The sequence below is a fragment of the Bos mutus genome, chromosome 29 (genome assembly GCF_027580195.1).
Source record: "Bos mutus isolate GX-2022 chromosome 29, NWIPB_WYAK_1.1, whole genome shotgun sequence".
Classification (NCBI taxonomy): Eukaryota; Metazoa; Chordata; class Mammalia; order Artiodactyla; family Bovidae; genus Bos; species Bos mutus.
In genome coordinates, this window is record NC_091645.1 from 25717650 (window position 1) to 25787896 (window position 70247).

Genomic DNA, 70247 nt, shown 5'->3' on the forward strand with positions numbered 1-70247 from the left:
TGACTCGAAGACTCCAGCTTCCATCAACATGTTCAGTTCCACAAACATTTATTGGGCACCTCTGGGTACCTGTCTCAGTTCCTGGGGAGACAGAGTTCTGTCTCACTCTTTCCCTGTTTGGAGGGAAGTGATGTGTGACTCATAGCTTAGTCCCAAGAGAATTCTACAGTCCCACCTTCTAGGACAGTGTCCCTTGACCCCACACAGAGAGCTCTGATGACAAACTTAGGGGACTAGACTTGGGGACAGAGAAGGGGACAGGACACAACTGCAGGGAGTGAGAAGGACTGACTGAGAAGGGCCTGGAAATGGCCCCCGTGTAACCAGAGGGGCCTGGGGAGGGAGTGGGTCTGATTAGGGAAGGCTGGAGAGGGCGTCTGTCCTGAATGATGCTGAGATTCTATCCCAGAACCAAACACACAAGCACAGGCTCAGCCTTCACGTTGGTGTCCGGCCATCAGTCCTGGAACTAACAGGCTGTCCTTATACCAAAGAATGACACACAGTCTCAGTATTCCATCTCTTGAGCATTTATTAGATCTGCTGCCTTCTGAGGACAGAGAACTCTCTAGGTCAGCATCCCTGCCCTTGGGGACTCACTTCGCCATCCCCTGAGCAGAGAGAGAGGCAGCTCAGTACTTGTCAGGCAGGCCAGCAGGTCTGAAGTGGTTGGGGTCTTTGCCGCTCCGGCCCCATTCGTTGGCAGCCTGGTCGGCCCTCGAGTCCTCCTGACCCTGGCCACTGGTCGTACCCTTAAACAGAGGGTCTGTGAATCTCTGAATATTTTCTCTGGCATCACTGGAAAGGAGGAGGGCAGGGAGGGGATTAATCCAGGACTATGAGCCACAGCCTCACCCCTCCCATCTCTCCTCTTTCCAAGGGATCAATGACTCTGAGAGGAGCCAAGGAAAGAGGGGCTACAACCCTGAGGCTCCCTGGGCTCAGCCCACCTCAGCCCTGTGCTGAGTGAACAGCACCCATAGAGGGAGGGTAGTCACCTGTCTCACCAAGTTGCTCTGCTCTTCAGCCCCTCAGACCTCACACTGGACACAGAGCAGGAGGGTGGGTAAGAGAAGGAGGGCCCACAGACTACAGGAAAGTTCTCCAGGGCTTGGCCCCTCCAGGTTGTCCTAGGCAGCCAAGCTCTGCTCACCCATCCCTGCATCCCCAGGGACCCTGGTACCTGATCACTTTAGCAGCCCAGGCACCCCCAGGTCCCCTTCGGGCAGCGTCATAGTTTCCGCGGGCGTGGAAGTATTTGTCTGCACCCTTGTAGTTGGCTTCTCTCATGTCAGAGTAGGCTCGCCACATGTCTTTAGCCCCTGGAAAGCAAAGCATATGGAGTAAGGATTATCAGGGGAGAGAAAACGGTGACACTGCTTACAGAAGAATCAAGGAATGAAACATCTTCCACTGACTCGGTTTCAGCCTGTGGTCATAGCACCACGGATGCCGTATGAGAAGAGCATTCCTTATGCCCAGTTGCCTGCTCCTGGTACTGGAATGAGAGTCATTGGGGTGGGGTAGGGGAGGGGCTACAGTTGTGGGACCTGTTTGTCTGACCCCTGTGATGCTGTCTCTGCTGCATGTCAATGAGGGCTCTACCTGATATGTTTAAGGACAGAGAGAGTTATTACAGGACAGGATTCCTCAACAGCATTCTATTGAAATTTGAGACCAGGTACATTGTTGCTGTTCAGGGCTGTCCTGGATATTATAACATGTCTAACAGCATCCTTGACCTCTCAAACTATTCCCCAGTGTGACAACCGAAAATGCACCCAAACATCACCAAACGTCCCCAGGACACAAAGTTGCCCTGGGTCCAGAACCACTGTTGTAGACAAAGCTGCATAGGATAAGCTCCAGGGCACGTGGGTGAGTGAGGAGGTGACATGCGAGACAGATTCTGAGAAAGGGGCAGACATACAGCTCCTCTGCTCTGACACCTAAGAAATGTGTTTCTGCCTCATGAAAGGATCAACTGTGACTTGATTCCCCTGCCTGTTAGGTGAGTGAACGGAATCCTGAGAACTCTCCAGTGGACGGTACTGATGATGTGGGCTGCTTGAGGCAGTGGGTCTTTTCCTCAGCCTGGCTGCACTTTCCAATCATCTGGGGAGACATTGAAAGTCCCCTGAGCCCTCACAGCCCAAGCCAATCACCTCCCCATCTCTGGGCTGGTCTCAGGCAGCAATAGTTTTCATGGCCCCCCAGGTGACTCCAAACTGCAGCCAAGATTGCTCAGCCCTCGGCTTGAGGAAGTGGTGCTGGGAGAAGTCTACTCGGTGAGAGCCTTGGCCTCAAACACAGCTGGGTTCCCACCTCTGTCCTGCCACCTGCTGACGGGCACTCAGTCCCTGGGCGATGGACTCGGATGCTCTAAGCCTCGGTTTTCTCCCCTTTCGGTGGAGGAAGATGCCCCCTCAAGGAGGTTTTCTGCAGGTAAGTAGGTGACCAACTGTCCCAGCTTGACCAGAACTGCCCCTGTCTTCGTGGAACTGGCCCAGTTAGTGCTGCTAGTGTCCTGGAAAACTCCCCAGCCCTGGGCAGAGCAAGAGAGTTGGTCACTTGATTTGTGTGAAAGGGCTGAGTTCCTGGTGGAGGCTTTCATATGATATTAGGTGCCCCCCCCACCCCACACATACACACACCTTTATTTTTTGTAAGTTTAACAGCTCGGAAAGGGTAGGAAATAGACTAAAGCAGGGACGGTGTCACTGAGTATAGGAAGGACCGACAAGGTGTTCTGAAGGTCTCTGAATTGTCCAACTAGGAAATGGAAGGAAGGAAGAGAGGAAGGGAGGGAGGGAGGAGCAGGGATGGAAACAGGAGAGGAGAACAGATGGACCGCTTTCACCCTACTTCGTGCAATTGGTCTGAGGGAAAGTTCATTCCGTTTCAGACTTGTTTTGTGTCTTCCACTCAAACTGCTATTTCAGCTGGAAATGATGCGCGTTCTTTCTCTAGTACCTGATGGACATAAATCCTGTGCTTTTCAAACTCTCTGAAAAAAACTCCCCCAAAACCTGGCACATTCTACCACATATGGGAACACCTCCTAGGACCGCAGCTCCAACCCTCAGGGGTGTTTAGGGTGAAGCCTAGAGGCCCAAGAATGCCATTGCCCCTCCATTGGCCTTACCTTCATAAGCCTCACCAAGGAAGGACATCCACTGGCTGTGGACTCCCAGCACCAAGGAGCAGAGAATGAGGCCTGTGAAGAGCTTCATTGTGCTGAAAGGAAAGGAGAGGGTCAGGGAGACACGGACAAGCCTCGCACCCCCTCTGCCTGGGGTTTGTATGTCGAGGAGAGCCTGGCTGTTCGTCTCTACTAGACTCTCAGTGGTCCTACTAGGACACACTGCAATAGGACCTTACTCGCAGCCTCAGGCCCTCAATTCTGAACCCATCAGCCCTGAACCCAAGACTGTCTAAGAGGTCACCCAGATGGCTTTGATGGAAGAAGAGGACCGTTGGGTCCAAGCTGTGTCTTACTAAAGCAGCCTGTCGTAATCAAAAAGCATTTCCCTTGCGCCACTCTGCCAGCACTGACCGTGTATTGGAGAAATAGAAATCAGAAGAGTTATGTTTTAAAGCAAATGTTTTCAAAGAAATGGCTCCTTGAAGTGGTTTCTTACCTGATCCCCAGTGGATCAGAGCGGCTGGTCCCTGCCTGCTGTGGAGTGGTGGCTATATTTATACTGAGCCATCCCTGGGAGGTCGGGCATGAGGAGAACAGCTGGACTGGTGCCTGGGGAAAGTCCCTGCAGGTCATTTCTCTTACATATCTGCAAAGGGTGACTTACTGGACACCGATGGTTGTCCTCATCCACAGGTCATTTCCCTGGTTGTGCAAGCCTGAGGAAATGAGGGAGGCCTGATCTGCCTGGTATCTGCTGTCAGGGGTAGAAGCGCTGAGGCAGGGTCATCTGGACATGAAGGGCGTGGAGCTCCAGGATGGAGGCCCCCTGGCGGTTGGAAGGTATGTGATTAGAGGATGCTCTTCCAGCCTAGACCTTGTTATTTTCCTGGTCATTCCCTCAGCACGGTCCCTGATGAGCCAGACAGAAGGTGTGTCAGAAATTAAACCCTTTGAGCTCATGTCCAAAGCCCTTGAGCCTCAAAACGGACAGATCAGCCCCACCAAATCGCATGGGTGGTCTGGGCTCCTTCCACCACCCTGAGTGCCTGTGCTGAGCTCTTGGCTCCAAGGCGATTGAAATCACTCTCAGCCTCGAAGACAAGAGGTATATTATCTAAGCTGGATCCGAGATAGGGGCAATCCTGGTAGAGAGGAGTTTGTGCTTCCCCAAGCCAATCCTGGAGATGCCTCGGAGTGGGAGTGAGAGTGTTTGGTGCAAGGGGCTAGTATGTAATCTCTAAGAAGCCCATAACAGGACACAGAGGGAGGTAGCAGCGGTTACGGAACGTGGCAGCCCAACTGGGGAAGGGCCAGGCTCCCTGTCTGGGGTTGGTGGAGGACAGCTCTTTGCTGCATTTTCCTGGCTGGGGCTTGGGGTGTCACCGTCTGCCCTCTTGTCACTGTGAGTCAAAAATATCAGCAGTGTCATCCTGGCCGATGAGGCCTGTACGTGTATGAACAGAGCCTTCAGCTCTCAAAAGAAAATGTTGCTTGTGCTTCATCCTTACCAGAAACATTCTCTAAAGAGAATTCTGGAGACTGTAGCTCAGTCAAGTTGACATTGTTCTATGTTGTCTAAAGACAGAGCAAACAAACAAAACCTGAAACCAAAGGAAGTTGACTCTTTTTTTCTTTGCTGGATTGTTTTGAAAGAAAGTGAAAGTGAAGTCGCTCAGTCGTGTCTGATGCTTTGCGACCCCATGGACTGTAGCCTTCCAGGCTCCTCTGTCCATGGATTCTCCAGACAAGAGTTCTGGAGCGGGTTGCCATTTCCTTCTCCAGGGGATCTTCCCAACCCAGGGATCGAGCCTGGGTCGCCCGCATTGCAGGCAGCTGCTTTACCATCTTAGCCACGAGGGGTTTTTTTGAACTGGCCAGCAAATACTACTTTTTTTGACTTTCAACTCTCTGCCTGTTTAGTTAAATGTTATCTTGTAATTGTTTGCTAATATAAGTGAAAGACAGAGTCTTAAACTTGGTTTGAATTAAAAAATCTAGCATCTGGGAGAAGAGAGACATGCCAAGATTTTCTTTTGACTTCACAAAGATTTCTTATATGTATTTATACCACTTAGGACCAAAGATTGTCAATGACATCCATAATAATGTTATCAGGGCAACAAATCATCAGTTAAGACAACACAGCTGACTTCTTTTTTGGAGATTAAAAAGTACAGGAAACGCAAACAATTTAAAAGTCCAGTTGCCTTATGTGACTATTTTTAAAAACCTCTTCCAAGGACCAATTTAAACTTAAATTAACAGAAACCATGTCTGTCTCATCATGTTTATACCTATAGTGCTTATCACGCTCTTTGGTGAATAACAGGTACTCTTTCATGACTTTATTCATTTTACAGGTACTTTCTGAGTTGTTCCTATATGTGCTGGATGTCCCTAGCCCCATAATGTTTATACTGTAGTAATCAGTAAATCGGAGAAGGCAATGGCACCCCACTCCAGTACTCTTACCTGGAAAATCCCATGGACGGAGGAGACTGGTAGGCTGCCATCTATGGGATCGCACAGAGTCGCACACGACTGAGCGACTTCACTTTCACTTTTCACTTTCATGCATTGGAGAAGGAAATGGCAACCCACTCCAGTGTTCTTGCCTGGAGAATCCCAGGGACGGGGGAGCCTGGTGGGCTGCCGTCCATGGGGTCGCACAGAGTCGGACATGACTAAAGCGACTTAGCAGCAGCAGCAATCAGTAAATATGTATATAATACAAATAGTGACATCTCTCATTATTTAAATCTAATCCATCCCTGACAGTGTGTTGGTTGGAAAGCAGTAGTTTTTTGGAGGGTCAGGGGTAGTAAAATTTTGAATATCAAGTATCTTAATTATTTTACAAGAGAAAACATATTAATCTTTTAAATAAATAAAAATTAACTAAAAATAGCTAATTTTTTACAGATAATATCAGAAATATTTGAAAATCTGTTTAACAATCTATCAAGGATACCTATACAATAGAAGGCAAAACAGCAATTGCCTAATTATTTAAAAATTAAAGAGCCCATTAGTGGGTGTCTTGTGCGAAATCTACACTAATACTTTAGAAACTTGGACATGAATCCTGTTTTCTTTGTGTATTGTGACAAATATGCCTATAAATTGTAAAAATTAAAAGATTTGTTAAAGATTATATAAATAATTTTGCATAATAAAGTATACAGGAATGTTGGTGACAGAATAAGTGGAAAAAAAATACACATCTAAGATTCATTTCTTTCCAAATCCAAGGAGCTGGGTGACAGTCTTTTCTACCTGCACTGGAAATTCTGTATATAGACGGTTGTAAACAATGGTCTGAAGTTATAGACGATGCAATTATTGAAACACACACAGGCATGTCAAATGGATGTTTGTTTATATTGCCTTCACTTTCTATCACCCTCATAATACGAAACTATGCTAGCAGTAAAATTTTTGAATGGATATTAATGTTTAATGTGACTTGATCACTCACTGGAAATGGGTGTCACTGTTTTCTTCAGGATCCAAGTTTGGCCTTAGATAGTGATATGAACACACACCACACACATTATATGCCGGAGAGACAGCCAAGTATCTGGGAATAAATGCAGGTAGATCAGTGTGTTCAGTGGTGGAAGCTTGTGGAAGTTTATTTCCAAACACTTCCATTTTTCAGTGAAATAGGGAGCAAAGTCATCAACTAAGAGGAGAATGGAGGACGAGGTATTGAAAGTTCAGGATAGAGGTCTAGGAGATGTCTAGGAGACTGCACAGGGAACGAGCTAGGAAGTGTAGTGGATTGCAAGGCAGCTCGAGGTTAATGACCATGAATTGAAAGTGAGACTTGTCACCGTGGTTGTGTGTTTTTCTCTGAGCACATTCAGTTGCCAAAGTACAGACCTGAAGTAAGTGGGGAGTGGGATATCACCACTCATTAAATACTTGCTGAGTTACTGAATGAATTAATGCATGCAAATGTCAAAGGAGGAATCACTTGAAGATGAGGGAGTGGGCCTTACTGGTGGTCCAGGGGTTAAGACTCCGTGTTTCCACTTCAGGGGAGCATGGGATCAATCTCTGGTTGGGGAACTAAGGTCCCGCTGCTGCTAAGTCACTTCAGCTGTGTCCGACTCTGTGTGACCCCATAGATGGCTCTGCCCATGCATGATCAAAGAATAAAATAAAGATTAGGGAGGGTTAAAGGATAGAGGGAGAGCATTAAAAAGGGAGGGTGACTGAAAGTGAAAGATGGGCATAACATATACGCCAAGATCCAAGACTCCGTTAGGACCACTAAGGATGTGGTTGCCCTGGTGTAGTAGAAGCAGATCTTTCTCTGATAATGAAAGGAAAGGAGAGAGGATGAGGAAGATGTATTTTGAGATGGAGGACAGAGAACTGAGGAAAACCAGGAACACCTTTCCTTTACCCATCGCTCATCACTCTCTGCCTATTTGCATTTCTGAGTTTGGCAGCAGAGCACAAAACCTAGGGGTAGGGACCTAGGTCTGCCTTCCTGGCCATCTGCTGTATCTCTAACACTTAGTGCAGCACCACCCCCATAACAAGTTTGTTTTTATTGACTAAATCAATGAGTTTATGAAAGAGGAGACTGGTAGAGGTCATGTGAAGGTGGAGTTTGGAAATTAGGAAGAATGGAAAAGCTTTGAAACAATGATATACATGGTATAGGATCAGTCATTTAGAGATGAATATGGACATTGTGTATATGTAGTGAAATCCCAGCCTACTTGAATGGCTGAACTTACTGTCAAAATATATATCCAGAAAGCAAACACTCTCCAGCTTCATCCTATTATTCTGCACCATCAACTGGATTATTGTGATGAAACCCTAACTGGCTTCCATATTTCCACCCTTGTTCTTCAATATAGCAACCAGACTTAAAAAACAAGACCAATCATGTCTCTCTCTGCTCAAGAGGATCTTGGTTTCACCCACAGCTGAAGCCAAAGCCCTGCAATGGCTTTCTGCTCTGTCTCACTCACACCTCATGACTTAGGTCTCTCCTCTCACTTGCTTCCCTCTGTCCACCACACTGGTCTTTTAATCTTTAAGCCCTCCAGGCACATTTCACCCTAAGGGCTTGGTTCTTTTCATCTGAACATTCTTTCTCCCGGATATTTGCATATTGGGATTTTGGCAAGAGCAAGATCTTAGATTTCAGGATGTGGGAAGGTTCAGTACAATCAATGTCATTAAGAGTGTTGGCAGCAATAAAAAGGAATGCATTTGAGTCAGTTCTAATGAGGTGAATGAACCTAGAGCCTATTATACAGAGTGAAGTAAGTCAGAAAGAAAAAAACAAATATCATATATTGACACATATATATGGAATCTAGAAGGATGGTACTGATGAATCTGTTCACAGAGCAGCAATGGAGACTCAGACACGGAGAACAGACTTATGGACAAGGGTGGGGAAGAAGAGGGAGAGGGCGAGATAAATGGAGAGAGTAGCATAGAAGTAAATACATCAACATATGTAAATAGATAGCCAATGGGAATTTGCTGTGTGACTCAGGGAACTCAAACTGGGGCTCTGTAATAACCTAGGGGGTGGGGATGGGCAGGAGGTGGGAGGGAGACTCAAGAGGGGGGGACATAGGTACACCTATGGTTAATTCATGTCGATGAATGACAGAAATCAAAGCAATATTGCAAACCAATCATCAATCAATTAAAAATAAATAAAAAAAATTTTTAAAGAGTATTGGCAGCAAATATGTAGAAATGGGCATTGTGAGTGACATGAGATCTATCAGCAAATATGATGGAGCCATACTTTGTCCCCAAACATTGCTAATCAGATTGTCTATTTCAGAAGCATCCTGTGAGCATTTTAAGTATGCAGATTCCTGGGCCAGAATCTTGAAGGTTCTGATTCAGCAAGTTTGGGGTAGACTTTAGGAATGCCTATGTCAAATCTCCCTGTTTTGGAAATCACTTATGTAGATAACATTGGTAAAGCTGGAGAGAGAGTAGGAAAGACTAGGACTTAGGAGAAAACACTCCAAAGTACATGGGGCGTAAAATCTGTGGAAATGACAGTGAAGGAGAAAAAAGGATGGAGCCCCTTCTTTCCAATTCTATTGTTCAGGATTGCAGGAGGTGTGCCCCATGGAAGATGGTGACAATAAAGCAGAATCGACATGGGGAAGGCAAGTTTCAGGATTTTGTAATGGGGAAAGGAAACAGGCAAAAATAAAGGGGAGTACTCTCCACAGAGCCTTCTTGCCCAGGGCTCAGAGGAAGGGTAGGAAGAGTGTAAAGAGGTCTGAGGCTCTTTGCTCAAGGAGCGCATAGTTTTTGTGATGTGAAAACAGGGATGGGAGAACAGGGGTAAAGGAAATAGCAGTTTAGACAACTGTTTAGTGACAGCAGGCCAGGATCATTTACTGCTTTGGGCTGATGGAGGTGCCGTGCCATGGAAGGCAGATACTTATGAGCTCATAGGAAACCACCTCCCATCGCCCCCCAAAGTGCAAAAGGACTGTAAAATGAAACAATGGGGATGCCTTTCTGATCTCCCCCTCCTCCTATTAACAGAAGTTCTAGAGCAGGGTTTCCCCATCCTCTGGGATCTAATGCCTCATCATCTGAGGTGGAGCTGATGTAACAAAAATAGAAATAAAGTGCATGATAAATGTAATACGCTTGAATTATCCTGAAACCACCACCACCCTGCCCTGGTCCACGGAAAAATTGTCTTTCATGAAACTGGTCCCTGGTGCCAAAAAGATGGGGGACCATTGTTCTAGAGAGAATGGAGCAACAGAGGAGGAAGATAGAAAAGAGAGATCAGTGAGGGTAGGTAAGGTATACTCCCAACACATGAAACACTTATAAGTAAGAAGCTGGTCTTTCAAACTGACACACAGTATTCAAGCTTGGTGTCCATAGGTCTGATCGGCCAGGTGTTTCTACCTTTTGAGATCTCTGATTACTGGGAAGGGGATCCCAATTTTCTCCTTAGGACAAGGGTGCTTTGTTTATCTATGAATTCATCTTTTTTAGAGTCACAGTCAATTCATTCTTTCTCACATGTATACCAGATCTCCTGGGAATGTCTCTCCTTTACTCATTAAGAAAAAATCCACTTCCATAGAAATAAACTTATCTACAAAACAGAAATAGAGTTACAGATGTAGAAAACAAACTTATGGTTACCACGGGGTAGAGGTGCATGCGTGCTTAGTCGCTCAGTCGTGTCCGACTCTGTGACCCTGCAGACTGTAGCCCACCAGGTTCCTCCGTCCATGGGATTCTCCAGACAAGAATACTGGAGTGGGTTGCCATTTGCTACCCCAGGGGATCTTTCCAACCCAGGGATCGAACCCAGGTCTGCCACGTTGCAGGTGGGTTCTTTACTGTCTAAGCCACCAGGGAAGCCCAAGAATACTGGAGTGGATAGTCTGTCCCTTCTCCAGGGGGTCTTCCTGACCTCGGAATCAAAATAGGGTCTCCTGTCCTGCAGGCAGATTCTTTACCAGCTGAGCTACTAGGGAAGCCCAGGGATAGAGGTGGGGAGGGATAAATTGGGAGACTGGGACTGACATATAAACACTACTGTATATGAAATGGATAACTAATAAGGACTTATTAATAGCACGGGCTTGCCAGGTGGCGCTCGTGGTAAAGAACCCTCCCGCCAATGCAGGAGACATAAGAGATGTGGTTAGATCCTTGGGTCAGTAAGATCCCCTGGAGGAGAGCAGAGCAACCCACTCTAGTATTCTTGTCTGGAGAATCCCATGGACAGAGGAGCATAGTGGGCTACAGTCCATGGGGTCATAAAGCATCAGACATGATTCAAGGTACTTCGCACACACACACACACACACGTAACACAGGGAACTCACCTCAGTACTCTGTAATGACCTATATGGGGAAAGAATCTTTTAAAGAGTGGATGTATGTGTGACTGATTCACTTTACTGTACACCTGAAACTAACACAACATTGTAAATCACCTATCCTCCAATAAATTATTTAAAAATGAAACAGTCCACTTCCAAACTTCTTTCTATGGAGAAGCTTTGTGTATGTGTGTGTGTGTGTGTGTGTGTGAAGTCGCTCAGTCGTGTCCAACTCTTTGCGACCCCGTGGACTGTAGCCCGCCAGGATCCTCTGTCCATGGGATTCTCCAGGCAAGAATACTGGAGTGGGTTGCCATTTCCTTCTCCATGGGATCTTCCCAACCCAGGGATCGAACCTGGGTCTCTCTCCTGCATTGCAGGCAGACGCTTTATCCTCTGAGCCACCAGGGAAGCCATAGAGAAGCTTTAGAGACTATAAATGGCTCACTCAAGTACCAAAACCAAGTATACACACAATGCCTTGGTCAATGCTCTTTCTACTCCAGCCCCTTGCCCCCATACCTGAGCAGTGCTCTCTTCTGAGGAGTGGTGTACCTCTTAAAAATATGAAAGATAAGTTACAGTAATTCCAGGCTGGATGATTTGGTTTGGGAGAACACCACTGGACACAGCGACCTCAGCTTCAGACAGCAGAAACCAGAACTTTGCCCTTTCTATTTCCCATGCTTATCTCTGATAGAAAGTCTCATTACAAAACACCAGTATACCTTCCCAGTACAGATTGTGACACAGAGTTCCCATCACAGACCCTAAAACCCAGCCACCTGGGCTTGGAAGCAGCATTAAGAGCCAAGCCGTGGATTTGGGCACACCTAGAATGACTTCTACTCTGTCAGATACTCATACTGTGGAAGAGTGTTTACTGACCTGGAGAAGCATAATTAACATCTAAGGGGAAAAAAGTGAAATAGAATATGATCCCATGTTTGTTAAAAGACATTCTCTCAGTGTGAAACAGAACCTAGGAATTTGCACATCAAACAATATCTGTGCTTCTAGGTAGTGGTAAATGTTCATCTTATTCTGGGTTTTTAGAATTTCTACAATGGCATGTTCATTCTTTTATTCATTCATCCAACCTTCAATGCAACAGCCACTACGCTAGATGTTGGGCACATGTTGCAGGGAGAGGGGACAAGAAATAACCAGATCCAGGCTATGCCTTCATGAAAATGAGACTTGTAATTGGGGGAAATGATTATACATGCATAGAGAGAAAGCTCTTATTTATTTGATTATAAAATCAGTTAGATTCCAATTAATAAAAGGGAAAGATTATGTACAAAAAGTATAGTGAAAGAAAAGGGAAGGCAAGGTGTCACTAATCACCATAAAATTATCTCCTCCCAAGGAACAACAGTCCTCAGATGCTAACTTCATTACTCATTCCCATCCTGTCTGCCTTAAAATTCATAAAATGAAGAATAGTTCAGCTGCTAGAGGAAACTGCCCCTTTATTTCCTCCAGCCAGCGGGCTCTCCATTACTGCAGTAGGGAAGATGGGGGAAATTATTTTCTTCCTGTTTCTTCTACTTAGCAAGCTCACCATTACACATGTAAAAAGACCACCGATTTAATTAAGGATATGGACTCCTAATTCTGTTTGGTGTGCGTCCCTTCTTGCCAAGCCCACAAACTCTCATGAAGAGAGAACACGTTCCTACTAGCATAGAATCTGCTTTTTCCAGGCACCAGGAACTTCCCATTCGAACCTGTCTGTACTTAATTCTGAGTCTCTTCCCCCAAAGGCTGCTGCTGGCTGAGGCTATTGCTCTTCTGAAGCCTCCTGGTCTCTAACTGATGGAATGGGTCAAGATAAAGGATAGGTATTGAGGAACATGCTGGGATTATGTCACCAGCCCACCATCAGCAACAGGCCACGCTGAGAGTCAGCAACTGATGCTGTCTCTTCATACAACGTACAAAAAAGGCTCTGATTGTGTTTTAAGATACTTTATTTTCTTTCTTTTTAAACACTTGCAAAAGGGAGTACTGAGTTACCGACAATTCAAAACCCCAAATCTCTTATGGAATTGTGCAGTACTGGTGAAATCAAGAACTCATTTGGGGAGGGGAAATTTTGATGTTGTTGTTTTTATTGAAGTAGAGTTGATTTACAATATTGCACTAATTTCTGGTATATAGCAACATGATTCTGTTATATACCAACATGATTCTGTTATATACATATATATATATATTTTATGCATATATATACAATCTTTTTTGTATTCTTTTCCATTATGGTTTATTATGGGATATTGAATATGGTTCCCTGTGCTATACAGTAGGACCTTGTTGTTTATTTTATATATAGTAGTTGTTGTTGTTTATTCACCAAGTTATGTCCAACTCTGCTACCTCGTGGACTATACACTGCCAGGCTCCTCCGTCCATGGGACTCCCCAAGCAATTATTCTGGAGTGGGTTGCCATTTCCTTCTCCAGGGGATCTTCCTTACCACTGAGCCAACAGGGAAACCCCAAATATAGCAGTGTGTATCTGCTAATCCCAAACTCCTAATTTATCCCTTCCCCCCACCCCTCTTTCTCCTTTGGTAACTAGGTTTCTTTTCTATATCTGTGAGTCCATTTATATTTTGTAAATAAATTCATTTGTGTCATAGTTTAGATTTCACACATAAGTGATGAGAGGGGAAATTTTTTAAGTCCCAATAATTCATCTTATTTTTAGTTTAAGTTTCAAGTGTTTAACACTAAGTACATCTTATGAATCATATTAAACCTTCTGTACTTGCTAGTCTCTTCAAATATCTAGGTTATTAAACATGTTTTTCAATTTTATAAAATAGAAAAATTTTAATTCTAGATGAACAATAAAAATGTTATTTCAAAAAGAGACTCCTTTCTCTTCTATATTCATTGCCAGGAAAATCTAACATGACATATACTGATTATGATTGAACAAAGTCGAACTTTTACATTTACTGGAAGAATCTGCCACAATATGATTAATTAGCAAAATACTTGTTTAGCTCCCTGTGTCCTAAATATCCTGGAACTCCCTGGTTTCCCTTAGTCTTTCTTCTGGAAACATGATTTACAACACAGTGGTTCAATAAACAAAAAAGTACATCCAGTTCCAAGTGATTGGCTCTGAAATTTACTTTGGACCAAGTTGATTCTCAGCCTAAACAGAGACTCACATCTCTCTTGCACAAAGTGTCTTTTCATACCCGCAGCAGTGCATGCTTGGTAGACTTGCTAGATGGGCACACTGCCCAAAGTAGAGCCCCTACTTTTCCGAAGCCCCCGGCCTGCTTCAGGAGCTCCAGGCTCCTACGCCAAGAACCAGCCCCTATGCCAAGAGTCAGCTGAAAGTGTTCAAACTAGCCAACAGTTACTCCCAGGGATGAGGAACTTGCAGCAAGGAGACTCCAGGTCGGAAGAGAAGCTGGGACAGGTGTCACTCAAAGAAAGACTAGGGGCAATGATGACGTGAGCTTCTGCTTGGCATACCTGCCCCTCTTGGCACACAGAGGTGCCCACCTCCAGGATGTGTACCCTTGAAAAAGGCCTGGAATTAGCAGCATTTGGACAAGGGAGAGGGTCTCAAGATCAAGGAAAAATAGCCCATGGCTTCCTGTGGTCCAGTTGGCTACAGCATCTGCCAAATCTGGTTCCCAACTTCCCCTAGGACTGTCCCTTTCCCCACCTCTAATCCTGTGGGAGTCCTCAGACAGACAGGGAATCATCACTGAGGCAAGGAAATACTTTGTGTTTGCTCAGACCTTCACCCTAACCCCATCCCATCTCCAGTGAGACCTGACTTCCTTTAAGGCCTCAGGGCTAACATCTCATCCTCTTTCAACCAGGCTTCCTGCCTGGCTGACTCAAGAGGTTTCCCTTTCCACTGATAATGTGTGCAGGGTTTTTTGTTATTTTTTTTCTTTTTTTTTCCTATTTTCAACATTTTGGCCCTTTTTCCTGTTTGAAATACTTGTAACAGTAAGTTTTTTGTTTTAAAACATAGATTTTATTATTATTATTCAGGTATGGTTTATTGTTGTTCAGTCATGTCCAACTCTTTGCAACCCCATGGACTGCAGCATGCCAGGCTTCCCTGTCCTTCACCATCTCCCAGAGTTTGCTCAAACTCATGTCCGTTGAGTCAGTGATGCCATCCAACTATCTCATCTTCTGTCATCCCCTTCTCCTCCTGACTTCAATCTTTCCCAGCATCAGGATCTTTTCTAATGAGTTGGCTCTTCGCATCAAGTGGCCAAAGTATTGGAGCTTCAGCTTCAGCAGCAGTCCTTCCAATGAATATTTGGGTATGGTAAGGCCAACAGATCAGAAGGCAGCTGCCACTAAAAAGAGTGTGTTACAGATCCCTGAAGAAGGGGGCACACCACGCCAAGTGGGAAGAAGGTGACCACATGAGAAAGCTCCCAGAGGTCAGGGGACAGAAAGAGTGGGGGAAAGCATGAGCAAATGGCTTTATTGTGGTTTCTGTGGGAAGAACAGTGAAGCAGGGTGAGCAGGGTTAGCTAGTTTGAACACCTCCAGCTGGCTCTTGGCATAGGGGCTGGTTTCTGGTTGTCTACTACCTGGCTCTGGAGCAATTAGGGCAGGTAGACAGACACCCAGAGTGTGAGAGCCCCTTAAAGGAGGTGGTTGAGGTATGACTGACTTGGTTGGTTTCCATAGAAAAGGCTCACTCACAGGTTAGTTTACTATTACAGGTTACTTTACTGATCTCTAAGAATTGGCTACCTCTGGAAAAAGCAGTCCCTCCAGGGTCACAGAGTCCCCAGAATGTGAAAGCATCAAAAACACAGATACAGAACAGAATAATGCAATTAACACAACTTCTGAGGCACCCTTGGAATGACTCAGGCCTCCTGCTGCTATCAAATGAGCCAGACTGTATGAGGCCCTTGCCAGTGGATGTTGGAGCCTTGCTTGGCTTGCTTTGTCATGTTAAAATCCCTGGAATCTCGCTTCTTTGACCTAACTGTCTCTAGTCTCAGTCAACCCAGCAGTCCATTCTTCCCTCTCTGCAGAGTGGTCAAGAATCTAGTGACCTCTCCATGGCAGGTTCTGCTATGTTCTAGAGTTCTCATCAGATAAGTACAAGTGCCTCCTTTTTTCTCAACTTTTACACATTTTTGCCCCCAGCCTGCCTCTCCACAATCACAACCCAGACAGTACACTCTCTAACTCCTCCACCTCCTGCTTGTATCCATCCCAGGGAAACCTTCACTCCCCAGTGTGTTCCATTCACTATTCACACTCCTCTTTCCCTGGCCTGCTCCCTACCTCAAGTAACAAACCTGTTCCTGGACACCACAGAGTGCTGGCCACACTGCTCGCACTGGTGCAGGGAGGATGAAAGAGCATGCCTACTGGGTCCTCACCTTCTCGGTCCCATCTCGCGTGAATCATCCCCAGGTGTGGCCCAACACCATTTTAACATTCCCCTTAGGATGGTGAAGCAGGGGATGGTGCACACACTTCTCCGTGGGCACCCATTACTTGATGTGAAATTATTTCATCCAGACCCGGGGGGAGAAGGATCTTTAAAGCTGTGAGGATTCCCTTCCCTGATGCTTATTTTGAACATAACTGGCACTACAAACAGCTCTCAGTTCTCACGGCCCCAGGGATGCCCTCTGACCTGAAGACACAGACACAGCATTCAGAATTGTCTCCCCACTTGGGCTAAATCTCAAGCTCATGCAACTCAGAGACTAGGGCATGTCCCCTCTTGGCTCTTATTTTTTAATTGGCATCATTATTCATGGTCCTTCATTCATCCATAAAGAATAAATCTGTTGGGTTCCTAAAAAAATTCCCCTGGGAATTTTTGATTAGCACTGAACTGAATTTATATATTAACCCAAGGAGAACTGACATCTTTACTAACATCCTCTCCATGAACATGACATTCCCACATCTCCACTTTTTATCCCTTAACAAACTTAAATTTGTTCTATAAATATTGGTGTATTTTTAAAGCTTTTTGCCTAGATAGTTAATGCTTTGATGCTATTTTGTGTTGTATTTTTTAGCTGTTAAAAATTAGTGTAGAGAAATACAATTGATTTTTTTATGTGAAACATGGCAATCTCACTGAATTCTCTGAAAGGTTTTGTTATGCACACGTGTTCAGTCATATTCAAGTCTTTGCAACCCCATGGACTGTGGCCCACCAGCCTCCTCTGTCCACTTTATGCTGATGGATTTTCTATGTAAAAGGTTGTATCATCTTGAAATAATGATGGTTTCATTTCTTCTCTTTCATTTCTTACCCTCCTCCTGTTTCTTGTCTTAGCAATGGGTCCTCCAGGAGAATGTGAAATTAGTTGATCTGAAGAGGAATCCATGTCTTATCCTTGGCCTTCTTGAGAATGCACCTGAAGGTTTTTTTTTTACACATAATATTTGCTGTAGAGCAATGATTCTCAAACTGTTTGGCCTTAAGGTCCCATCATACTCTTAAAAATTATTGAAGACCTCAAAGAACTTTTATTTATGGAAACTCTATCAGGATTTATCACACTAGAATGAAAAAAATGTTAAAGAATATTGAAACACAATAATATATCATTCATGATATTATGAAGTTTTATGAAAACTTCATAAAAAGTTAATTTATGAAAAACTATTTGCAGAGTGTCTAATAAATGGTCAAATAAGTAAAGATAATAATAAATCCATTATGTTAACATAAATAATATATTTTAATGAAAACAATCTTTTTCCAAAACAAAAAAATGATAACAAATATAGTAAGTTTACATTAAAAATTAAAAAAAAATCTGACTTAATCAAAGATATCTGGGTTCTCACATCTGACCCTGCACTCAATCTGTCATAATACATTATTTGGATTGAAGTATGAACCCAAGTAAGGTGAAAAAAATTCAACCTTACACAGAAACATAGATGGAAAAGGGCAGAGCATTTTAACAGAGTTTTAAGATAATTCAAGCTATTCTTTGATATGATACCAAAACTTGACAAGTGGTAGTTTCTTAAAGGTCAGTTGAATGCAGAAATCTAAAAGTGTATCAATAAACATTTCACACCCAGTACATTCATGAGAAAATGAGAATGAAAAAGGAAAAGATTATTACTGTTGAATATTATTGTGAAAATAGTTCTGATATCATAGACTCCCCCTGAAAGGGTCGTAAGAGATCCTCAGGTTTGCAGAGAAAACACTGTGACAACTGCTGCTATAGATTATTGACTTAACCTTTATCAAGTTGAAAAGGTTCTCTTATTTTATTATACTTAAAAAAAATCATTAGTAAGTGTTGACTGTTATGAAACGCATGGCTGAGAGACTGAGAGGGCTTTCTGTGCCCTGGAACTGACAGCTCAGCACTGGTGCACGGAGCAGTGGAAGGAGCTCAGGGCACCCATGAGGTTCCCTGGGGCTGGTCTGTCGGTTTTGAAGCTCAAGGGCTTTGGACATGAGCTCAAAGGATTTAGTTTCTAGCAGGGACCATCCTGAGGAAATGACCAGGAAAGCAAGGTGCAGGCTGGAGGCGTCATCCCTAACCACACACCTTCCAGCAGCCTGGAGGCCGCCATCTTGGAGCGCTGCAGCCCAGGGTCCCTGCCTCAGTCTCTCCACTGCTGACAGGACAGCCGTCTTCCCCATAGTGGTCACCAGGCAGATCAGGCCTCCATCATTTCCTCAGGCTTGCACAACCAGGGAAATGACCTGTGGATGAGGACAGCCATTGGTGTCCGGTAAGTCACCCTTTGCAGATATGTAGGAGAAATGACCTGCAGGGACTCTCCCCGGGCGCCAGACCAGCTGTTCTCCTCACCCCTGTCCCTCCCAGGGATGGCTCAGAATAAATACAGCCACCTCTCCGCAGCAGGCACGGACCAGTGCTCTCCTCCACTGGGGATCAGGTGAGGAACCACTTCAAGGAGCCATTTCTTTGAAAACTCTTACTTTAAAACATAATTTTTCTGATTTCTCTTTCCCCTATATATGGTCAGTCCTGGCAGACTGGTTCATGGGAAATGCTTTTTGATTAACAAAAGGCTGCTTTAGTAAGACACAGCTTGGACCCAACGGTCCTCTTCTTCCATCAAAGCTATCTGGTTGACCTCTTAGACAGTCTTGGGTTCAGGGCTGGTGGATTCAGAATTGAGGGTGTGAGGCTGCGAGTAAGGTCCTACTGCAGTGTGCCTAGTAGGACCACTGAGAGTCTAGTAGAGATGAACAGCCAGGCTCTCCTCGACATACAAACCCCAGGCAGAGGGGGTGCGAGGCTTGTCCGTGTCTCCCTGACCCTCTCCTCTCCTTTCAGCACAATGAAGCTCTTCACAGGCCTCATTCTCTGCTCCTTGGTGCTGGGAGTCCACAGCCAGTGGATGTCCTTCCTTGGTGAGGCTTATGAAGGTAAGGCCAATGGAGGGGCAATGGCATTCTTGGGCCTCTAGGCTTCACCCTAAACACCCCTGAGGGTTGGAGCTGCGGTCCTAGGAGGTGTTCCCATATGTGGTAGAATGTGCCAGGTGTTGGGGGAGTTTTTTTCAGAGAGTTTGAAAAGCACAGGATTTATGTCCATCAGGTACTAGAGAAAGAACGCGCATCATTTCCAGCTGAAATAGCAGTTTGAGTGGAAGGCACAAAAGAATTCTGAAATGGAACGAACTTTCCCTCAGACCAATTGCACGAAGTAGGGTGAAAGCGGTCCATCTGTTCTCCTCTCCTGTCTTTCCATCCCTGCCCCTCCCTCCCTCCCTTCCTCTCTTCCTTCCTTCCATTTCCTAGTTGGACAATTCAGAGACCTTCAGAACACCTTGTCGGTCCTTCCTATACTCAGTGACACCGTCCCTGCTTTAGTCTATTTCCTACCCTTTCCTAGCTGTTAAACTTACAAAAAATAAAGGTGTGTGTATGTGTGGGATGGGGGGGGGCACCTAATATCATATGAAAGCCTCCACCAGGAACTCAGCCCTTTCACACAAATCAAGTGACCCACTCTCTTGCTCTGCCCAGGGCTGGGGAGTTTTCCAGGACACTAGCAGCACTAACTGGGCCAGTTCCACGAAGACAGGGGCAGTTCTGGTCAAGCTGGGACAGTTGGTCACCTACTTACCTGCAGAAAACCTCCTTGAGGGGGCATCTTCCTCCACCAAAAGGGGAGAAAACCGAGGCTTAGAGCATCCGAGTCCATCGCCCAGGGACTGAGTGCCCGTCAGCAGGTGGCAGGACAGAGGTGGGAACCCAGCTGTGTTTGAGGCCAAGGCTCTCACCGAGTAGACTTCTCCCAGCACCACTTCCTCAAGCTGGGGGCTGAGCAATCTTGGCTGCAGTTTGGAGTCACCTGGGGGGCCATGAAAACTATTGCTGCCTGAGACCAGCCCAGAGATGGGGAGGTGATTGGCTTGGGCTGTGAGGGCTCAGGGGACTTTCAGTGTCTCCCCAGATGATTGGAAAGTGCAGCCAGGCTGAGGAAAAGACCCACTGCCTCAAGCAGCCCACATCATCAGTACCGTCCACTGGAGAGTTCTCAGGATTCCGCTTCACTCACCTAACAGGCAGGGAATCAAGTCACAGTTGATCCTTTCTTGAGGCAGAAACACATTTCTTAGGTGTCAGAGCAGAGGAGCTGTATGTCTGCCCCTTCTCAGAATCTGTCTCGCATGTCACCTCCTCACTCACCCACGTGCCCTGGAGCTTATCCTATGCAGCTTTGTCTACAACAGTGGTTCTGGACCCAGGGCAACTTTGTGTCCTGGGGACGTTTGGTGATGTTTGGGTGCATTTTCGGTTGTCACACTGGGGAATAGTTTGAGAGGTCAAGGATGCTGTTAGACATGTTATAATATCCAGGACAGCCCTGAACAGCAACAATGTACCTGGTCTCAAATTTCAATAGAATGCTGTTGAGGAATCCTGTCCTGTAATAACTCTCTCTGTCCTTAAACATATCAGGTAGAGCCCTCATTGACATGCAGCAGAGACAGCATCACAGGGGTCAGACAAACAGGTCCCACAACTGTAGCCCCTCCCCAACCCCACCCCAATGACTCTCATTCCAGTACCAGGAGCAGGCAACTGGGCATAAGGAATGCTCTTCTCACCCTACGGCATCCGTGGTGCTATGACCACAGGCTGAAACCGAGTTGGTGGAAGATGTTTCATTCCTTGATTCTTCTGTAAGCTGTGTTACCGTTTTCTCTCCCCTGATAATCCTTACTCCACGTGCTTTGCTTTCCAGGGGCTAAAGACATGTGGAGAGCCTACTCTGACATGAGAGAAGCCAACTACAAGGGTGCAGACAAATACTTCCACGCCCGCGGAAACTATGACGCTGCCCAAAGAGGACCGGGGGGTGCCTGGGCTGCTAAAGTGATCAGGTACCAAGGTCCCTGGGGATGCAGGGACGGGTGAGCAGAGCTTGGCTGCTTAGGACAACCTGGAGAGGCTAAGCCTTGGAGAACTTTCCAGTAAGGCTGTGGGCCCTCCTACTATTAAATACCCTCCAGTGCCCAGTGTGAGGTCTGAGGGGCTGAAGAGCAGAGCAAGGCTGGTGAGACCGGCGACTCTCCACCCTCCCTCTATGGGTGCTGTTCACCCAACATACAGGGGATTGTGCTGAGGTGGTAGTGCCTGGGGACCTCAGGGTTGTAGCCCCTCTTTCCTTGGCTCCTCTCAGAGTCATTGATCCCTTGGAAAGAGGAGAGATGGGAGGGGTGAGGCTGTGGCTCATAGTCCTGGATTAATCCCCTCCCTGCCCTCCTCCTTTCCAGTGATGCCAGAGAAAATATTCAGAGATTCACAGACCCTCTGTTTAAGGGTACGACCAGTGGCCAGGGTCAGGAGGACTCGAGGGCCGACCAGGCTGCCAACGAATGGGGCCGGAGCGGCAAAGACCCCAACCACTTCAGACCTGCTGGCCTGCCTGACAAGTACTGAGCTGCCTCTCCCTCTGCTCAGGAGATGGGGATGTGAGTCCCCAAGGGCAGGGACGCTGACCTAGAGAGTTCTCTGTCCTCAGAAGGCAGCAGATCTAATAAATGCTCAAGAGATGGAATACTGAGACTGTGTGTCATTCTTGGTATAAGGACATCCTGTTAGTTCCAGGACTGATGGCCGGACACCAACATGAAGGCTGAGCTTGTGCCTTCAGACGTGTGTTTGGTTCTGGCACACAATCTCAGCATCATTCAGGACAGACGCCCTCTCCAGCCTTCCCTAATCAGACCCGCTCCCTCTCCAGGCCCCTCTGGTGACACGGGGGCCATTTCCAGGCCATTCTCAGTCAGGCCTTCTCACTCCCTGCAGTTGTGTCCTGTCCCCTTCACTGTCATGGGGTCTAGTCCCCTGGCCTGTCCTCGGTGCTCTCTGTGTGGGGCATGGACACAGCCCTAGGAGGAGTGGACAGTGGAATCCTGCTCCAGAAACTGCCACCTTGATCTCCTGTTCATTTCTCAGCAGCTCTTAGAAACCCATCTATGAACCAGCTTCTTTCTGTGCCATTCGGAACTCCCTCCAGCACTGTTTCCTGCTAGTTTATATTTTCTGGTCTTATTTGAAGCCTAAATGAAGACATCGAGCCTCCTCGCTTGTGAATGTTTCCTCATAGCTTCTTATTTTAACTAGCTTACTTGCAGAAATATTAGTGGGCAGAGAGCAGGACAGAGAGTCTACTTCTGTAAGTGAGTGTCCAGAAACCAGTTAGTGATTTATAAGGGGAAATTTTCAAACAAGGTATTATTAACTGGTTGTAGGATTAACTACTAAGAGATTAAGAAATACAGAAAGCTGAGGTTTTGATCTTGTTGGGAAGCCTGTAGCCCATGGGAAGGCTGATAAAGATTGCTGGTGTCCCAATCCAAAGCTGACAAGTAAGATGTCCCCCCTGTACCCATGAAGCTTGGTATGGAACCACTCAGGGGTGCAGTTGAACTCACTGGGCATGCAGCTGCGGTTTCCTGTGAACTCACCTTAAGGCAGCACACATGGGGCAGGGTTAGAAGGCCTCTGAGCTCCCTGGAAGCCAGCCGTGGAAAGGGCAGTGCTTCGGACTGAATGTGTCCCCCCTCCCCAATTTCTATGTTGAAGCCCAACTCCTAATGGAGCTGTTCAGATCAAAGAAGTAAATAAGGTTAAATGAGGTCATAAGTGTGGAAGCCTGGGCTGGAAGGATTAGGATCCTTATAATGTTAGAGACGTCAGAGAGCTAGCTTTCTCTTTCTCCTGTAAAGACACAACAAGATGGTGTCCATCCACTGACCAAGAAGAGAGCTCCCACCAGGGACCAAGTTGGTTTGCAATTTGGTCCTGGACTTTCCAGCCTGCAGATGTGTGAGGAATGAAGTTCTCTGGTTGAAGCCACCTAGTCTGTGGTATTAATGTATTGTTAGGGAGACAGAATGTTGCTGAACACCTTGGGAATCCAGCTGTGAGGCCACAGCAATTGCTGGGAAACTTCAGTGGCTGGGAATAACATAAAACTCCAGAGTGCCAGTGGGTGTCCTGTGCGTGAGGAGCTGGATGGAAGGAAGGACACGGGACCTGGAAGAGATGGCGGTAAATCCTACTTGTCCCTCCAGAGCCCTCTACTGACAGATTAACATCAGGCCCAGTTGGCATGGGAGAAATGTTGCCTCAAACTGGAAACAATCCAAATGCCCATCAAATGAAGAGTGGGTAAACAAACTGTGACATGTCTGTACAATGGACTTCTATTCAGCAATAAAGGGGACAGAATAAACACGACTGTTTCTCAAATTATATTGAGAAGAAGACTTCCACAAGAGTGTATACTTTATACGAAGTTCATGAACAGGTTAAAAAAACTGATATTTAATGATAAAGAAGAGTAGTTGCCTCTGGAGGCAGAGGGGATAGCCTGGGAGGGGCTGAGAGGGAGTTTCTGAAATGATGGAAACCTTCAAAATCTCTTGAGGATGTGGGTTACATAGGTGATTGATTTGCCAAACTCATTGACAGGTGAATTAAGACGTGTGAAATTCATTGTATGGAAGTTGTACTTTTCTCTCAGTCCATTCAATCTGCTATAACAAAATATCATTAATCGAGTGCCTTATAATCAACAGAAATTTATTCCTCACAGTTCATGAGGATGTGAAGGCCAAGATCAAGGTGCTAGAAGGTTGTGTCTGGTGAGACTCTACTTCCTTGTTCATAGATGGCCGTCTTATTCCTGTCTTCTCATGTGGCAGGAAGGCAAGGGAGCTCTCTGGGGTCTGTATTATAAGGGCACTAATCCCACTCATTAAGGCTCCACTCTCGTGACCTAATCACCTCCCAAACTCTCTACCTTCAAATACCATCACATTAGGAATTAGGGTTAAACCTATGGGTTTTAGGGGGACAGAAACTATAGCAACAACTTAAACATAACAATTATTAAATAGAAAATGCATCCCCAGTAAATAAATGTCATATATTATAATAATTAAAAATGCGGATGTATAACTAAATTAGTAAAATATATATTGTGAAGCATTTAGGAATATAAAAGTAAATCTTATATGGCCTTGCCCTAAAGGGACATGTCGTCTATCTATAATCAGTGGAAAATTGCAATGAGGGAGGAGAGGGAGCATCCCGTCAAAGTAGGTTAAAGGCACAGAGCAGGCAGAAGTCTTGTACTTGGGGCTTTAAGAGGGCAAGGAAAGGAAACTGCATGAACTTTTTCATGAAGCATACATTCTGTAGTTGATTTTTCTGATGAAATCAGTAAAGTAATAAACTTAAAGATAAGTGATCTAAATCTGTTAAATAGAGATTTATCACAGGCTTGAACTAAAAATTCACTGACTTATTTATTTACTAAATCCTTTATTCAATAATTATTTAACAAATATTTGCTGTGTTTACTCTATGACAGGCCCTGGGTGAAGCTAGAATATTTCTTGTCAAAATTAGGGATGATTCCCTTTTTGGGGAGTAGATTGAATTTTGAGCTTCCCTGGTAGCTCAGGGGTTAAAGCGTCTCCCTGTGAAGTGAGAGACCCGGGTTCGATCCCTGGGTTGGGAAGATCCCCTGGAAAAGGAAATGGCCACCCACTCCAGTACTCTTGCCTGGAAAATCCCATGGACAGAGGAGCCTGGTGGGCTACAGTCCATGGGGCCGTAAAGAGTCGGACACGACTGAGCGACTTCACTTTCACTTTTACTTTCAGACTGAATTTTAATTCTTTTAGTTGTTTTGAGATGGAAATTGTGGGACATTTAAGGAAAGAGTTGTCAGAAACATTTAAATTTGTCCTTTTGGTTGAATGCAGTGGCCAAACGTATTTACACTTTTCCTGTACTGCTTTCCACCTTCTGCTTGAAGTGGATTTCTTCAAAAGTGGAAGCAGTCCTGGACCCCAGAATTGGCAAAGTTCCCCTGCGGATGGGGGGAAGGCCCCTGGATAAGGTAATCCTTCAGACACTGCACTTGGTTTAACAGGCATTGTCCCACTTAATCATTATCAGGATGATTGCTGTCTTAAGAAAATTGACCACACTGATAGGGCCAAAGTTGGTATACAAACCACGTCTCTATGACCTCAAAGCAGAGTCTATCCTCTGCCCTGTGATTATATCATCAACAGGCCTTGTGAGCAAAAGTCATGGAAGGGGACAACACCCATGTAAGAAGACTGTGATGACCCAGACCATTCTGAAATACAGATTGCAGTTACCCCTGTAGGCAAAGGTGAGGTGCAAAGGTTAGATGGAATAGTTGGTAGGAGAAGGTATATGTTCACAGCAACAGCAGCCATGTGACCAGTTGGAAAGGATTGTCTATTGTGAGTATTTCTGTAATGTGAATGTTTATATACATATATATTTCACAAATATTTTTCTTCTTCTCATCTATTCCTTTATCATCATACAGAATATGTACTGCTGCTGCTGCTGCTGCTAAGTGGCTTCAGTCGTGTCTGACCCTGTGCGACCCCATAGACGGCAGCCCACCAGGCTCCCCCATCCCTGGGATTCTCCAGGCAAGAACACTGGAGTGGGTTGCCATTTCCTTCTCCAATGCATGAAAGTGAAAAGTGAAAGTGAAGTTGCTCAGTCGTGTCCGACCCTCAGCGATCCCATGGACTGCAGCCTACCAGGCTCCTCTGTCCATGTACTAACAACAGTTAACTGTATAGCTCAGTGTTTAAGTTATAGGATTTCAAAAAGGGAGAATAACTCACTAGAAAAAGAATAAGCATAATATATTAGAAAAGCAAAAAGAGACTTTATCCTCTTTGTGGAAAAAGGTTGGTATGTTTCAGATGTATATGGAATAAGTACATCATGTACGGGAAGCTTGACTTTGCTATTGTCTTTATTCGGAATTAGCTATGGGTTAGGGAGGTGGTTACTGATGCTGAGTTGACAGGGAGTGGACTGTGATGGGTCTGAAGTTGATGTGTCAGTTTGGTTAGGCTAAATAATGTTTCCCACAACTCCTTTCTCTTTATGCTTCTACGTAAAGTGGGCATCAAGAGCCAGTTTGCACAAGATGCGGCGGTTGGAAAGGAAGCAGCAGTCCTGCTGTGTCTATGTGTGGAAGGTCGGTGCTGGGGGACCAGGACGTTCATGAGCGTTGTGGCTTCTCTCTCGGTTCATCTCATTGGCACAAGGCAGCTGCTCGGCCTACAGCTGCTCCACCTTCCCCTGACACTCCTGCGGCTTCTCTGACTCCTGGACCAGGTGGTGGTCAGCTCCATAGGAAGGGAGCCAACCTCTGCAGACCAGCAAAACCGCAGGTGCTGAGAGAGACTGACACAAGTTCTGGCTGGTTCTCATGGGCTTTATGTCACGCTCCTGAGTTCTGGCTTGTCCTGTGGGCTTCAAGCTCTAGCATCAGACAAACAGGCAACAGCCTTACAGAGACAGTCTAACCAGAACCTACAACTGTGTCCGATCAAATATATGTACATATTTACACAGTGATACAGAGAATCTTCTGTAAGTACTACTTCTCTGACTGAACCCTGGTTAATACCGAATCGCTACATGGAACTACTGACACTGCCCTGGTTTCCTGAGGAAGGCTCCCTCCGCTTTTCTTCACCTCAGCTGTGTCGTCCAAAACCCTCAGAAAAGCCAACTTGAGGGCCAGCCGCCCCTGCCTCTGATGCTTAAAGGAGTCAACAAAAAAGCAAATGATAGAGCTGGCACTGCTATAAACAGGACCATCCCTGTCTTAAAATAATGTAAGAACATGTTGAAATCCTCCTGAAATTGGTACAGCAGAAAACTTTGGATGCCAAAATGCAGGCTGCTGAGGAGGAAGACCAGCACTCTGAGTAGGATGACCACGCACAGCCTGGTCAGCTGCAGCTGCTGGGACTCACAGAGGATTCTGACCAGCAGGGCCAGGCTGGAGCTAGCAAGAACCACCAATAAGAAAATCAGTTACCCAGCAATGATGAAATCAAATACTGGACACCAATCAGTCAAAATCCCTAAAAGGAAGCCACAATATTTCTCTTCCAGAAGATTCAGCAGCAGACACAGGGCCCAGGGCTGGCACATTTGAGAGCTGATGTGTGTCTTGAGCACCAGCAGTGGTACCAGATGGGGCCCAGGATGGACAAGCAGCACTCAGGGCTAATGGTGCTGAGCAAGGTCAGGCCCTTGAGGTAGGCGAAGGTCAGCACAGCGGTGAAGCAGTTGGCGATGGAGCTGGAGACAGAGTGGAAGGAAGTGAGGAGTGTCTCCAGGAAATGTGCAGTCTGGAAGGTGAGGGAGAGGAAACCAGCCCTGCCTGGTTGAGGATGTAGAGGAGAAGGCTTTCCTGTGCACACAGAAGCCCAGGAGCCAGGGCACAATGGTGTTTCATGCCAGGACCAGGGCGGATATGAGGGCAGCAAGGTCAGGGTCGGGATCTGCATGTCTAGGGTTTGATGAAGGGCCTGGTCACTTCCATTCGTTGCTGTGGTTTTGGTCCCCTAGGCTGGGATGACTGGATCCAAGCTCAGAAACCCTACACTGTGCCCCTGGGAACACAAACAAGACGTGAGCACCTGCTGTGTGATCATTTACTCTCAAGGCCACCCTGCTAGGTGGGAGTGACTGTCCCTGTGTCACAGAGGAGAGAACCAGAGGTTTGCAGAGATTAAGGTACTTACTGAAATCTGTATAGCCATGGAAACCTGGAACTTGGATTCAAATCCAGTTCTCTCTGAGTCAAATGCCTGGGCTTTCTCTACTATAACACGAACCCTCCATTGACATGGGAGTGTTATGGAGCCCCACCTCCACCAGAACTCACTGCCCAGAGGTTATGCAAAGTCCCCAGAATTTCCTGAAGAGGACAGGTAAATGTCTGGGATAGAATCTGAGAGCCCAGGAGAGGGCCTTGGGTCAGATCATTACTTCTGTCCTGGGCCAGAAGTTTCCTCCCCGGTGCATGAAGTCAAGAGGACGTAGAGTGACTGCAGGCCACCCTCATGACTGAGAGAGGCCCATCCACTGGGGAGAAAGAAGACTGTGCTTTAGGGACATGAGACGTATGTGATCTCTTGCTAGGAGAGGTTCGAGGGTGGCCAGGCCAGGTGGGTCAGCAGTGGCTCAGTGTGTCAGCTCCATGAAGACAGGGGAGCTTTTTATATTCCCACAGTGTGTTCTCAATAAGTATTCATTCAGTGTGTGAATGAATAAATGAATGCTGCTGCTAGTGCTGCTAGGTCACTTCAGTCGTGTCCGACTCTGTGTGACCCCATAGATGGCAGCCCACCAGGCTCCCCCATCCCTGGGATCTCCAGGCAAGAGCATTGGAGTGGGTTGCCATTTCCTTCTCCAATGCAGGAAAGTGAAAAGTGAAAGTGAAGTCGCTCAGTCGTGTCCGACTCTCAGCAATCTCATGGACTGCAGCCCACCAGGCTCCCCGTCCCTGGGATCTCCAGGCAAGAACACTGGAGTGGGTTGCCATTTCCTTCTCCAGTGCAGGAAAGTGGAAAGTGAAAGTGAAGTCGCTCAGTCATGTCCTACTCTCAGCGATCTCATGGACTGCAGCCCACCAGGCTCCCCGTTGCCATTTCCTTCTCCAATGCAGGAAAGTGGAAAGTGGAAAGTGAAAGTGAATTTGCTCAGTCGTGTCTGACTCTTAGCGACCCCATGGACTTGCAGCCTACCAGGCTCCTCTGTCCATGGGATTTTCCAGGCAAGAGTACTGGAGTGGGGTGCCATTGCCTTTTCTGAATAAATGAATGGAGGAGCCCAATGAAGTTGAGGATTTGGAATATAAGTTAGTATAGATGTACAAATAAAGGCATTAGGACACACATTTGTAACATGATGAAGATCTCATTCCTGTGGAGAGCTGTGTGTGTTTAGAATGACATTCTGCCCAAATAACCTACATTGATCACTGAGGTGCCTTCGAAGTGAGGACTCTACAAGGCTTTGTTGAGCACCTAGAATCATTTCAGTGCATAATTTAGGGGTAGGATTTAGGGCTGAGCTGCATACAGTGGAGGAAGAGTAAATGAGGCAAGGTCAGAGGGCCACTAAAAAGAGGAATTTCAAGTTTGGCGATGTCTGGGGGGACTGGGAAGTGGGGTGCAGGGTATGAGCAGCAGAAACCCACTCCATTTTCTATCCTGGGGGATCACTGGGAGAGTTTGGTTTGCTGAGTGAGCTTTTGTGCAGGATGAGTCTGTGAGTCTATGAGGGGAAGTAAAAAAGCTGCAGGGCTTGGAATGTAGAGACGCTGCTGCAGAATTCACTCAGAGAAAGAGCACTAGCTCACCTCTGGGGGTGGGAGAGCTGATTGAGAGTTTATCAGGTATGGTCTCCTTTACTCCTCTGAAGAGCCCTATTGAGGTAAGAACTAATATTGTTCCCATTTTACAGAGGATGGAATGAAGCACAATAAAGACAAATGTTTTGCTCCTGGTCTCACACAGGGTGAATCTGAACCCAATAGGGCTCCTTAGGGTCTACAATTTTGATCAGCCCTCCAGACCCACCACTGCTGTGGTGCTGATTACATGTGGATGTGCGGAAAAGCAGAGCAGTGACTCCCAAAGTAAATCCATGGTGGCACTCAATATTGTGGCCTGAAAAAACCAAAACCAAAACTAAAAATGACTAATATAAGCAAACTCCAAAACACAGAGGTAGAGAAGCCCGTCAAACAGAGAACACAAGATGTGAGTGGAACTCATTTAGGAACAGACAGCAGAATGCAGAAGCCCTTTCTTGCTTCACAAAGGCTCTGGAATCCAGAGGACTCACAGGGGCAGGAGACCTCCAAGCGGGAAGAGGACATGTCCTCTGCTATGGCCCAGAGAGAAATCAAGGGCAGAATCATCCGTGTTTCCCTCTCTTAGAGAAGCAAGATCCCACAGCCCTGACACTGACCATGGAAGGATGTTGGTGGGGAACCAGAACCTAAGCCATCCCTGCTTAGGGCACTTAACGGTTTGTGAATCTATTTTCTTTGGTATGAGACATATACATGTATATAGTCCAAACTGGAAGCTCCATAAGGACTAAGTCTCTCCCGTTGTTGTTCACTATTGTATCCCTGGCATCTAGCATGTTCCTTAAAGATTGTCTGTTGTCATAGCCTCATTTCATAGAGGAAGAAGCTGAGACCTAAGGGGTCAAAGGATGTTCCTGGGATGTCACTGCAAAGAGCAGGCCCAACACCACCCCGTCTCCTGCAGCCCTGTCCTAGGCTTTCCTACTGTTCCCTGCTTCACCATTCATTATTTGTGAGGAGCGCCCGAGAAAAATCTTCATGTAAGGATTTTCTTCAAATACGCCCCCAATACCTGTTCTCCTCTTCTGTTACACACTCTCTGGCCAACTGCTCCTTCCTTGGTCCCTTTAAGCCTCGAGGTGGAAATGTTTCACGACTGCTTGCCTTAGGGGGCTTCTCCATGCATTGTCACTTTCCCTAACCCCTGCCTGTCTCTGCAATTAGCCCCCTCATGCAACACTCCTCAATTATTCCAGTTTGGGCTGTTTCCTCCTGGGACTCTGCCAGATCCACAACAGAAGAAAACTTTGAAAAGCCAGGAAACAATGGGATCTGGGTACCAGCAGTCCAGCTCCAGGAAGCAATGCCTGTGTGTGACCTTGTTCCCTAAATTAACATAAGAGGCAACATTCTCTCCAAGACAGCAGATCTGAATGGTTGGGATCAAGGGGAGAGTGGAGATGAATCAGAAGAGAGAAAGGTCCTGGTTGACCCCATTTGGATCTTCCACCATCGGAGCTGCCAGCGCGCAGAGATGCTAGTAGAGAGCTCCATGTCTCCTGCTTTTAGATGAAGGAAACACCATGACCCTCAGCATGTAGCATCGCAATGTGAAACTTAGAGCAAAACCCAGGACTGGCTTTGGAAATAAGACTGTTCTTGGGATACATCCTTATCTTTCTTCCATTCTTCTGGCCAGAGCGGGAGAGCTGACCTCCGCCTGTGCTGAAGGGGGAGAGCCTCTCAGGGACTGAGCGAAGCCAGAGGACTCATCTTTGTCCTCTAAACTGGAAGATGTGTTCAGGAGCTGGAGTGGAGACCAAGCAAGATTTTCAAGATGCTGGACAGACTTGTGATTTCCTGTAGAGGGCTTGTGAGCCATTCAGAGACCAGAGCTGTTTGAGATGTGATCCCTCATTGAGACCTTTCTCTGCATTTGCCCCACTTCCACTCACTTCATCCTGCCCCACCTGGTCCACTTTCCAGTGAGTCATTGCTGTTCTGGAACTTGTCATTGACAACTATGAGCCTGGGTAGCAATGTCAATCAATGTGAACATGCAAGGTGAGGATTTATAACTAGAGGATACAGTCTATCGTAGGATGACTGAAAGTTCACCATGGCCTGACCCCATTTTTTTGTTTTCTCTATCATAGCAGTAATGCATTGTTTCAGAATGATTGGGAAATGTATGCAAAGGGGAGTCTTCCCAAATCCCACTCTCTAGAGGCCACCATTTGTTGTACTTTCCATTCTTCTTACTACTTTCAAGTATCATTAACTTTGAATAGTTGAATTATATTGCTATTTTAAATTTACCGATATTAACAACTGGATAATGAGGCTCCCTTTATGAAATGTGAAGAATGCAGCATACATAACATGTCTTTTTTCTTCCTCCAATTCACAATATTTGCTATTTTTTTAGACAAGATAGTCTGTGTGTCCAGTCTTTTCAGTCTTATGTCCTATGACTTCAATTCATCCTGTAGCCGTATTGAACTACTTATCATTTTTAAACATGTGATTTGAATTAGGAACTATTTCATACATTCAAATAAGTTCTTCCATGCATTCATTCAGCAAATATTTAGTAAGTACTTGTTGCGTCCCAGGCATTGTTTGAAACAGTGGATTTTTGGTGTGAAGAGCAATCAAAGTAAGATCCTGGCCTTTTGGAGCTTACACTCAAAGGCCTGGCTGAGCTCCCTCAGAATGTGAATAAAGGCTGAGAAGAGGTGAAGGTGAAGCAAAGGGTCTTCATCTGTTAGAAGTCTGGAGGAGGAGGAGCCAACAAAAACACTGAGGAGGAACAGCTTTTGTGGACGGAAGGAGACCAGGAGAGTGTGGCATTCCTGAATCCCAATGGACACAGTTATTGATCAGCCGTGTCAGATGCTCCCAAGTAGTGGAGAGAATGACCTTTGGATCAGCAGAATGGAATCCTTGCCAACCTCACCAAGGTGGCTGCAGTGAAGAGTGGTCCGAAGGACCAAGTGGAGTGGGTTTAAGAGAGAATATAGCTGTGGAATGGGACTCCTGGACACCCCAGACACCAGCTGAAACATCGCCACAGTCAAGGAGAGCACTGGGACAGGTGCATGAGCCACGAACATTGTTTAATCAATCAGCTGTGCTTCTGGATACAAAAATAAGTTTAAAAAATTATAGAAAGTAAATCCCAACTACTTCCTCTGAAAAGGAAGAATGATAAAGGCATTTAGTGCATTGAATAAAGCCTCAATAAATAGAATGAGACAGTACTGACCTAAACATAGAAAACTTGATTCTCACAACTCAGAATTAGACACAAGTGTATATGGTAATTTAGCTTTAAAAGTTGCCTGTCAAACTAATGGGTAAAACAGGGACTAGTCAACGGATGGGATTGAGACAACTGGGTGGCCATCTTGAAATTGAAAATATACTTTCCAAATGATGTTAGGTCAAGTTCCAAATGTACTAAATATTTTTAAATAAATAATAAAATATATAATTCATAGAGAACACATGGAAAAATTATTTTATAAATCAAAGCAGGAAAGCCTCTCTAGCTATAGGACAAAATTCAGAAGAAACTAAAGAAAAGACTAAAAAAAAGACAAGAATATAAGGAAAATTTTGGTAAACATGAGCAACCATAATCAAAGGGTAAATAATAAGCTGGGAAAGTGTTTGTTACTCATAAAGTTCTAATTTTTTCTATATAAAAAAGTTCTTACAAATTGATAAAAAAATCCAACAAACCAATACAAATATTAAAATACAAGAAATGAATTCACATTTGCTAGAAAATACAAATGGTTCTTATACAGAGGAAGAACTGTGAAACCAAACTCATAACAATAGAAATGCAAATTAAATTACACTGAATTATATTTTATTTACCAAAATTTCAAAGACCAAAAAGTTTGATAGACGGTTGTTTGGGAGATGCTGTGGGACATTTCTGGTGGGACTGAAGATTTATAGAGCTACTGACAGAAGGCAATTTGCAACATATATAAATAAATGTAAAGAGCCACACTTTCCCCCTATAATTCCTTTTTTAGAAATTTATCATATATACATGTGTGTGCGTATATATATATATACGCACACACACAGAGTTAAAAGTTCATGGTTATTTGCATTAACAGAAGACTAGAAACATACAAAATGGCCATCAGTGTTGTATAAATTGTGGTCCATCCATACAATAGAATGCTGTGTAGCTATTTTTTTTTTTAAAAAAGCAAAACCCATGGAGGACCTCCAAGATATATTAAGTTAAAAGAGTACAAAACAATGTATATTTGTATGAAAGGGATGTACACACACACACACACACACACAGATCTTTTTGTTTTTTTTTTGTTTTAATCTGTATCGAGGGTACTGCCTCGAGGGTACTGGTTTTAATCTGTATCGAGGATACAGTACAGTACCTCGATACAGTACAGGTTTCTACCCTACTTCATGCCGTTCCTTCTGTTCTCCCAGAATCATTAATCATTACCTCATATCATTGCTGGTGGAGTTGACAAATCTTGCTTGTCCTGTGTCCTCACATACCTTTGACAGAAATCCCAAGAGAGAAGTAAACATTTCCTTTGCTAATCATATTGATCACCTCTTAACAGCATAATACCGATGTGTAATCTTGTTGGGGGTGGGGGGAGATCCTTTTCCAAACAGGGATGAGAAGGGAGTAAAGTGGAGAAGAACCCATGTCCTCCCACACTTGATTCTTCAAATACAACTCTCTTCTGTTCAAATACAACTAAAAATAGAATAAGTCAATTAGGAAAAACTGCCAGAACACAAATGTCTTTAATGACTCATTTGAAAAAAGCTGCTTGAGAATAAGGAAATGCTATTATTCAATATGCTAATTTGTTTACACAGAAGAATTGAGCAAGAGGGACATCACCAGTGCACACTGGATTTAAGACCTCTCTGCCCACTAACACCAAAGCCAGGAGAGATACCAACTACTGAATTTCAGCTGGAGAAAGGACACAGGTGAGACTCTCTTCTGGGGAGTAATTCTGTTGTTTTTCTATTTGGAGAGCCTTTTCTCCCATAATTGATAAATTTCAGTTGGGGAGAAGTGTTTTCTACTCATTATTGGGTCTGCTGGGCAGAGCAGGACCTCAGGAAAGGTTATGAATCTACTTTATTCTTCTTTACTGGATGACAGATTGGCCACGAACAAATAAAACACTGGTAGAACCCTCTTAGTCTTTCTAGAGATCTGGACTGAGAATTAAGGGTTTATGCTTCTTCCTAAAACCTACTTCAAGTTTTCCTATAGTAATAATTCTAAAAAGAGTAAATGGGAATTGGGAACTAAGCTATCTTTGAAATTCAAAATCGCAAAACATATGTCTATCTTATATATCATAGTTGTGCATCTCTGACCTTCTCTTTCTTTCACATCAGCACAATGAAGCTTTTAATAGGCATTCTTTTCTGTACCTTGATCATGGGAGTCACCGGTGACAGCTGGTATTCATTCTTCAAGGAGGCTGTGCAAGGTAAGAGCCCCAGAGGATGAAGGGCACACCCAGCTGACCCCAGGATTCACTCTGAGCAGAGGCCACACACCACACACCTGTCAGATGTGGCTACTCCTTTGAAAAACCACAAATGGGTGAGAGCTGGAGGGTTTCTCCTTCCATGCTGGTCTGACTCAGCACCCACCACGGGCTTCTCCAGACCCCAGGTCAAAGATGCTTTGAACCCAGCCTGTCCTTGATGGTAGTGGGCAGCGAGTAGGACTTCCAAGGCAGCCAGGACTTCCAAGGGGTGAGCTCCTTGTCGCTGTTTAGTTGCTAAGTCATCTCCAACTCTTTTGCAACCGCATGGACTGCAGCCTGCCAGGTTCCCCTGTCCATGGGATTTCCTGGGCAAGAATACTTGTGGGGACTCATAACTCAAATTTTTCCAGTCTTGAAGTTTACCTGTGAACTTGGTATGTCCCCAAGGGTGGAATGTCCAGGGAAAGGGTGACCTGAATAAACGTCATGCCCTACTCTGGGGAGAGAGGGTGCCTGGGAAAGAGAAGACCTGTGCTTGGAAGGAAGATCCCATTCTGTACCCAAGCAAACGGCCAATGGTTGCAAGGCAGAGCTCATGGAAATCAAGCCCTAATGCCTATCCACACAATAAAAAGAGCAAATTCCCACTGATCTGCCGTGTTAGGACTGAGATAAAGCCAGGAAGCAAACCTAATCTGCCATTCTTTTATAATTATTCTTAAAGATTTATTGGTTTACTTATTTTGGCTGTGATGTGTCTTTGTTGCTGTACAGGCTTTCTCTAGCTGTGGTGAGGGGTGGGGGGCTCCTCTTTGCTGCAGTGTGCAGGTTTTCTCGTGGTGGTGGCTTCTCTTGTTGCAGAGTGCAGGCTGTAGGTGCGTAGGCTGTAGGTGCGCAGGCTGTAGGTGCATAGGCTGTAGGTGTATAGGCTGTAGGTGTGTAGGCTGTAGGTGCGTAGGCTGTAGGTGCGTAGGCTGTAGGTGCGTAGGCTGTAGGTGCGTAGGCTGTAGGTGTGTAGGCTGTAGGTGCGTATGCTTCGGTAATTGTGACACAGGGGCTTAGTTGCTCTGAGGTATGTGGGATCTCCCCGGACCAGGGATACTTGTGGGGACTATGTGTCCCCTGCATTGGCAGGCAGATTCCTAACCACTGGACCACCAGGGAAGCCCCCAACCTGCCATTCTTGATGGGAAATGAAGCTTATTGGCTACTTGTTAAAACAAGAAAATGATGTGGTCAATTGTTGCAATACTTTGATCTGCATGTATTGTTCTTAATTTTGTTTTATTTTCAGTATTTCTTCTTCAGTGCTCTTCCTTTTTTATGTACATCTGAGTTTCTGACCTGTACTATTTTCCTTCTCTCTGAAGAACATCTTTTAGCATTTCTTTCAAGGCAGGTCTATTGCCAACAAATTTCCTTAATTTTTTGAGAAAGTCTTTCTTTCTCCTTCACTTTTAAAGTGTAACTTCACAGGGTACAGAATTTTAGGTTGGTGGTTTTTCTCTCAGCACTAAATATTTCGCTCTATTCTCTTTTGTTTGCATGAGTTCTAAGGAGAAGTCATGTAATTCTTGTCTTTGTTCTTCTATAGGTATCTTTTGTTTTCTTTTGACTTCTTTCAGAATTTTTTAAAAAAAATCATTGATTTTCTGTATATGCCCAAGTGTAGATTTTTTGCAGGGGAGGTTTTAAGGGTTTCTTTTTTTCATTCTGCTTGGTGTTTTCTGAGCTTCCTGGGTCTGTGGTTCATGTCTGACATTAATTTGGGGACTTCTAGGTCATTATCATTTCAAATATTTCCTGTCTTCCTTTCTCTGTTTCTTTGCTTCTGGTTATCCCACACACATATGTTATACCTTTTGTCGTTGTGTCTTAATACTCTAAGAGATCAAAAGATTTCTTTTTAAGACACCATGGTGCTTGTGTATTCTGTCCTGGTTTTGGCAATCTTCATTCTCTGCCCTTTGATTTTTGAGTATTCTAATGAGATATCTTCTGTCGTGGAGATTCTTTTCTCAACCGTGTCTATTCTGCCAATAAGCCAACAGAATGCATTCCTTATTTCTGTTATGGTGTTTTTTTAATTAAAAAAATTTTTTTTACTTTACAATATTGTATTGGTTCTGCCACACATCAACATGAATCTGTCACAGACGTACACATGTTCCCCATCCTGAACCCCCCTCCCACCTCCCTCCCTGTACCATCCCTCCGAGTCATCCCAGTGCACCAGCCCCAAGCATCCTGTATCGAACCTGAACTGGCGATTCGTTTCATATATGATATTATACATGTTTCAGTGCCATTCTCCCAAATCATCCCAACTTCTCCCTCTCCCATAGAGTCCAAAAGACTGTTCTATACACCTGTGTCTCTTTTGCTGTCTCGCATACAGGGTTATCGTTACCATCTTTCTAAATTTCATATATATGCGTTAGTATACTGTATTGGTGTTTTTCTTTCTGGCTTACTTCACTCTGTATAATAGGCTCCAGTTTCATCCACCTCATTAGAACTGATTCAAATGTCTTCTTTTTAATGGCTGAGTAATACCCCATTGTGTATATGTACCACAGCTTTCTTATCCATTCCTCTGCTGATGGACATCTAGGTTGCTTCCATGTTTTTTTCATCTCTAGCATTAGTTTCTTCTTTCTTAGCAATTCTATCTCTCTGCTTACATTACCCATCCATTCTTGCATGTTGACTACTTTGTCTTTTGATCTCTTAGAGTATTAATCATAGGTGTTTTAAATTCCCAGTCTGGTAATTCCAACATCCCTACGAGGCCTGGTTCCGATGCCTTCCATGGCTCTTTTAACTGTGTTGTTTGCCTTTTGGTATGCTTTGTAATTTTTTCTTAAGAACCAGACTTGATGTACATGATAGAAGGAACTGCTCTAAATAGGCTGCCTTTAGTCATCTGGAGATTGGGGAAGCATTACTGTGTGCCATGTGCTAAGTTGCTTCAGTCGTGTCTGATTCTTTGCAACCCCATGGACTGTAGCCTGCAGGCTCCTCTGTCCATGGATTCTAATAGGCAAGAACACTGGAGTGGGTTGCCATGCCCTCCTCCGGGGATCTTCCCAACTCAGGGATCGACCCCTGTCTCTTATGTCCCCTGCATTGTCAGGTGGGTTCTTTACCACTAGCACCGCCTGGGAAGCCCAGTCCTATGACGAGATCTCAGTAGTTTTTGACGAGCCCGTGGCTCTGGACTGTGAACCTCACAGGTATTTCTGGCTTTTTCTACCCTTCAACTGGGGCAGGATGGCAGGAGTGGGCTGGAGCTGGTTATTTCCTTTCCCCAGGTCACTTAGATTCTGATAATACAGAGTTTTCTGAGGGAGGCCTATTGAGAACAGAGAACTCTGGCATGTTTCAAAATGGTTCCTTTTCCTCTCCTCCTGTGAGCAGCAGCCCAAGGGAAATTTTTTAAAATATAAATTTATTTATTTTAATTGGAGGCTAATTACTTTACAGTATTGTAGTGGTTTTGCCATACATTGACATGGATCCACTATGGGTGTACTTGTGTTCACCATCCTGAACCCCCCTCCCACCTCCCTCCCCAGCCCATCCCTCAGGGTCATCCCAGTGCACCAGCCCTGAGCACTCTGTCTCATGCATTGAACTTGGACTGGTGATCCATTTCACATATAATATACTTGTTTCAATGCCATTCTTCCAAATCATCCCACCCTTGCCCTCTCCCACAGAGTCCAAAAGACTGTTCTATACATCTGTGTCTCTTTTGCTGTCTCGCATACACAGTTATCATTACCATCTTTCTAGATTCCATATATATGCGTTAGTATACTGTATTGGTGTTTTTCTCTTCTGGCTTACTTCGTTCTGTATAATAGGCTCCAGTTTCATCCACCTCATTAGAACTGATTCAAATATATTCTTTTTAATGGCTGAGTAACACTCCATTGTGTATATGTACCACAGCTTTCTTATCCATTCATCTGCTGATGGACATCTAGGTTGCTTCCATGTCCTGGATATTATAAACAATGTTGTGATGAACATTGGGGTACACATGTCTCTTTCAATTCTGGTTTCCTTGGTGTGTATGCCCATCAGTGGGATTGCTGGGTCATATGGCAGTTCTATTTCCAGTTTTTTAAGGAATCCCCACACTGTTCTCCATAGTGGCTGTACTAGTTTGCATTCCCACCAACAGTGTAAGAGGGTTCCCTTTTCTCCACACCCTCTCCAGCATTTATTGCTTGTAGACTTTTGGATAGCAGCCATTCTGACTGGCGTGAAATGGTTGGAAATTTTTAAACAATATTTTCTGTGAGAATCTGGTTGAGCTCTTGAAGGTAACTGTCACAATATTATGGGGCCCAATAATAGCTGGGCCCCCCAGGAGGTTTTAGTCTCAGAGTTGTCTCCACAGAACCTCCTGCAACTTGTCAGTTCTGGTTTGGGTCTTTCTACCTTCAGCACAGGTTCACTCACCGGTTTCTGCTCCTGAGTTTCTGGTCCAAAAGGCCTCCTTTCTCTATGTCGGTCTGTTTGTCTCTCCAGCCTTGGAAGCAATGCTATGCCCTGTGTCCTCCCCCTCTTATGGATCCAAGAAGAGTTGCTGCATTTTCAATCTGTTCAGCTTTTTAATTGTTACAATGGAGTGCTGACATTTAAGATCCTTATGCAGGACTGGAGGTGATGCTATTAATTTTGCAACTGAATTCTTTATAATTTTTGTCTTGATATTTGACAAATTCAGTCTTTCTGATTTTGAACTCATGTGCTATTCTTTCTTTTTCATTGTATTCTCTGAATACCAGGTTTTTTTAAAAAAAGATTTCCATTAAAATTTTTTTTATTTATTTTTATTGAAGTATAGTCGATTTATAGTGTTTCAGGTATATAGCAAAGTGATTCAGTAGTGTGTGTGTGTATATATATTCCTTTTCAGATTCTTTTCCATTATAGGTTTTACAGTATATTGAATATAGTCCCCTGTGCTATATAGTGGGACTTCCCATGTGGCTCAGTGGTAAAGAATCCACCTGCCAATGCAGGAGACACAAGAGACGCAGGTTCTATCCCTGGCTCGGGAAGATCCCCTGGAGGAGGAAGTGGCAACCCTCTCCAGTATTCTTGCCTGGGAAACCCCATGGACGGAGGAGCCTGATGGGCTACAGTTCACAGGGCTACAGTCCATAGGGTCACAAAGAGTCGGACACTACTGAACACACACGCAGGTACTGCATGGTAGGTCCTTGTTCTTCACCTGTTTTATTTGAATATCAGTTTTTAAAAGTTATTTACTTATTTTGGTTGCGCCGGGCCTTCACTGTTGCACGAGGGCTTTCTCTACAGCGAGTGGGGGCTACTCTTCATTGCAGAGCACAGGCTTCTCATTGTGGCAGCTTCTCTTGTTGCTGAGCACAGGCTCCAGGCACACAGACTCAGGAGCTGTGGCTTGTGGGCTCTAGAGCGTGGGCTCAGTAGTTCAGGCATGTGGTGTGTGTAGTTGCTCGGTGGCATGTGAAATCCTCCCAGACTAGAGATCAAACCCATGTCCCCTGTGTTGGCAGGTGGACTCCAATCCCTGTACCACCAGGGAAATCCTGAATATCAGTTTTTAAAAAGAGTTTTGGGGGGCCACTGCAAAGTTTCTCTGCACATAGTAAAGAATATTTTATTCCTTGCTGCTGCTGCTGCTAAGTCGCTTTAGTCGTGTCCGACTCTGTGCGACCCCATGGACGGCAGCCCACCAGGCTCCCCTGTCCCTGGGATTCTCCAGGCAAGAATACTGGAGTGGGTTGCCATTTCCTTCTCCAATGCATGAAAGTGAAAAGTGAAAGTGAAGTCGCTCAGTCGTGTCTGCCTCTTAGCGACCCTAGACTGCAGCCTACCAGGCTCCTCCGTCCCTGGGATTCTCCAGGCAAGAACACTGGAGTGGGTTGCCATTTCCAGAGCACCACAGTCCCACCCAATTCAATCGAACTGTAAAGGGCTCGCCTTACAGTTACACCGGGATCCGATCCACAGTAAGGACTATGCATCTCAATCTAGGATTTCAAAGGATCACTTTGTCAAGAGTCAAAATCTGAAAAGTAGGGGAGAATTCTTATCCCCCGACTTCTCCAACATGTCCCCATGTTACTGTTGTTGTTTTGTCTCCTGACAGGGGCTTCGGACTTGTGGAGAGCCTACTGGGACATGAGAAACGCCAATGTCCAGAATTCAGGCAGATACTTCCGCGCTCGAGGGAACTACGAGGCTGCTCAAAGGGGCCCTGGCGGTGTCTGGGCTGCAAAAATAATCAGGTAACAGGGGGTCCTGAGGGCGCTGAGCGGCGCCTGTCTGTTTCCAGAGAGTCAGGGGGCTCTGTGGCCCATCTTCCTCCTGCCCCCGCTCTCGGCACCTGCATGGCCAGCAGAGCCAGGGCAGGATATGGGTGCGGAGGTGTCTCCCCTCACTGCCAAGGAGAAAGCGAGGAGTCACTAAAGAAGCCTGATTCAGGGTATTCGAAGAACCAGTAACCAGGGCTTTGCCCAATAGGGTGTGTATTTTAGCCCTCCTTCCTGAGGATGGGCTTTTCTAGCCTCCTCTCAAACACACTTCTCTGTCTGCAAGAGGAGAAAGGAGTCAGAGGACAAAGCTGTCTCAAGCGACCCAGCTGAAATTCTCCTGTCTCCCTTCCTTCCAGCAATGTCGGGGAGTACCTTCAAGGATTCTTATACCAGATTTACCTTGGAGACAGCTATGGGTTGGAGGACCAGGTGTCTAACCGGAGAGCTGAGGAATGGGGCCGGAGTGGCCAAGACCCAGATCACTTCAGACCTGCGGGCCTGCCGAAGAAATACTGATCCTGCTCCCTCTGTTCTGGAGGGACGAGGCTATGAGCCACACCACGCTTCTCCAAAAACAGGGAAATAGTGTCACTGAGCTCTGTCACCCCAGGAACTGAGACAGGTACCCAGAGGTGCCCAATAAATGTTTGTGGAACTGAACATGTTGATGGAAGCTGGAGTCTTCGAGTCAGACTCTGGGGAGAAAGGCCTGCTGGCACCATATGGACAGTTAAAGCTCTGGGGAGGACGAGCCTGTGACCACAGGGCCCCAGGAATCCCTGGCGACCTGGACCCTGCCCTGTGCTCACACGACCCCATTGAGCCCCGGGACTCTCAGAACCCCATTTCTCCTCCTGAGTAAGCCTGCGCTGGGAGAGCACTGGCCATCACGCTGGGCTCCTCAGTGGCTGGGGCCTGACCCTGGCACACGCCTGGGCAGCCCCATCCCCACTTCTTCCGCCCCAGTCACTGTGTTGCTGCCTCAGGCCTCTCTGTGTCCCGACTCTCCACTGCCCAGCCGGTTGCATCCTGACCCACCTCACGCCAGGCCTTATCCCCAGGGATCTCTTCCCAAATCAAGAAGGCACATTTGCTTTGGGAAGACGAGTCCCATGACACCTGTCCTGGAAACTGCATCTTAGACTCCAGTTATTTCTCATCAACACCAGAGCCTACCCCTGACTCAACTGTTAACTGGTCTCAGCTCATTTTATCTAAGAAATCATTCTCAGATGAGTTTCCCTTACCTTTATCCTCACTATCTTTGGGTCAAACAAAATGCTATTTTCACTTCTAGGGTGAATGTCAGTTATGTGGATACACACTTCCAATGCAGTTTAAGACAAGCCTCCTCAGAAGCACAGACTGATGGCGAGCCAAACTCTGCTGGGGTGTGCGAAGCTGAGTCATTTTCTTTCATTGTAAATGTTCTAACTCTACACGTGTTATTTGATTTACCACAAAGGCTTTGCAGGTCTCAGTTGAAGAAATGAGGCTTGGAGATAAGTGATCTGGACCTTGCTCCAGGTCACACCTGTAGTAGGTGAGCAGCCAGGACTGCAGGCTGGTGTGTCTGACTCCAGGAGAGCAGGGATGTGTTTTTAAGACCGAGAGTTTCAGAGGCGGGGACTCTCTCCTCCACGGATCTCCAGCATGAGAGCCCTTGTGCCCAAGAGATGCCTGACTGGTTACAGACACACCATAGCTTGTTCTCCTCATGCGAACAGTGCCTTGCAGACTCCTTACCCTTGGTATCTGCTTCCTTAATAAATTCCCACATTGAAAACCCAGACTTCAGTCCACATTAGTTCTCACTCTTGAGCATTTTTCTCTTCCTTTTGTCTTCAAACTTGAAAGTGTGCTCACCTGCATGTTCTGCTTCCTCACTTCTGACTCACACTAGAACCCACACCAGCCTGACCTCTGTCCCCACCGCTCAGCAAAACAGCTCTAGTCACCGCTGACCTCCATGGTGCTAACTGACAAGTTCCTTTTTCATATTAGGAAGGCTCTGAGACATGCTCAGCACAGTTGTCTTCTCCCTCCTTTCTGGTAGGTTCTCTCTTGGCTTTTGTTTACCCTCCTTTTGTTTCCCTTTAATTTCCTTTATCTCCTTAGCTGAGTCTTTTCATCTCCCCAAACCCTAAGGGTGCTTCAGACTTGGTTCTGGATTCTTACTTTTTTTTTTCACTTTTTGTGTCTATATTCTCCCCAACAAGTGTACCAAATAGTATCTATATGCTGATGGCTCTGAAAAGGATACCTCCCTGCTCAGAACCTGATTTCCCAGATCTGTGTTTATAGACACCTCTGCTTGGATGGCTTCCAGAGATCTCACACTTGGTGTGTCCCAAAGGGAACTCTCGTCTGCCTCCAGAACTCTTCACCCTCAGGCCTCTCCATTTCAGTAGATGACATCATTGTTCCTTCTGTTGCTCAGCCCAGAAATTGAGGCATGTCCTTGATGCTTCTCTTCCCTTTACCCCACACCCAGTCCACTAACAAGTCCTGTGATTCAACTTCCAAAATTCATCTCTAGTCCGTCAGCCTGCTCTCATATGCATCTCCATGCTCCTGGCCACACCATTTCTCACCTGGGTTTCTGCAACAGCTGTCTATCTAGTCTCCACATCTTCATGGTTTTCCCCTCTGCTTAAGTTGACTGTATAATTTTTCATCTAAACCAATTCACTTTCCACTGAGGAAAAGGGCCTTATTGATGACTGTACATGGATGGCAGGAGTAAACTGAAACTGTCCTGGGTAAAAGAGAACCCTACCTCTCAGTCTAGCATACAAATTATATTCAGATCATGTCTCTTCCCTGCTTAAATTCTTCCCTGGGTTCCCATTTCCCTCAGAATGTAATCTAGTGTGAGCTGTCCCTGGCCACCCTCCAGCATCATCTCATGCCACACCCTCCCAGGCTCCCTGTCCCTTCATCTCACCAACAAGCCAAACTTTTATTTGGCACAGGACCTTTGCATATGACATTTTCTCTGCTCAGAACACTCTTCTGCTTGGTCTTCACCTGACTGTGTGTTTCTCACCTGTGGAGCTCTCCTGAGATCACTCTTTCTTGAGAGAGGCCTTCCTGGTCACCCTGGCTGATCTACTCTGGTTATTCTGTACTTTTTGCCAATTTCAACATGTGAAATTCTTTTACTAATTTTTTGGTTTATTCTTCTGACTTCTTTTGGACTTTGTTTTGGTCCACATTCATCCCTTTTACTATAAAATCAGTGAGAGAAGTGACCATTTCTTTCTTGTTTATATCTGAATACCCAGTCCTTGCATATAATGGAATTTCAACAAGTGCTTATTGGAAATTAATAAATGAATACTTGAATTCATGTATTGTTTTATTAGTAAAATTTTTTCTTTCAAAGGAGGTCAGACTGGCTTTAAGAAACAGGAAGGAACTAAGAAAGAAGGAGAAGCTAAAGAAGGGACAGTAGAGTCAGAGGAAGCAGGAGGCAGGGGATCAAGCCACAAGGGATGGTGGACCCCCAGAGGAGCAGAAACTTCTCTTGCTCTGCGGAAGGAAGGAAGGTGAAGCGTAGGGCTGGGGAAGCAGCACATTTGAGATGCAGGACATGGGACCTGCGGGAATTTGATTGTAGCTCCTCTTGATGTAGGTGACTGTCCCCGAGATTCGTCACACTCCAGGGTATTTACCTGTTTTTTGTCTGTTTTTAAAGCAAGTACATAGAAAACGCAAGGCTAAAGGCATGTCTCTCCTCCTGTGTGTCATCCTTGCATCCACAGTGCCTGTCACAGTGCCTCAAACATAGTAGTTGCTTTATGAATATATGTTGAATGAATGAAGTCTGAGAAAAGGTAGGGTTCAAAAGAGGTCAGAACTGGTAGAGGGGTTTGAGAGCTGTAGAAAGTATGGATGTTGGATACAAATTTGGATGTGGAGAATGTGGTGATGAGTTACTTTGAAGTGACAGCTAAATCTGTACTGATAACATACTAAATACCTGCCAAAATGATATAATTTTACTTCATCATAAAAATAGTCATGTATGGATGTGAGAGTTGGACCATAAAGAAAGCTGAGTGCTGAAGAATTGATGCTTTTTAACTGTGGTGTTGGAGAAGACTCTTGAGAGTCCCTTGCACTGCATGAAGATCCAACCAGTCCATCCTAAAGGAAATCAGTCCTGAATATTCATTGGAAAGACTGATGCTGAAGCTGAAACTCCAATACTTTGGCCACCTGATGCTAAGAACTGACTCATTTGAAAAGACCTGGATGCCTGGAAAGATTAACGGTGGGAGGAGAAGGGGACGACAGAGGATGAGATGGTTGGATGGCATCACCGACTCAATGGACATGGGTTTGAATAAACTCTGGGAGTTGGTGACGGACAGGGAAGCCTGGTGTGCTGCAGTCCATGGGGTTGCAAAGAGCTGGACGTGACTGAGTGACTGAACTGAACTGAAAAATATTTTAATCTAGTGATGCTTTGCACAATCCCTCACAGATATGAAAATTAGGAATCCTACATGCAAGAAATTATTAGTCATTGCGGTAGCTGATGAGAAGTCTTGAAGAAGAAATAAATATTTTGAATGTCTGAAGTGTGTTGCCTATTGAGGGGCAAATTAGCAGAGAACACTGTGAGACTAAAGAAAGGCAAAAGCACACACTGGTTCTCTGATACTGAGACCCTTAGACTGAAAGCTGTGTTACTATTTGTACACCACCAAGAAAAATGTTACCATTTAAATTCAGACAGAATGTTTTCTTATCACCATGAATTTTTACTCTATACATTTTGAAGGGTTCTTTTGGACTTAGATTTTAATCTTACTTCACTCTTGTGTATAAGCAAAAAGGAAAGTATACACAAAAACTAATCCTAAAGCAACGACAACCGTTTCATAAGTGCTTCCTAATAATTGGGGCTTCTCTTGTGGCTCAGCTGGTAAAGAATCTGCCTGCAATGGGGTAGACCTGGGTTCAGTCTCTGGGCTGAGAAGATCCCCTGGAGAAGGGAAAGGCTACCCACTCCAGTATTCTTGCCTGGAGAATTCCATGGACAGAGGACCCTGGTGGGCTACAGTCCATGGGGTCGCAAAGAGTTGGACACGACTGAGCGACTAAGCACAACACAGAAATTACCTGTGGGAGTGGGGTGGGGTTGGTGTAATCTCCCTTAGTCCTGTAGGGGTAGACGAGGGAGCGATTACAGATTCTGTGGGTGGGGGGCGGTGGGAGAAGGAGAGAGACAGAGACAGGGACACAGAGAAGCATGTGGAGAGGGGCACTTGACAGGAGTTGTGCCTTTGATTGAGGGGCGCAGCCAGTCTGTGGCAATCCCTCCCTGAAGAAGCCGTAGGACTGAGTCAAAAAAAAAAAAAAAAAACCCTCCCCTCTCTCCCCAGCTCCTGGCCAGGTTCCCTGTTGTCCAAATCCAGCCAGGGCCAGAGCAAAGGGCTCAGGTGATATAGTCTGGACAGGCCAGGGTAGAAAGTGGGATGGTGAGTGAGTGACTGGTGGGGCAAGCAAGAAATACCCACACAGCTGAAAAAGCTAATCTCATAACTGGAGAATTTAGGGTAATGAACTTGTGTCCAAGACTCTCTTGCAGTATAATAGTGATGTGAGGACTGCCTGCCTAGCCTCCCCTCCTAGGTTCAAAGTCCAATGCTGACACATGTTCCCAGTGCTGCAGTGCAATCAGAGGGCAAGGTGGGAGGACGTGGAAAAGAGTGGCTGTTGTCTGGACAGCATCGCAACTAAGGCTAACTCTTACTATGTACAGATTCAAAACACTCTGGTTCTTCAAGAGTACGTATTATCTTAATATACCCAGTTTACAGAGGATTCTCAATTTAGGGGACTTTTAACAACAAGTGGATTTATTTTCCAAACTCTGCTTTCCACTAGGATTTTTCAAACGTTCATCTTGATCCTTATGATTTGGGTCATTTTTATTATAAGTCTCTGCAGCACTGTTTCAAGCTTCAGTATTCTATCTGCTTTAATGTTTTCCACCCCTCCCCTACTACCAACCTCGTTGTTGGCTAGATTTGTAGCTGGAGGCACTTGGAGGGTGAGGGTATAGACAGCTCTTTCTCTATTCCTCCTGTTCCAGCAATGTCGAGGTGTGCAGAGAAGGCCAGTTCTGAGGTGTCTTCCCACCACACCTCCCAGATCTTGCATAAGGGTGGGAAGAGCCATTTGGCCTCATTCTGGTTAGGTGTGCTTCTAAATGATGCTGATATTCTCTGTCCAGGTGAGGGTCTCCAGGAGGTGGTGGGCATGCTGGTGCTCCTGAGGTGAGTCCAGTTTCACACCACTCCTCAGCCATGGGGGACCTTCCCAGAGAGGAGCAGGTTATCCACAATGGGTTCTGATGATGGTGCACCTCATCACCATGGGTTCTAATGAGGTGTCACCTCACCTGGCCCAGCACTGCATTTTCTGTAACCTCATTGGTCTTTCCAGTAGATTCCAGTGGACCCCCCAGAATGACCAGGGGCCTCTTCTCTTCCTGCAGAGATGGCAGATGGGAAAAGGCTCACCCCATCTCCTTCCTAGTCACAATCCACCACTGCCTTTTCAACTCTACTGGCACGGGTGCTCCATGTTTAGAAACTTCCAGAATATTCACAGCTCCTACACATGTAGACTCTCTCGAGAACTCGCCACACTGCCCTCTGCTTGGATAGGGGCATCAGAATGAGCTGGTAGTGTCCGCAGTGAGCACGCACCCGGCTGAGAGATGAACAGGCATTTTTGTTTTCTTCTTGGCACCCTGAATCAATTGCCAGAAATCGCCTGCCTCCGCAAATGCTGCACTCCCCGGGAGGCTGACAGCCCTGGCGTCTCCCCTCCCCCCTCCTCGGGCATCTCCTACGTGGACCAGGGGTGGGGTGGTGGAGGGGGCGGTGTTGACGGAGGAGCCAGCGCTGCTGCCTCTTCCTCGGCTTTGGGAGCTCACGAGGTCTGGCGCTGCTTGCTGGATGCCCTCTAGGGGGTGGGGTCCTCGGAGCCACTGTCCTCAGCTGTGGGTGATGGAAACGCAGCAGCACTCAGCAGCCTGTTTTCACACCCGGCTGCCAAGGGAGCCCTTGCACAATCCTCTAGTTTCCCAGGGTCACTTTTCGAAATCTGCGATTATGGAAAAGAAGAGCCAGGTCCTCTGTGAGAACAGTGTGTTTGGTTTACACACACATTTATTACATGTGGAGTCCTGTCAAACCACACTGTGTAAAACATGTTTGCAAAATCTCCAGTGAGTGACTCACTCGTATGTTTCCTGAAAGAACTGGGCAATGGACCAGAACTCAGGCTGCCCAGGGTGCCTCGTTCCTGAACCATCCGACCTGGGAGGAGCCAGTGCGCTGAGACCTTCCTTTACTCTCTGCAGGGTGGACTTAGACCATCCAAAACAGTCTCATGTGGAGTCTGCAAAAACCTCACTTCACCCTTCAGTAAAGATGGCTACAGAACTCCTTCCTCCTTCTGTTCACTCTTCAACTCCCACTTCATGGTCCCCCAGTAGGAGGCAGGAGCTGGGCCAAGCCTTGGGGATCTGAGACAGACAAGACCAGTGCTCTCACGTGAGGAACATTCCACTGGAGAGTTATGATTAAGCTAATCAGTATTTAAGAGAATTGAATTAAAATATATCATACATTTATTTGGTTATTTGCCAAAACACGCAGTGTGAGCTCTATGACCTGAGGCTAAGAATCGCAAGGCTCCATCCTCACAGACTAGATCTAAATTTCAGCTTTGCCACTGTGACAGGTAAGGGTAGTAACATGCAAACATTATCATGGTGAGCTGTGAAATGAAAAAGCAGAACATAAAATGATAGTATTATACCACCCTGTTTCCTTTATGTGTTCATATGTCTACATCCACTTAGATAATAGACTGGAAACAAAGTTTCTACAGAGGTTCTTCCTGCCCCTCCCCCTCTCATCCAGGCTCAGGAAATTAGTATTGCTTTTATGCTTATTTTTTATTGTTCAAGTTTCCTCGCTGAAGATGTTCATTCAGTAAGATTCATCAAGCCTGGCTGTGTCGAGGCTTTTCCTAGGCACTGAGTATGGTGGTGAAGAAAACCAGCAACTTACTCCCTGTTCTCATGGGGGTGAGATAAGGAAAAACAGCAAATGTCCATTTACACTGTAGTTTACATATATATGCTTCTCTGTCTACACACACACACACCCACAACATCACTAAATGTGCAAACACATACACATAAATAATGCACATGAATTCATAAAGATTATGATAAGATAAAAATTGACAAATGTGTCAGAGTCACAAGTAAAAATTCATGATGGAAAATAATAGGGAAAGGACGTCAGTAATTTCATGTTCCATATTCTATCTGTTAATAATCCTACTGTGACTTTTTGTTTTCCCTATGATTTCTTTTTCTCTCAGGACTGTACCTCTTTTAGGGTTAAACACTGTAGTTTTAGCAGTTGGCCTGGGAAACTACAGGCCCTACTAATCTCTGGAGAAAGAATTTTCCCCAAGATAAGAAATAGAAAATGTTCCATCTCTTCTGCAACTGCAAGAACAGCAAATGGAAGAACAAAACCTGTATCGACAAAGCTTATTTCTAACAAAGGAGTTTTGTTTTGTTTAATGACAACAAAAGAGACATCAGAGATAGTCACTATGTCCCGTGACAGCAACCCTCTAATATTTTATTTATAATGTAGATATTAATTTATGTCTTTGAAGCAAAATTCTTTTCTGATGGAAGCTGTTAGACTGGAAAAGCAGATAGCTCGTTCATGCCAAGGCAAGAGCACAGAGCCATAGAAATCCTCCCCATTGCTGTAGGATCTGTGAGCTGGGCTGCCCCCCTGGACAGCAGAGTGACACTTCACTGTGAAACTAAGCCTATGCACGCCAGCTCTGTCCCTCCTGTGATACACATGGCATGGCGCAGGTATCATTTGTATTGATCTGACACTTAAAACATGACTGCTTGTCAGTTTACTTTTCTGGTTATTAATGACTTGTGCATCTCTTTCTGAGCTTATTTCTTATTGCGTGTTGTCTGTAAACTATTTTTTTTCTAACACTTCACCCATTTTTCTATTGGGGCTGCCATCTTTTCCTTACTGACTTATAGAAATTCCTTGTATTTTTGAAATATTAATCCCTTGCCATATTTTAAATATCATCTTTTCCCATTCTCTATCTACAATTATGTTCTTATTTTTGATGTAATCAAATTCACCCCTTCCTGATTTGGGGTTTGTGCCTTTGAAATTTGAGAATTTCTACACCATCTCTCGGAGAAGGCAATGGCACCCCACTCCAGTACTCTTGCCTGGAAAATCCCATGGACAGAGGAGCCTGGTAGGCTGCAGTCCATGGGGTTGCTAAGAGTCGGACACGACTGAGCGACTTCATTTTCTCTTTTCACTTTCATGCCTTGGAGAAGGAAATGGCAACCCACTCCAGTGTTCTTGCCTGGAGAATCCCAGGGACGGGGAAGCCTGGTGGGCTGCTGTCTATGGGGTTGCACAGAGTCGGACACGACTGAAGTGACTTAGCATAGCATAGCATACACCATCTCTAGATCACAAATATATTCTTTGATATTATTTTTTATTAACTTTACAGTTTATCTTATATTTACATATTTAACACTTCTGAAGTCAACTTATGTATGTGTACTAGGCAAGGGCCTAATTTTCTAGGCAAGAATACTGGAGTGGGTTGCCATTCCATTCTCCTGGGGATCTTCCCAACCCAGGGATCAAACCTGGGTTTCCTGCAATGCAGGCAGATTCTTTACTTCTGAGCCACCAGGGAAGCCCTATTAGGTAAGGGCCCAGCTTTATTTTTCTCTTTGCAAAACTATCAAACCATCCTATCTTCAATGATTTGTGATGTCTTCTTGAACATATATTATACATGTGGCCCTAGCTCTCACTCTCTATTCTGTCCCATTGGTCAATGTGTCTTTAATTGAGCAAATACTATTTTTATTACTGTATTTTGCTGTTTATCTTAACACCTGGTATGGTAAGTTCCTCTTCTTAATATCTTCCTTTTTTGAGGCTGACTTTTAATGCATTGACTTTTATTTCTGTATATGAATTTTAGAGTAATCATCTTCTGTTCCAGAAAAATTCAACTGAAATTTTCAGTATTACATGTGTGGATTAATCTGGGGTCGAATTAACATCCTTAATGTTAAGTCATCCCGTCAGTGAGCTAGAAACTTCTCTCCATGTTTGAATCATCTTTTAAGGTGTTTGTTAGCGGTTTGACACCTTCTTCATTGCAGTTCTGTGAATTACTGATGAAAGTAATTGCTAGGAATTTTATAGTTTTGCTGTTACTATGAATAGTTTATTGTTTTCGTCATGTTTCCTATTTGGGTATTTCTACTATGGAAAACCTGTTGGTTTTTGGATCAAGTGTGGGCCATCTTATTAAATTTACATATTAATTAGAGTAGTTTGTTGATTTTGAGGTTCAGGCCTTGATGATTATAGTAATGGAAATGATGACATTTTTATCTCTGCCTTTCCAATCCTTGTATCTCTTCTTTCTTTTTATTTTCTGTGCCTTGGCCAGGGCTTCCAGAACTGTGTTAGACAATAGTGGTGACAATGGGCATTCTTTGCTCATTCCTGATTCTTCAAATGATGGGCTAAAAGTTTTTCCATTTTAAAATCTTTTATGTTATGAAATTAATTTAATTTTATTTCATCTTAATTTTATAAAATTAAGATGGTTTCCTTTAAAATGTAATTTTCTAAAGGATTTTTCTCTCTCTTTTAAAAAATTCTTATTATTGATTTATTATGTTATGTTAGTTTCTGTATACAGCAAAGTATGTCAATTAGATATATATCCACTATTTTTTACATTCTTTCCCCATATAGGTCATTGCAGAGTATTAAGAAGAGTTCCCTCTGCTATGCGGTAGGTCCTTATGTATCTATTTTATATATACTATTATGTGTTTGTCAATCTAAGTCTCCCAATTTATTCCTCCTCACCCCCTGCTTTATCCCCTGATTACTACAAGGTTTTTTCCCTACATCTGTGACTCTACCTTAAAGGATTTTTTATTTTTTTAATATAAATTTATTTATTTTAATTGGAGGCTAATTACTTTACAACATTGTATTGGTTTTGCCACACATCAACACGAATCCACCACAGATGTACACGTGTTCCCCATCCTGAACCCTCCTCCAATCTCCTTCCCCATATCATCCCTCTGGGTCATCCCGTGCACCAGCCCTGAGCATCCTGTATCATGCATCGAACCTGGACTGGTGATTTGTTTCACATACGATGTTATACATGTTTCAATGCCATTCTCCCAAATCATCCCACCCTCTCCCTCTCCCACAGAGTCCAAAAGACTGTTCTATACATCTGTGTCTCTTTTGCTGTCTGACATACAGGGTTATTGTTACCATCTTTCTAAATTCCATGTATATGCATTAGTATACTGTATTGGTGTTTTTCTTTCTGGCTTACTTCACTCTGTATAATAGGTTCCAGTTCCATCCACCTCATTAGAACTGATTCAAATGTCTTCTTTTTAATGGCTGAGTAATACTCCATTGTGTATATGTACCACAGCTTTCTTATCCATTCGCCTGCTGATGGACATCTAGGTTGCTTCCATGATCTGGCTATTATAAACAGTGCTGCAATGAACATTGGGGTACACGTGTCTCTTTCAGTTCTGGTTTCCTCAGTGTGTATGCCCAGCAGTGGGATTGCTGGGTCATATGGCAGTTCTATTTCCAGTTTTTCAAGGAATCTCCACACTGTTCTCAATAGTGGCTGTACTTGTTTGCATTCCCACCAACAGTGTAAGAGGGTTCCCTTTTCTCCACACCCTCTCCAGCATTTATTGCTTGTAGACTTTTGGATAGCAGCTATTCTGACTGGCGTGAAATGGTACCTTATTGTGGTACCATTTCTCTGATAATGAGTGATGTTGAGCATCTTTTTATGTGTTTGTTAGCCATCTGTATGTCTTCTTTGGAGAAATGTCTGTTTAGTTCTTTGGCCCATTTTTTGATTGGGTCATTTATTTTTCTGGAATTGAGCTGTAGGAGTTGCTTGTATATTTTTGAGATTAATTCTTTGTCAGTTGCTTCATTTGCTCTTATTTTCTCCCATGCTGAAGACTGCCTTTTCACCTTGCTTATAGTTTCCTTTGTTTGCAGAAGCTTTTAATTTTAATTAGGTCCCATTTGTTTATTTTTGCTTTTATTTCCAATATTCTGGGAGGTGGATCATAGAGGATCCTGCTGTGATTTATGTCAGAGAGCGTTTTGCCTATGTTCTCCTCTAGGAGTTTTATAGTTTCTGGTCTTACATTTAGATCTTTAATCCATTTTGAGTTTATTTTTGTGTATGGTGTTAGAAAGTGTTCTAGTTTCATTCTTTTACAAGTGGTTGACCAGTTTTCCCAGCACCACTTGTTAAAGAGATTTCTTTTCTCCATTGTATATTCTTGCCTCCTTTGTCAAAGATAAGGTGTCCATATATGCGTGGATTAATCTCTGGGCTTTCTATTTTGTTCTGTTGATCTATATTTCTGTCTTTGTGCCATTGCCATACTGTCTTGATGACTGTGGTTTTGTAGCAGAGCCTGAAGTCAGGCAGGTTGATTCTTCCAGTTCCATTCTTCTTTCTCAAGATAGCTTTGGCTATATGAGGTTTTTTGTATTTCCTTACAAATTGTGAAATTATTTGTTCTAGCTCTGTGAAAAATACCATTGGTAGCTTGATAGGGATTGCATTGAATGTATAGGTTGCTTTGGGTAGTATACTCATTTTCACTATATTGATTTTCTGATCCATGAACACGGTATATTTCTTTATCTATTAGTGTCCTCTTTGATTTCTTTTACCAGTGTTTTATAGTTTTCTATATATAAGTCTTTTGTTTCTTTAGGTAGATGTATTCCTAGGTATTTTATTCTTTCCGTTGCAATGGTGAATGGAATTGTTTCCTTAATTTCTCTTTCTATTTTCTCATTATTAGTGTATAGGAATGCAAGGGATTTCTGTGTATTGATTTTATGTCCTGCAACTTTACTATATTCATTGATTAGCTCTAGTAATTTTCTGGTGGCGTCTTAGGGTTTTAGTTTTACTTTTTCTTTTCCAATTTGGATTCCTTTTATTTCTTTTTCTGCTCTGATTGCTGTGGCCAAAACTTGAATAGTAGTGGTGAAAGTGGGCACCCTTGTCTTGTTCCTGACTTTAGGGAAAACGCTTTCAATTTTTCACCATTGAGGATAATGTTTGCTGTGGGTTTGTCATATATAGCTCTTATTATGTTGAGGTATGTTCCTTCTATTCCTGCTTTCTGGAGAGTTTTATCATAAATGGATGTTGAATTTTGTCAAAGGCTTTCTCTGCATCTATTGAGATAATCATATGGTTTTTATTTTTCAATTTGTTAATGTGGTGTATTACATTGATTGATTTGTGGATATTGAAGAATCCTTGCATCCCTGGGATAAAGCCCACTTGGTCATGATGTATGATCTTTTTAATGTGTTGTTGGATTCTGATTGCTAGAATTTTGTTAAGGATTTTTGCATCTATGTTCATCAGTGATATTGGCCTGTAGTTTTCTTTTTTTGTGGCATCTTTGCCAGGTTTTGGTATTAGGGTGATGGTGGCCTCATAGGATGAGTTTGGAAGTTTACCTTCCTCTGCAATTTTCTGGACAAGTTTGAGTAGGATAGGTGTTAGGTCGTCTCTAAATTTTTGGTAGAAATCAGCTGTGAAGCCGTCTGGACCTGGGCTTTTGTTTGCTGGAAGATTTCTGATTACTCTTTCAATTTCCTTCCTTTTGATGGGTCTGTTAAGATTTTCTATTTCTTCCTGGTTCAGTTTTGGAAAGTTGTACTTTTCTAAGAATTTGTCCATTTCTTCCCAGTTGTCCATTTTATTGGCATATAATTGCTGATCAGATCAGATCAGTCACTCAGTCATGTTTGACTCTTTGCGACCCCATGAATCGCAGCATGCCAGGCCTCCCTGTCCATCACCAACTCCCGGAGTTCACTGAGACTCACATCTATCGAGTCAGTGATGCCATCCAGCCATCTCATCCTCTGTCGTCCCCTTCTCCTCTTGCTTCCAATCCCTCCCAGCATCAGAGTCTTTTCAGTGAGTCAACTCTTCGCATGAGGTGGCCAAAGTACTGGAGTTTCAGCTTTAGCATCATTCCTTCTAAAGAAATCCCAGGGCTGATCTTCAGAATGGACTGGTTGGATCTCCTTGCAGTCCAAGGGATTCTCAAGAGTCTTCTCCAACACCACAGTTCAAAAGCATCAATTCTTCGGCGCTCAGCCTTCTTTACAGTCCAACTCTCACATCCATACATGACCACTGGAAAAACCATAGCCTTGACTAGATGAACCTTTGTTGGCAAAGTAATGTCTCTGCTTTTGAAATAATTGCTGATAGTAGTCTCTTATGATCCTTAAAGGATGTTTTTAAAAGAAACATAACTTCAGCTTTATCAAACCCTCCTTTTTTTGATCAATCAAGATAATATTTTTCTCCTTTAGCTGATAATGTGATGAATTACATTAATTGTAGTCATAATGTTGACCAATTCTTGCATTCCAAGAGGAAACCTCACTTGGTTATGAGGGATTTTTAATGCTCATATTTGGTTTGGTAACACTATAATCTGTTTGAATTGTTTGCACCTTTAGAGGTGAAATGGAACTATTGTTTTCTTGTATTGCCCATCTCTTACTTTAGAGTCAAGTTACTCTACTTCTTTAAAATGAGCTGTACATTTCTACTCTTGATTAGTTTCCTACATCATCCTATGTAACATACTATTAACTGTCCCCTGAGATTTTAGCAGACTTTCCTGGAAAACCACTGGCCTTAGTAGGGGACACTGGGAAGAAGAGACATGTGATAGCCACTTTTGCTTATTTAATACTTAACTAACTTCCTAAAGACATCTATGTTCTTTACAACAACAACAACAACAACAGAAAGGTGCTTACTTAAAAAGTTTGAGGCTTTATGTGCCACCAGGAGTTGATTAAATGGAGATCTGAGCTCCATATTAAGTTTAACTTTGAACCAGGAAAGAGGAATTCAGATAAATCTCACTCACTTGGGTCTGTGTGGAGAGTCTACCTCTGTGAACTGGTTTTAACCAGCTCAGAATAATGTTGCTGAAGACCTTTTATGTTGAGAGATACTAGAGTCATTGCAAAGAGTTTCATGTTGTGCTGTGTGTAGCTGTTGTTGGTGTTGACTGTTGTGGCTTCTGCCAAAAATCACTGGGTGTACACGCATGAACTGTGGGTGTTGTCCTCCGTGTGAGTTGCCAGAAGTTTTCTGAGAGGAGAAACGTGGTGGATCTGGTCTCTTAGATGGTTGTTTTCAGATTTGGAGTGACTGGCATCAGATTTGTGTGCGATTCTAGGAAGTCAGTCTTTCCTTATGACACCAGCAGTCAGTGGAGGCTGTTTTCCTATACTGTTGGACCAGGGGCAGAGTGAGGAGCCCCCCAGAGCAGAGTTGACTGCCTCCTAGCAGGTGACCTCAGAATCAGGGGGCTGCTGTCCTCTACCAGATAAACAGAGATCCTCAGGAAGCTCAGAGCAGCTGTGCAGTATGTTTCCTTTTCTGATGTGTCAATTCTAACCCTCACGTGTCTTTTCTTTTTTTGAGGAAAAAAAAAAAAAAAAAAGCTACATACTCTACAATGTGCAGGGCATTAATAATTTATTCAGTGCTATTTTCTTTTAATCTCCTTGGTGTACTGTAGGATGAAGAGGAGGGAAGCCAGCCTTTCTGGTGCTAAAGCTGTGTTTCTTTTCCTTTTGGTAAACTGAACTTCACAGGCCTGTCTATCTCTCTCTCTCTGGATGCTATCTATTAGAATTCCAGGGTTTGGCTTTAGAGTAGCTACATGTCCTCCCAGCTTCCAGTGTGAGGAGAGACTATCCTCTCTTCTGCAGCTGCAACAAATATAGGTGTTTTTTCTATATCATAAACTTTGGGACCTAGGCCACAAGTGTTATTCACGATCCTGTGGGCGTTTGTTTTTTTGTTGCAAATCTTTGGTGTTCTTCTCATCTCTTAATTATAACAGAAAATGAAGGTCTCTTAAACCTCTCAGTAGTTTTATCACACATGACTATTAGGGGAGGGGTACCTTCTAATTTATTATATAAACCAGGTCTCTTTCAAAAATAAAACAATTTGCCAATTGTCACTCACTATTAACTATTAATCGGAGACAACAGACACTAACAGAGATCATCTTGCAAACCAGGACACAGCTTCACATGGAGACTCCTGGGAAATCCCTTAAGGCCTGAGGATTCTGAAATCACCATGACAGGATGGTTTTCTTTTGCGGGACAAACAAGTGAAAAGAGCTGACCGCCCCTGTTGTCTATTGTTCTAAGCATGGCCCTGCAAAACTGGGTGTTCCTTCCAGTAAGACTGAGTGCCTTCAGTAACAAGGAAGAGAACTTGCAATGCCTGACTTGGTGTCTAGAAATTGTTTGCTTTGTCTCTAATGATTTTATCAAATAATGAATGACTGGAATGATGCCACAGAGTGGGAAGTGGAATTCCAGTATGGAATGGCTCCAAACAGAGTCAGAGTTGCAAAAGAATGTGATCACTGGCCCATGATTTCTGCCCCGAGGAAGGTAGAAGAAGAGATGTGGACATCATAGCCCGTCTCTGTGGAGTTGCCCCAGGGCATGTCCAGGGCTGATGACTATAGATGGTTGACAGCATCCCCTCTCCCCACCATGTCTACTCCTGGGACCAAGTCAGCTAAGCCAGCTCAGGGACCTAGACTACCCGAACCACAGTGAACCCAACTTTCCCAAGAAGTGTAAGTTCTGTTGTGAATATTTAAATATTGCTTAGCTTTGCCTTGGATAAAAAGCAAACAGAGCAATCCTTTAGACAGTTTTCCGCCCTACATGTTCATCTCATTACACCTACAGGAAATAAAATATGTCCCAGACCCAGAAAGAGGCATCATCCTATTTCTGAGAGGTTCTACTCTAAGACAGGGCTTCTCATGTGGCCTATTGGTAGAGAATCCACCTGCAATGCAGGAGACGTGGGTTCGATCCCCGGGTCAGGAAGATCCCCTGGAGAAGGAAATCTCCACGTGCTCCAGTACTCTTCCCTGGAAAATCCCACACACAGAGGAGCCTGAGGGGCTACAGCCCATGGAGTCACTAAAGAGTCAAACACGAACTTGGTGACTAAACACCAACAACACATCTAAGACCATGGTTCCCAGACCACAGTGTCATCCTCACCTGGTGTGCTTCCGCCTGGGCCAGTGCTCTTCTTTCTAACGTCCTGCTCATATTTCCCAGAGTTTTTAACAAATTGGAAATGCTTTGCCCTCCTTCTTCTCAGGATTACTACTGGAGCACAAGTCCCAGATCCTTCAAGACTCTAATTTACCATCTCCCCTCGTCTCAGTTCGCAAGTTTCCATGATTTGCTTGCAACTGTCTTGGAGATCACTTCCCTGTGTCTCCGATACACTGCTCACATTCCTGCTGTCCTGTTAACACTCCAGGCAAGAATCCTGAGGTGGTGCTCCTGGGCTGGGCCTTATTGCCCTCCTGTCATCCTCAGGCTTCCAACCCAGGCCCCACCATCAGGAAGAGCAGTTCCATGTCCTTTAGGTCCCCACCATCTCTGACATATTACACATGCATCATCTCTCCTCCTCTGGGAAATCCGGTGACTTTTGAAATTTCCCTTTAGAATGAAGAGGCAGAGATGGGGCATGGAGTTCATCAGAGATGCCATCCCTGAGAGAGCACCTGCATGAAATCTCCTCCCAAGATTATCTTCCTGAACTCACAGAATAAAGCTCAGTCCTGCTTTTCTGATGGATACAGCTATTTTCTGACATCATACACTCCAGCATTCTTGTGATAAATCAGCTTTCTCTGCATCCTTCCTGAACCTTCTATCCTGATAATTTAACAGACATCTCAATTTTCCTGTTCATTTTTATGGTGTCGTTTCTATATAGGATCACAGCAGATTTCTACACTATAGTTCATCCTTCTTGGGATTATAATGACCTCTCAATAAGACCTACTGTTATGACCATCAACAGCATCTGATCATGAATACACTTGAAGCTGGAAGACTCCCTTTTCCAGTGCTGAATCCACCCCATGTGGGTGCTGGAAGTTTGATTTTCCTGAGTTTCTGTCTCCTTCCTTTCCTGCTGCTGTAGCCTGAGGTCCCAGCTTCATCCTGAGCTGTTCCTTGTAATGGACCCATTCTGCTGTTCCATTTGCCCTGTATGCTCATATTCTTTACTCAACTCTCTTTTTCTAATGTTAATCTTTGGAATTCCTAGGTGACTCAAATGGTAAAGAATCCACTGGCAGTACAAGAGATCCGGGTTGTTTCGATCCCTGCGTCAGGAAGCTCCCCTGGAGAAGGCAATGACTACCCACTCCAGTATTCTTGCCTGGAGAGTGTCATGGAGAGAGGGGCCTGATGGGTTACAGTCCACGGGGTCCCAAAGAGTGGGATACAACTGAGTACCTAAGCATACACACGCTTCACAGCAAATGTCAATACACTACTGTGGGGGATGAAAACACGTTTGCCACTGGAGTGAGACTTGAAATGGAAAGAAAAGGTCCAACATGCTACATTCTGAACTGCAAATTGCACAATCTAGGAAAATTCGATGTGAGTGAAGAATAACACTGTTGTTTTGTACCGGGGTCCAGCCCCGGTTGGATACAGGGATTCCCTCGGGAGGATGGCGTCGGCGACTGAGAGAAATAGAGAAAGAGATAAGGAAAGAATTTTGCAGTTAAGAAAATAGAGGAGAGAAAAGAGACTGATATTCCTTGGTTTATGCAGAAAGCCAATAAAGCCCCAGCATGGGACTCGCTATGTTCACGTAGGCCACAGGCACCCTCTCGAATAGCTGAAGGTGCCCGACCTTAGGCATCTTCTCGAGTGGGTCTTAGAAGCCCAGGCAGGAAAGTGAAAACAGAGGGCCCCTGTGCTCCAGGGAATCAGCCTGAAAAGGAAAAGGAAAGAGAAAGAACAACATGGGGAGACCAAGCTTCAGTGAGCAAGACCTGTAGCTTTATTTTCAAAGGGAGCTTATATACCTTAAGTTGTGCATAGAGGATAATAGGGGGTGTAAAATCACACAAAGTCAGCAGTCTTTGATCTTTATTGAGACCAGGCTTTCTTTTCTGCAAACTTTTCATATACAAATGGTTTAGGTAATTTATATCATCTTCTGGCCAGAAGGCCTGTTAACATTTTATGACTCTGATAAAGGTTTGTCAACCATAAGACTTATTTTCTCTAAGAGTAATTATTTTAATTTTGGTGCCATCCTCTGAAGGTGTTAGATAAAGTTGCATTCCTATAGGGCAGAGGAGCAATGGGTTTACAACAAGGAAAGAATTTATTACCTTAAGGGGTCTAAAGTTGTTAGCACCAAGGCCACTACTTATTTTTTCTATATACCAACTATATTAATTAATACACTTCCAAGGATACAATACAGGGGATATGGAAACTTGGCAGCAAGCATTGGCTCAACAATGAAATCTTCTACTAGTTCTATTCTAACAATTTCTAACTCTCTGAAAGGCTCTATACTATTTGAATATCTTAAGCTTCCTGTGCCTCTCGTGGTTGGGAGGCTATAAACAATCATATGCGTAGCTGTAGGAGTCCAGGGAAACCTGTCAGGCAAGTTAGAGAGCCATCTAAGGGGTTTGGATTGAAACATTCCTATTATGCCCAGGAGGCTAATTAACTAGAGCTCTAAGCTGATTTCCTTCAGAGAAAGGTGATTGGGAATAGCCCCCCGTTGATGTCAGAGGAGTTGGTGAAAGTCGTAAAATAGTAAAACAGACAGATTCTGGTTTTGGGGTAGACGCTCAGGCAGATCCGGGGTGGGGGGCCCTCAGGTCCTGACTCGCCTTTGCATATCAGGCCTCTCCGCATGACCTTTGTCATGGGTGGGAACTCCCATGCTGGCTCCCAGAAGTTTTGGATACTGTGTTCTGGTCAGGAGGGATTTTCCAAAATTTCTTTCCTTATTTCTTTTTTTTTTTTTTTTTTGGCTTCCACCCCATTTCTCATTTGCTCCACTGGCCGAGTGAGAGTATATAAAGCACCGGCCCCGTCTCCCAGGCAGGCAGTACAGGCAGCTCAGCTTCACCAGGAGCTTCAGCAGGAGGGCACGGCCACAGGTGAGGTGCTAGAACTCTCCAACACTTTTCCTCTTCGGAGACTCTCTCTTCAGCAGCATTCTTGTGCTGCAGCCCAACTCTGCTTCCTTCCTGAATCTACTGTTCTGACCATTAGAATCCACCAGATTGAGCACTTCAGGGAGTAGGGCTCGCCTTGTCTGCGTCTTCTGTGCAGGCAGCGATGGGGTGAGCACGCAGGCCACAGACAGCTGTGCCTTGTTCACCTCATCTCGTATCACAGAGAGGCAGCATGAACAGACTCCTCTTGCCTTTGGGAAACTTGCAGTGCAGCTGGGTCTCAGGGCTGATAGAGGATGACTGGACTGGAAAGTGGTTTATGCTAAAAGCCTGTTGCAATCCTTCACACAGGAAATCATTGGGATTCCAAGATTTCATATGGAAATGAGAGCTGGATCCTCTGTGTTACAACCTATCATCCATCTATCTATCAAGATAAAATTCAGAGGGATTTATGTTTGGAATGTAATAGTGTATCCACATTACAACTCAGCCCCAAGACCTGTCATTCTTGGTTGAGTCCACTCATCTCTCTGTTGCAGGATGAACCTTTCCGCGGGCATCATTTTCTGCTTCCTGATCCTGGGCGTCAGCAGCCAGGGATGGGGGACATTCCTCAAGGAAGCTGGTCAAGGTAAGGACCAAAGGATGGGCCAGGGGAGGCTGTGTCTGCTTCGCCAGGATTGACCTGAGCAGAGGACACATCCCCACAGGGCAAAGGCCACAGGTGGGCCGAAAAGGAGCTTAGGTTTCATGGTAGCTCTTCCCGAAGCTTTTCTGGCCAGCTTTGCACTCTTTTTGGGCATCCCCAAGCTCAAGGTCATATAAAGTTTGAGTCTGTACTTTCAGCTGGAGTGAGGAAGACATCTGGGGGGCGGGGTGCATGTTCCCAAAATACCAGTAAGGCTCTGCTGTCCCCTCGTGGGCAACTAGAGATGGCTCATTTCCAAGTCTTCTATAGCAAAGAAGTGGGTGCAACCACTGAATACTTATAACGAAAATACCTGATTTTTTAGTAGCTGCTCAGGACTGTCTAAGAGCTTTATGTGCAGGAATCGACTCGTTTTCCCCCTCAGGGTTTAATCCTTGAGTCCTGCAATGTAGGGACCATTACCCCTTATCAGAGAACCTGCTGCCCCAAGAGATTAAGATAGGGTCCAACATCCTCCAGCAGAGCAGGATTGAACCCAGCATCCTGAGACCTTGCTGTTAACTTTGGCCCTTCTACTGCCTCCCAGACAAGAGTACACGTGGAGGGTGAGGGGTCTGTGAACACGTGTCCTGCTCTTTATCTGAGCAGATGGGAGAGAGTGGGGGTTGCTGCCTTTGGAAGGAAACCCGATAGAGCTCCCCTCCCCACAGTAAATGGCAGCATGAGTTTCCTTGATGATGGTTCTGCTGAGGCTGAGACCTGGAGAGAATCCTATAGCAGGAGACATAGACCTCACTAGCCAGAGCAAACTGGCCATAATTTATTTCCCAAAACTATTTGGTGTTATTATTTTTCTGTGATAATTGCTGAATAATTGTTTTAAGAGTTTGTTCTTAATTCCATCTGAATTCACACAGGCCCAGATAAAAGTATCTTTTCGTCTCTTAAGTCAGTGTTGTTCAAGGATGACTTGCATGAGAATCACCCGTGGTCTGGGGTGGGGGGCTTTGTGGAATGCAGGTGCCTGGATCCATACATGGTCCCTTCCCTGAACCACAGTCCCTGGGGTTCTCTGCAAATCTGTCCATTATTGAGCACCCCACTTGATTTTGTGCACATACAGACAACACTACCTTGTTTTGCACCCAAGGGACAAATATGTCGTGCATTTGGAAGCACTTATTGAGCAACTCTAGACTCCAGGGAACTATTTAAATCTGTAATTCAGGGTGAATAGCTATAGTAAAAATATACTCTTCAACAAAACTACAACCTTCCCTTGTTGCTCAGACGGTAAAGCGTCTGCCTACAATCTGGGAGACCCAAGTTCGATCCCTGGGTCGGGAAGATCTCCTGGAGAAGGAAATGGCAACTCATTCCAGTACTTTTACCTGGAAAGTCCCATGGATTGAGGAGCCTGGTGGGCTACAGTCCATGGGGTCGCAAAGAATCAGACACGACTGAGCGACTTCACTTTTTCAACAAAACGATTTTTCTGAACACCTGAAATAACTAATACCTAAAATAAAGATAAGTTATCTCACAGAGATATTACATGAACTATGATTATAATCCATGTTATATTTTCCTCTTTTCCCTAATGAGCTAATCTTTTAAGCCTTTGTCATTTTATTCTATCTAGGTTGGGTTTTCTGCCCATCTTCCCTGATCTTCATCCTACTTTAGTTCCTTCATTTATTTATTTTTTGCCTTACTTTTCTGAGGACCAGAGAGGTGATAGTATAGTGAGCACCGACAATGTTCTATAAACCTAACCTCTATTTCCTCAGTTCTTCTACATAACCACCCTGACGGAGGCATTACTCCTCCATTTTACTGGAGAGGACACTGAACTTTAGAGCTGGTGGGTCAGTTGCCCTTTTTCTGCATCTGATTACCCTGTTTCTTCAAAGCCCTCTTAGGGAACTCACCTTTATCACCTGCTGATTTAATTCTGACGGGTGCCCATGTGCAAACATGCCCTGAGTATTCAGATGTACTCAGGCCCGAGTTAGTCCCCAGGGCTGGATTTCTCCCCTTGACCAGGCTGGGAGTATCCTATATCCACAGCCTTTCTCAGTATTGTCCTTCTTCTCAAGCTCTGGTCAGAGCCTCTCCTGCATCTTTCCAGGTGGAGGTTCATTGTATAAACAAATATCCCTTAAAGAAAGAGCATTGACCTGTTCTTCATAGACATCACACACCTCCAGAAACAAAGTTCCAACAGACTTAGAATGAAATCAAACAGAATAAACCTTGCACCAAGTGTGATACTGTCAACTTCAGATCAGGGAAGTAAGTGAGAAGCAAAGAAGTATTCATTTCAAGCCAATAAAATAATCTCCAAGGGCTTGGTCGAAGGCTGAAACCTAGAATCAGTTGGAGGAAATTATTTATTTCTCTTTCACCAAACACGATCAGATTCATGTCATCATTTTGTTTTCCTCCCAGGGGCTAAAGACATGTGGAGAGCTTACCAAGACATGAAAGAAGCCAACTACAAGGGTGCAGACAAATACTTCCATGCCCGTGGAAACTATGACGCTGCCCAAAGGGGACCGGGGGGCGCCTGGGCTGCTAAAGTGATCAGGTACCAGGGTCCCTGGGGATGCAGGGATGGGTGAGCAGAGCTTGGCTGCCTAGGACAACCTGGAAGGGCCAAGCCTTGGAGACCTTTCCTGTAGTCTGTGTGCCCTCCTTCTCTTACCCACCCTCCTGCTCTGTGCCCATTGTGAGGTCTGAGGGGCTGAAGAGCAGAGCAACTTGGTGGGACAGGCGACTCTCCACCCTCCCTCTATGGGTGCTGTTCACCCAGCACAGGGCTGAGGTGGGCTGAGCCCGAGGAGCCTCAGGGTTGTAGCCCCTCTTTCCCTGGCTCCTCTCAGAGTCATTGATCCCTTGGAAAGAGGAGAGATGGGGAGGGTGGGGCTGTGGCTCATAGTCCTGGATTAATCCCCTCCCTGCCCTCTTCCTTTCCAGTAACGCCAGAGAGACTATTCAGGGAATCACAGACCCTCTGTTTAAGGGTATGACCAGGGACCAGGTACGGGAGGATTCGAAGGCTGACCAGGCTGCCAACGAATGGGGCCGGAGTGGCAAAGACCCCAACCACTTCAGACCTGCTGGCCTGCCTAACAAGTACTGAGCTGCCTCTCTCTCTGCTCAGGAGATGGGGCTGTGAGTCCCCAAGGACAGGGACACTGACCTAGAGAGTTCTCTGTCCTCAGAAGGAAGCAGATCTAATAAATGCTTAAGAGATGGAATACTGAGACTGTGTGTCATTCTTGGTATAAGGACAGCCTGTTAGTTCCAGGACTGATGGCCGGACACCGACGTGAAGGCTGAGCCTGTGCCTGTGTGTTTGGTTCTGGCACACAATCTCAGCATCATTCAGGACAGACGCCCTCTGCAGCCTTCCCTAATCAGACCCGCCCCCTCCCCAGACCCCTCTGGTGACACGGGGGCCATTTCCAGGCCCTTTACTGTCAGGCCTTCTCACTCCCTGCCGTTGTGTCCTGTCCCCTTCTCTGTCCCCAGGTCTAGTCCCCTAGCCTGTCCTCTGTGCTCTCTGTGTGGGGCATGGACACAGGAGGACTGGATGGTGGAATCCTGCTCCAGAAACTGCCACCTGGATCTCCTGTTCATTTCTCAGCAGCACCTACAACTATGAGCCAGTTTCTGTCTGTGCATCTGGAACTGCCTCCAGTGCTGCTCCCTTCCCTCTCTTTTCCTTGCCTTATACAAGTTCCCAGGAACAAACATGTCAAGGAGTGGAGGAATAATGGCAACATGAAAATTCAGAGCCAGGCGCCTTTGTTTGCCTTGGATATGATTCATGTCCTTGAGAGGAAGTCGTTTTCCCCTCCTGGTCCTTTCTCAACCCAGGGAAGCCAGCAGCAGTTACTTTTTATTGAGGAAAACAGTGTCTCTTATGGAAGGGAGTTGGGTCTGTTAGAGCACAGGAATTATGAGTGACTCTGTGAATCATAACAATGCTGAATATGTAAACGCATACATACACATAAATAATGCACATGAATTATAGAGATTATGATAAAATAAAAATTGATAAATGTATCAGAACCACAAGCAGAAATTCATAATGGAAAATAAAAGGGTGTATCATGAATAAAGTCATAATGGATTCAGTAATCTTCATGTTCCATATTCCATCTGTTGTTGCTGTTGTTCAGTCACTCAGTCATGTTGACTCTTAGGGACCCCATGGACTGCAGCATGCCAAGTTTCCCTGTCCTTCACTATCACTTGGAGTTTGCTCAAACTCATGTCCATTGAGTCTGTGATGCCATTCAACCACCTCATCCTCTGTGGCCTCCTTGTCCTCCTGCCGTCAGTCTTTCCCAGCGTAAGGGTCTTTTCCAGTGAGTCAGCTGTTTGCAGCAGTTGGCTAAAGAATGGAGCTTCAGCATCAGTCTTTCCAATGAATATTCAGGGTTGGTTTCCTTTAGGATTGAATGGTTTGTTCTCCTTCGATCAAAGGATTGATTAAAGGAGTTTGATCTGTTGTCCAAAGGACATTCCATTTTCTGTCCATAAGTATTCCATATTCCATCAGTTAATAATCCTATTTTGACCTTTTCTGTTCCATATGATTTCTTTTTCTCTCAGGGCTGCACCTCTTTCAGGGTTGAACAGTGTGTTTCTAGCACTTAGCCTTGAAGACTATAGGCCCTACTAATCTCTGGAGAAAGAAGTTTCCTCAAGATAAGAAATAGAAATGTTCCGTCTCTCCTGCAGCTGCAAGAATAGCAGGTAGAACAAAAACTGTATCTACAAAAGTTATTTCTAACTAGGGACATTTTCTTTTTTTATAACAACACCAGCAAAAGAGATAGCAGAGATTGCCACTATGTCCTGTGAGACCAACCCTGCAATAAAATATTTAGTTTTCTTAAGACATTAATCTGTGTACTTGAAGCAAAATTATTTTTTGATGGAAGATATTAGACTGGAAAAGGCTTCATGTGTTTGATCCCTGGGTCAGGAAGATCCCCTTGAGAAGGAAATGGCAACCCGCTCTAGGATTCTTTCCTGGGAAATCCCGTGGACAGAGGAGCCTGGTGAGCTACAGTCCATGGGATTGTGAAAGAGTCAGACACAAATGAGCGACTAAATGGCAACAACAGCAATGACATTAGACTGGAAAAACAGAGAGCTGGATCATGCCAAGGCAAGGGCACGGAAGTGGGCTGGGCTGCACTCCTGGACAGTAGAGTGACACTTCACTGTGAAACTCAGAGAGGCCACACCAACACTGCCCCTCCCTTATACACATGGCATGATGCAGGCATCATTTTTTCTGGTCTAATGCATACAACGTGACTGCTTATTTGCATTTTTCTGGTTGCTAATGATTTGTGCATCACTTTGTAAGCTTGTTACTTATTGTGTGTTGTCTGTAAACTAGTTTTTCTATCCCTCCACCCATTTTTCTATTGCGGTTGTTGTCTTTTCTTTAATGACTCATATACTCCTTGTATCCCTTGCCATATTTTAGACATTGTCTTTTCCCGTTCTCTATCTGAAAATAAATTCCTAATTTTCACAAAATTCGCCATTTTCTGCCTTATGTTTTGTGCTTTTGAAGTTTTATTTAAGAATTTTCCTCCATCACTGGGTCACAATTATATACGTGGATACTCTTTTCTACCAACTTTATAGTTTTACCCTCACATTTACATATTTAACAGTTCTATAATAGAGTTGATATTTATATGTAAATTAGGTAAAGATCCAGTTTTTTCTCTTTCCAAAGCTAATAAACAAACCATCCTGTCTTCAATGATTTGTGATGTCTCCTTAATCACATACTAACATCCTACACATGTGGCCCTAACTCCGTGCTCTCTGTTAAGTTCCATTGGTCAGAATGGGAATATCCCTTACCTTTGCATCATTACATCAAAGTCTGACAGCACATTGTACCAATGTTCACAGTCCCAGCAAATCTTCACCAGGCTGTTTCACTTGGGCTGGTGCAACTGACTCCAGTCTTCTGCTGGGTTTTGTGCCAAGAGACCTTGGTTCTCCTGTCACTCAGATTTGTATCATCTCCTTTGCCTCATACCGTGTTAATCAGCACTAGTACTGAAGATATTATACATTTCCTCCCATGTAAAATCTTATTGACATTAATATAAATTGAGTGAATCTATCGTGGTTCTTTTACAAGTTTGAGGAGTTGGTAGAACATCGTGGTTACCTAACATCTTACAGTGATAAAGTAAATAGTAGATATTCCATCTGTTGTCACCCTTTGCATGCCATTTAAAAAGTTTATTTATTTATTTTTGACTGTGCTGGGTCTCCAAACCTGCTCTCAGGCTTTCTCTAGTTGCAGCAAGTGGGGCCTCCTCTTCTTTGCCATGCTTAGGCTTCTCATTGCAGTGGCTTCTCTTGTGGCAGAGCACAGGCTTTAGGCTCTCAGACTTCAGTAGTTGTGGTACAAGGGCTTAGTTGCTCCAAGGCATGTGGACTCTTTCTGGACAAGGGATCAACCTGGGTTGCCTGCTTTGGCACGCAGACTTCCAACCACTGTACCATCAGGGTGGTGCATTTTAAATTAACCAAGACCTAGACAGTTTTCTCTTGATGGATGTCTAATTTCAGCCTTTCAATTGTGAGGCTAACTTCTTCCCAATGGTAATACTTTGCAGACTGTATTATTGGAAATATTTTGGAAATAATACAGTCCTAGATTACTGTAAAAAATTTGAACTATGTATCAACACAATAACTGTCACATATCTTCTGCAATGCAAGAAAGGGAAAATGGCCACTAAAGAATATTCTATTTAGGTTTTTTCAGAACACCTTCCTCAAGTTCTGTTTTCTAATTCATAATTTCAAGAATAAAAACATTCAATTCCTTGAACATTTAATCACATTAATAATTTAAAAATAACTGGGCTCTTAAAATGTGGAAATTTTCAAGGATTTGTAATCAGTCATTATGAAAGGGTCTCAATAATAATTTTTTTTCAGAATTTTTTCTCTTGAATTGTAAATAAAGTTATTAAATGTAACTCTTTCTAATATATATTTTATATTGTGTGAAAATTATGTTTATTATTTTTTTTCTATACTATAAATTAACACAAGATTCCAAAATTTTAAAAGCTCCAAAAATTTAAAAGCTCTAAAAAAAGGGAATCACTGTATTAGACAATGTTCTTCAGAGTAACAGAACCAATGGGGTGTGCACGTGTCTTGTATGTATATATTTATTATATGATGATTTGTTTTATATATGTAGATTTGTTATACACACACACACACATATATTTGTTATGAAGATTTGGCTCATATGATTATGGAGGTTAAGTTTCAATTCTGCCATTTGCAAGCTGGAGACCCAGGAAAGTTGGTGCTGTAATTCTAGACCAAGTCTGAAGACCTGAGGATCTGAGAGCCAATAGCATAAATCCCATTCCAAGGGCAAGAGAAGACTATGTTACTCTTGACAAACCCCACAATAAATTATTTGGCACATTTTGCTATAGTCCTTGAGAATCCTTGTAATTTTATGGGACAGATGATCATGTTTTTTACAAATGAGTTGGGAGGAAGGAATATGTGAGAATTAGCTGGTAAGTGGAAGGATCAATGAATTCATTACATAACACAGTGGTTCCTTGGTTGGATTCTCTTTATCTATAGTTGGAGGGATATAATTTATCTAGCAAGTGGATACGGTTTAAAATCTCTACAGGTCAGGTTATTTTGGTATATTTTTCCC

At 44.4% G+C, this 70247-nt stretch overlaps 4 protein-coding genes across 7 annotated transcripts; 3 read left to right on the forward strand and 1 right to left on the reverse strand.

The window, feature by feature from the left end:
* Positions 1-514: 514 nt before the first annotated feature.
* LOC102276855 (serum amyloid A protein) lies at positions 515-3893 on the reverse strand. 2 transcript variants are annotated; one of them, XM_070365116.1, is made up of 4 exons: positions 3810-3893; positions 3146-3237; positions 1184-1322; positions 515-798 (listed from the first exon to the last, which is right to left on the reverse strand). In XM_070365116.1, exons 1-4 carry the CDS (start codon positions 3830-3832, stop codon positions 633-635), a joined length of 420 nt encoding a protein of 139 aa, XP_070221217.1. In that variant the 5' UTR covers positions 3833-3893; the 3' UTR covers positions 515-632. The 2 variants fall into 2 exon arrangements, with proteins under 2 accessions (XP_070221217.1, XP_070221218.1); XM_070365117.1 differs by lacking the exon at positions 3810-3893 and adding an exon at positions 3642-3674.
* Positions 3894-19334: 15441 nt separating this feature from the next.
* LOC138986213 (serum amyloid A protein) lies at positions 19335-22042 on the forward strand. 2 transcript variants are annotated; one of them, XM_070365014.1, is made up of 3 exons: positions 19335-19422; positions 21251-21389; positions 21783-22042. In XM_070365014.1, exons 1-3 carry the CDS (start codon positions 19335-19337, stop codon positions 21946-21948), a joined length of 393 nt encoding a protein of 130 aa, XP_070221115.1. In that variant the 3' UTR covers positions 21949-22042. The 2 variants fall into 2 exon arrangements, with proteins under 2 accessions (XP_070221115.1, XP_070221116.1); XM_070365015.1 differs by having other exon boundaries at positions 21251-21397; positions 21905-22031.
* Positions 22043-35135: 13093 nt separating this feature from the next.
* On the forward strand, positions 35136-42065 carry LOC102267022 (serum amyloid A-4 protein). 2 transcript variants are annotated; one of them, XM_014478139.2, is made up of 3 exons: positions 35136-35226; positions 41384-41522; positions 41906-42065. In XM_014478139.2, the coding sequence occupies exons 1-3, from the start codon at positions 35136-35138 to the stop codon at positions 42063-42065; spliced, it is 390 nt and encodes a 129-aa protein (XP_014333625.2). The 2 variants fall into 2 exon arrangements, with proteins under 2 accessions (XP_014333625.2, XP_070221117.1); XM_070365016.1 differs by having other exon boundaries at positions 42014-42065.
* A 19702-nt stretch (positions 42066-61767) lies between these two features.
* LOC102267504 (serum amyloid A-3 protein-like) lies at positions 61768-65751 on the forward strand. The gene is made up of 4 exons (XM_005895482.3): positions 61768-61818; positions 62379-62470; positions 64940-65078; positions 65468-65751. The coding sequence occupies exons 2-4, from the start codon at positions 62380-62382 to the stop codon at positions 65631-65633; spliced, it is 396 nt and encodes a 131-aa protein (XP_005895544.1). The 5' UTR covers positions 61768-61818; position 62379; the 3' UTR covers positions 65634-65751.
* Positions 65752-70247: the final 4496 nt, after the last annotated feature.

Bases quoted from the DNA above. Each gene is read 5' to 3' on its own strand.
- LOC102276855 (XM_070365116.1), bottom strand. From the start codon at position 3,832: ATGAGGACAACCATCGGTGTCCA. The intron at 1,323-3,145 runs GTAAGGCCAATG...TTTGCTTTCCAG, and splicing joins CCTTGGTGAGGCTTATGAAG to GGGCTAAAGACATGTGGCGA. The intron at 799-1,183 runs GTACCAGGGTCC...CCTCCTTTCCAG, and splicing joins TGGGCTGCTAAAGTGATCAG to TGATGCCAGAGAAAATATTC.
- LOC138986213 (XM_070365014.1), top strand. From the start codon at position 19,335: ATGAAGCTCTTCACAGGCCTCATTCTCTGCTCCTTGGTGCTGGGAGTC. The intron at 19,423-21,250 runs GTAAGGCCAATG...TTTGCTTTCCAG, and splicing joins CCTTGGTGAGGCTTATGAAG to GGGCTAAAGACATGTGGAGA. The intron at 21,390-21,782 runs GTACCAAGGTCC...CCTCCTTTCCAG, and splicing joins TGGGCTGCTAAAGTGATCAG to TGATGCCAGAGAAAATATTC.
- LOC102267504 (XM_005895482.3), top strand. From the start codon at position 62,380: ATGAACCTTTCCGCGGGCATCATTTTCTGCTTCCTGATCCTGGGCGTC. The intron at 62,471-64,939 runs GTAAGGACCAAA...TTTTCCTCCCAG, and splicing joins CCTCAAGGAAGCTGGTCAAG to GGGCTAAAGACATGTGGAGA. The intron at 65,079-65,467 runs GTACCAGGGTCC...CTTCCTTTCCAG, and splicing joins TGGGCTGCTAAAGTGATCAG to TAACGCCAGAGAGACTATTC.
- LOC102267022 (XM_014478139.2), top strand. From the start codon at position 35,136: ATGAAGCTTTTAATAGGCATTCTTTTCTGTACCTTGATCATGGGAGTC. The intron at 35,227-41,383 runs GTAAGAGCCCCA...GTCTCCTGACAG, and splicing joins CTTCAAGGAGGCTGTGCAAG to GGGCTTCGGACTTGTGGAGA. The intron at 41,523-41,905 runs GTAACAGGGGGT...CCTTCCTTCCAG, and splicing joins TGGGCTGCAAAAATAATCAG to CAATGTCGGGGAGTACCTTC.